Consider the following 68,185-nt stretch of genomic DNA (forward strand, 5'->3'; position numbering starts at 1 on the left):
TCATTATTTGAATGATGGTCAGTTGGAGGATCAGGAGTGCTTGGGCATGGAGCGATATCGCGAAGTGAGACAGTCGCTTCCCGACCATTGGAATAACGTACATTCGCATACGTTGGATTAACACCAAGCAATTCGACTTCGTCCACCAATGGAGCGCTCTTATCAGTGCGAACAAAACGTTTGAGATATACTTTTCCAGGAACAGTCATCCACGAGGGAAGCGATTCTCCAGTGCATGACCGTCGCTGAAACTCAAAAAAACGTTCATGTGGAATAGCATTTGTGGATGTGCAAATAAGCGATCGAATAGAATGCAGGGCGTTGTCTAATACAGTTTCCCAGCGCGATAACGGAACTTGACCAGTTTTTAGAGCTAATTGGACGGTTTTCCACACTGTGCCTACAGTTCGTTCAACTTGCCCATTTCCAGACGGATGGTAGATGCTTGATTTACTCGATGCAATTCGGCGTTGTGTCAGATACTGTTTGAACTGCGTCGAGGTAAATGCCGATCCATTGTCGGAGTGAATGAATCCTGGTGTTCCACACAATGAAAATAAACTATCAAGCGCTCGTATCACAGAAGTTGTTGTCATGTCCTTACAGGGAAAGGCAAAAGGGAAGCGTGAATATTCGTCGATCACTACCAACAGGTACTTATTATTCGTTGCTGACAGTACCGGGCCTTTGAAGTCTATACTTAGTCGTTCCATTGGCTGGGTTGCCTTGATTAATGTTCCACGATTTTGGCGAAAAAAATGCGGTTTAACTTCTGCACATATTTTACATGCTGAGACCATTTTCTTTACGTCGTTTGTCGAAAAGGGCAAATTTTTGGATCGAACGAAGTGTAGCATCCTAGTCACTCCTGGGTGGCAAAGGCTGTCGTGTATGTCATGAAGTGTGCTTGAACAAGACAATGATGAGCAAAATGCTCTGGTGAAAGTGTCCGGGCCAACACTTCTCTGGCCGGGGCGATATTTCATTTCGTAAGAAAAAGAACCCATTTCCACCCGCCATTGCTGAATTTTATTAGCTTTTATTTTGGAACGGCGACGGCTGTCCAGCATAAAGGCAACAGACCTTTGGTCAGTAATCAGTGTGAACGTTTTTCTGGCCAACAAATGCGACCACTTCCTGACGGCCTCAATTACGGCTGTAGCTTCTTTCTCGTACGCGGGATAGTTTAGCTCACTCCCTTGTAAGGTCCGCGACATGAATGCAACAGGGCGACCACCTTGATTAAGTGTAGCAGACAAAGCAATATTAGAAGCGTCACACTCAACGACAAAAGGTAGACGTTCGTCTATTGATTTCAGACCTGTATTTTCCAGTTCCAGTTTCTGCTGCAAAAACGCTTTCATAGCTTCATTTGAAAGGGGAAATTGCTTTGTGTGGGCAAGAGGCCGAATTTTGTCCGCAAAACAGTGTATCCACTTCGCATAATACGCAAACATCCCAAGCACGCGTTTTAGTGAAGCAGCGCTATTTGGCGGCGGAAAATCTTGTAAGGGACGCATGCGCTCAGGGTCTGGTTTTATGACATCGTTTCCTACCACGTATCCAAGAATCTGAATACTCGATACCGAGGAAATAGTTTTGGTCTCATTTAGAGTAAACTTTCGTTTTCGGATCGCCTCTAGAAAAGCTTGCACATTTTTATCATGCTGTTCTTGATCACGTCCCGCCACGGTAACATTATCCAAATATGGAAATACGTCCTTTAACTGCTCTTCTTTGATAAATTCTGATATTTTTCGTTAAAATGCAGCAACGCCATTTTTTACTCCAAAGGGAATGCGGGTAAATTCATAAAGTTTGCCACAGGCTTCAAACGCAGTATATTTACTTTCGGACTCGATTATTTTTATTTGATGATAAGCGCTGCGTAAATCAAACGTCGAGAACACCTTGTATCTTGCAAGTTCATTTACCATATCATCTATGCGCGGTAATGGATATGCGTCAAGTTCCGTGAAAATGTTAATCGTTTGGGAATAGTCTATGCACAGTCGTTTTTTATGACGGTTAGTATCGTCTTTAACTACAACTACCTGAGCTCGCCAAGGGGATTGGCTCGGTTGAATGATTCCGTCTTTAAGAAGTTGTTCGACGTTTTCGTTTATGAAGGCTTTGTCTTCTTGACTGAAGCGTCGGGATTTTGTAGCAATGGGCTTGACGTTTGGCGACAAGTTTGAAAATAAGGATGCTTTGCTAGTCTCCGCTGCAGTTACGGCACAACCTTGTTTGAAACAACAAGGTCCGGCGATACTCCTTGGAACTCGAAAATTAACTGTTTGTGTTGACTTTGGAAGTCTAATCCAAGAATGACGTCACTACAGAGATTTTCAAGGATATTTAGTCTAGTCATGTCATACTTGGTTTGATTTATTTTCAAGTTAGCCAAACAAAATCCGGTAGACTTCATTTTTACATTGGAAGCAGCCATTTGAACTTGCTGGGATGAAGGATAAACGCCTAACTGTAAGTTCTTGCACACTGTTGAGTCGATGTAACTTTCGGAGCTGCCGGTGTCCATTAGAGCGGTGAGGCATTTTCCATTTAGTGTGATAGGCAAACATGCACTCTGTAAGCTTCCAGGACATGACGCGGAAACAGAGGACTGCAACGACGTCGTAGCCAGGGATGTTGAGCTACTACTTTGACTCTCTTGCGTATAACTCTTGGAGGAAGGCACTTTAGAACGGCACACCTTAGCGAAATGGCCTAATTTCCCACATGTGAAGCACTGAGCGTGCTTAGCTGGACATCGCCGTCGATCGTGATATTTTTGACCACAGAAGTAGCAAGACTTAGATTTTGATATGGCTGCAGACATGTTCCAATTTCCCAAAGCGCTGTCTTGGTTAGGTTCATCATGGACGGGAGTTAGTACAGCGAGGTCATCCACTCTTGGCGTATAGGCTGCAGAGTTTGCCTGTGCCGTGCTTAAAGAGTTTGCGATATTAAAGGCAGCCTCAAGAGTCAGTTCCGTGCTTTCCAATAATCGCTGGCGGATATGGTTTGCAGCCAACCCATTTATAAAAGCATCTCGAATGAGTTCCTCACGGTACTTCTCGGCAGTGACATCCCTTAGTTCGCAGTCTTTACTAAGCGAATGTAATGCTCTCTTAAAATCATGGAGAGACTCCGCTGGCTGTTGTCTCCTTGTAGCTAACAGATGTCTTGCAAATATCGAATTTGGGGTCTTTATGTACACTCCATTTAGTTTCGAGATTGCTGCTTCGTAGGTAGGAGAGTCTTCTACCATTTCATAGACATCTGGGTTAATATTGGCGAACAACACGCTGAGCTTGTCTTCTTCTGCAATCTGGCATTTTTGTAAGAATAGATTGAAGATTTTCAACCAATGCTTCCAGACCTTTGTTGCATTTTGCGCGTTAGGCTCTGCATCAAACCTTGCCGGCTTCAATATGTCTTTCAGCGTGCTAGTTGCCATAGTAAGTTATAAGTTAGTTTAATTGAAATGAAACTATTTTTTACATTGTATTTGCTTTATTAAAGCTTAAACTAACTTATAACGAAAGTCTAGAAAACAAAACATGAATTAAACCTCCATTTAACAAAGATACATAAACTAACAAAACAGACAACCTGACGGTAGGTTGACTACAAGGCTACTGTGAAACACGTACAGTTTGTTGTAACAATGCAACAAACGGCTAGCAGCTACAGGCAAGATCACGTTGCATGCCGTACAATCACTTTAGGTATACTACAAGAAGTAGCGGTAGCGCGCGCTACTTTGGTATGAGTAGCGGTAGCGGGTAGGGCGCTGCTTTTGTAAATTGGTAGCGGGTAGCGGTAGCGCGCGCTATTTTGATCCAAGTAGCGGTAGCCAATGTTGGGCGCGATAACTCATTTTTCAGTTTAGCGATAACGATAATCGATAAACGAAATATGCCTAAAGCGATAACGATAAACGATAACTTATATTATCGCCGGTAAATTATCGCCGATAATACCCATCACTGGCGGTAGCGAGTAGCGCGCTACTTTAAAAGTAGCGGGTGCCCACCTCTGGCTACTGATAGCCTACATGCAATGCAGCTTCTGTAATTTTTTGTGGCTGCCACCCATCAGTAGGCTACTAGTGTTTTTGTTTGTGAAACTCACACAGGACTAGCTTCAACCATATCATCCGATGATGATGACTTAACTTGTACTTTTATTACACCAATTGTCCGCGATGCTTCTTAAGTATTTTCGTTACTTTTTTATCTTCTCCAACGTAGACTACTACTAAAGTTTCTTTAACTTTGCCACGTGTTGTTTCTGTCTGTATTTATAGAATCAATCTACGCCTCTAGTTCTGACACCAAACGGTACGTAATCGTTAGCAAAATATTGCTGTTAAATTTTCAGCTTAAATTTAGCCTATGATTTTTAGGTTTATTTGTGGCATATTCAACGCGGAGATCACAAAATATGAAGATGGAATGGAAGATGAAAGAGATTTCTGATTTGGAATGGAAGATGGAATGGAGATGGAAGAAAATCTCAGGATGGAAGATGGAAAATACGTCTTGCCTGATAGTAGGCTACTGGCAGAAAGTCTGTGGAAGTTGGAAGCAGGCAACCGGTGATTATTCTCATGGAGGTGTTAAGAGCAGTGTCAATTTTTCTAGTGTGTACGCTGCGACACCAAGCAGGGGAAGCATATTCGGAGGTACTAGCAGCCCAAGATGTTCCCGCTATGCATCTCAGCAAGTTGTAGGCTATTTCAGCAGCAACTCAAGATTCCCCATTAAAATGTGAATACATAAGCAGTGGGCGCTAGAGAGTAAGACATCGTGGTTGCTACAGAAGCTTATGCGGTGGTTGTTGTAGTTCAAGCTTTTTGGGCGCACTTTAATTTTATCAAGTTGGAAGAGCTATGTTTCAGTTTGTTTTTATTTCTGACCATCACAACGAACTAGGCAGCCGAAAAGTGAAGCTCCGTTGACTTGTCTTTGAAATTAGAATATTGTAATTTCAATAATGTAGGTATATATTTGTGCTGGGTTATAAAATTTATATATTCGTTCAAGAAAAATTTCAAGTTTGCTTTAGCAACTTTACATTTACAATGACAAAAAGATAGTAACAACAAATTTCAATTGTTGTTTGTTGGATGTGCTGTATTTGCATTTAAGTATTGGTTTTTGATAAAAAACATTATCTTATTTAATCTTTTAAATGCATGTTTCAAATGAAGCTTTAATTTAGAAATTTAGTGCTACAGTAGGCTATGTTAAGAACTGCAGTAGCCTATAGGTTTAAGTGCATAACATCCCTATCATAATTACATTCAGTCAAGGGTGGTTTATCATTAGGATGTTCGAGTCAATGAGGGGAAGCTCCCCCTGTTATCAAAAAATTTGCAAATTTAACTAAAAATCTACAAATACATTGGCAAATGTTGTTAAATACAAAACCTTAAAATTACATCAATTAGAAAAAATATACCCTGTGCTGAAGAATGCTTACTTGGCAGTCTGATGCAGTCAACCCCACTTGATCGGCCCTTATTTAATCTAAGATCAAGCCCCGCTGGTTTGACTCTCGTGGTGTACGCTTGAGCAACGCACATTAAGGACTGCTCTCCATTCAGCGGCACCTAATGGATAGAATAATTCCCCGGCAACAAGACTTCAACAATCGAAAACTTCACTCTTTTAATCTTGGTGACCAGGCCTGCATCAGTGATTTAAAGCCTCTACAGTCTACAAGTATACAAAACTGCCAGGATTAAGCTCTGCAAGAAGCTTTCCCAGTCCGAGGATAAAGATTCATTTCAATCAATCAATCACTGGTCCCAAATCTAAATCGATTTTTTGTACAATTTTGTTAGCTTCATCGAACCACTACCTTGCTAAAACGGTCACTTTTTACCATAAATAGGTTTTATTGTTAAAAGCTTTTTGAGTTTTGTACATGTGTTTTGCAAAATTACACTTCAAGAATTGGTGTCAAGCATCATGCAATGTTCTCACAAAGCTATTTATGGCAGAGTTGTCTGATGTTTTTTATATTTCCCGCCCACCTGCAACTAAAAGTACCGTACTGTAGCCCAATCCATTTACAAGTTGAAGCAAGACTAAAAGTAGCCTAAAATTTGAAAGTTTGTACACATTCAAATAAAAAAAACAAAATTTTTAGCTAAAAATAATATTTGTTTTATGAAATCTAGTTTGAAATGCAACCAAACGAAATCACCCACCACACAACTCATGGTAACGCCCAAAGACAGTCTTTTTCAATAACTAGGCTACCAGGGGCAATACTAAAAGGCGGAAATGCGGAAGCGCGGAAATAAGTCGAAATAACTTTAGAATTAAAACAGTCATAGTATTTAATGATCTCACAATTGCTTCTAAATAATATCTTTCAATGATATTTCAACATAAGAAAATGTTCGGTATTGAGTTGTGGCTAAAAATCGCATTTCCGCCTTTTTCCTATTTCAATAAATTCCATTAAATTTCGAAATTTACTCTAATAACTGTGGAATTAAAACAGTCAAAGTATTTAATGACCTCACAATTGCTTCTAAACAATATCTTTCAATGATATTTCAACATAAAAGTAGGTTCGGTGGTGAGTTGTTGTTAAAAATCGCATTTCCGCCTTTTTCCATGTTGCAACATTTCATTCTTTCATGATGAAGTTATCGCTATGTTAAACAATATGGACGCCAAGATCGTACTTCCGCGTTTTCTACATCGGCATTAAATCGCTACTTCTGCGGACAATACGACATTTCACGCCCGGCTTATTTCCGCCTTCCGCATTTCCGCCTTTTAGTGTTGCCCGGCTACCAGTTCTTCACTGCATTTTGTTTTGATTGCTTGTCGATGGTGTCAGTTTAGTTTTTAGTTTATGTTGCTTTATTTTGTATGGATTAAGCAGCAGAGAAACATAGGACAATTGTTCAATCTGCACTAGACAGAGGAATGGCAGCAAAATGAAAACATTGTAACATAAAAATTGTTGATAGAATGTTGCTTGAAGCTGCAGGTTTTTGTCTGTGTTTTGTATTGTTTCCTTCTCTAATTCTTTTCAGGACATGTTGTTTGATTTATTCCTCCAAGCATTGGGATGAACGGTCAGTCGGTCACAGTAGCACTTAATTGGTAAATTACATTACTGAATTTATGGTAGGCAGTCCTTGTTGCTGGAACGCAAAATTTCTTTTTTGGTACCGTAAAGAATATATCTGGTTTGACAGCAAAGAAACATGGGGTGACGGTTTTAGAAATGTTATTTGATTCACAAACATGCAAATTGGTGAAATTTGTTCTCCCTACTTAATTGAACCAGTTTGGCTTGGTCTCAATTTGATCTGATTAAGTGGGTTGACTGTACTCACGTGAGCTTTGTTTTGTGTAGTGACAAACCCAACAAAATTTTATAAATGTTGTGTATTTGCAACTGTATCATACAGATTTCAAGCTGGGAAACCACAAAATATGAAATTATTTTGCATCTGAATAATACCTTGAGTGGTTTTATTGAATACCATTAGTTTGTGAAGCACTGAAAAGTAGTAGGATCCAAACAAAACAATTGACAATACAGTATTAAATCTGCCTGCAGTTATACAAATGCCTGCAGTTAGCATGCTTGGTTGGTTTTGGTTTGGTTTGGTTTTTGTATCTTTATCCTCGGACTGACAAAGCCTTGATAGGTTATTCCTGGTACTTGTTCGCATACTTGTAGAGGCACTTGACGCAGGGCCGGTTACCGAGATTCCTTGATTACTTCTGCACTCCTTTTGTCACGTGTACTCCGCGAGGCAGTACTCTGTTTTATTCGTATCATTTCATTCTGGCAGGCTAGCGAACAACAGCTTCTTTTGTTCTAGTTCTAGTGTTGAGTTTAACAATCTTACGTTGTGTATTTTGTTGCAGAAATTGCGATTCGATCATTTTTCTTTTGTTAATACATTTAAGAAAAATAACCGTCTTTGTTCATGATCGAATCGCAATAGGATAAGGTTAATCTAAAGAAATTTGTGGAATGGTGGTGATAACATGCGCCTTTCCCAACTGTAATTTTGAAACAGCCGACGTGCCCGAAGCGGTTGCTTGTGTGGTGCTGCAAAGTCACACGTACAGTCATGCTGCTACGACGCGCAACGCTCCAGCGCCCGTAAACCTTGGCCCGAAGCTAAATCGACCTACTGTAGATATTGGAGTTTCTCCAGAAGAATGGAGCGTGTTCACCAGAAGATGGAAGGCTTTTAAAGAAGGCTGCAGCATTCCTGATGAAGCAGCTTCAGTCCAGTTATTTCAATGTACCGGCCAAGCCCTAGGGGACAGCCTTCTCCAAGCTGACGCTGAGACAGTGAGCAAACCTGTAGATGAACTTTTGCTTGCAATGCGACAACTGGCCGTTATACCTGTCGCCACAGGGGTGTTACGGTCGGAGTTTATGGCGATGCACCAAATGCGCGACGAAAAATTTCGCGCCTTTGCAGCTCGTGCTCGAGGAAAAGCGGATATATGTGCGTTCACTACGAAATGTTCCTGCGGGCTGAAAGTTAGTTATACAGATCACATGATCCGCGACACACTACTCAGTGGAATTTCGGACAGTGAGATTCGTCGCGAAATGATGGGAATGGACAAAGTATTGTCGATTCCCATCAACGATATCATCGCCCTTGTCGAGATTAAAGAAATGGCTCGCAATGCGGTACCATCTCATGACGTTTCGGCAGTGTCGACGTTCAAGCGCAAGAAAAGCCAAAGCCCTATTCCAAGAGACCGTGGACACATCCAGGCAGCACCTTCCTCTCCCAATTGGTCACAAAAAACTCACTGCCCTAAATGCAATAGATTATTCAATCGTTACAGAGAAGGCCCCAGAGGTTGGAACACTACGCCTTATTCCCTTTGTCTCGAATGCTTTCGGTCATCTCGTCATAAAAACAAATGGGGCGCTCCTCCTAAAGATGCATCAGTCGGAGCACTCTGTGTAGCACCTACTGTACCTCAAATAGGCACATTTGCCTCAACACAAACTGACATCGCAGCCCGAGACCCAATGTTCTCAACAATTCGTGGTCCTCACCACACATTCCAAAAAGGGCATTGGACACCATCCCGCATGCGAGAACATCCCACAGTTCGGGTAGACATATCTATGGATGACTCATGTCATCAAGGCAGGTACACTAGCGTGATAGCACAAGTAACAGCAATCGCAGATACTGGTGCCCAAATAAATGTATGGTCACTGAAGAACTTTGTGCAATCCGGCTTTGGACAAGAGACCCTTGTACCCGCACCAAACCTAATAGCTGCAAATCGCTCTACTATTTCCATTACAGGAGCATTTCGTGCCATCATTCGGGGTACAGCGCACGGCTGCAATGTTGAACGTCGGTGCATGATTTACATCAGTCCAGACGTTGACAAGTTATACTTATCTCATGACACACTATTGCATTTAGGTGCCCTATCCCCGAAGTTCCCAACTCTAGGGGAACATCAGATCAAGCAAGAAATGGCGCACAATCTTATCGAACCAGAAATCAACGTCGTCAGACTTGTCAACGGTGGATGCACAGTACCCAGCAAGCAACTGGAGTCGTGCACTTGCCCTCAACGTGGTGCAGTTCCAGCTCCCCCAACCAAGCTTCCGTTCCCATGCACACCTGAAAACAATGACAAGATGGCAAACTGGCTACTCCAGAGGTACGCCGCATCCACTTTCAACACTTGCCCGCACCGCGCGCTACATTGTATGGCTGGTCCTCCCATAGAAATACATGTTGACCCCAACGCGAAACCAGTGGCCGTTCATACACCAGCGTCTATCCCCTTGCATTGGCAAGAAAAAGTACACGCTGATCTCCTCCGCGACGAGGCTCTGGGAATCCTTGAAAAAGTCCCCCACGGCGAACCCACCACATGGTGTCATCGCATGGTTATCACACGCAAAAATGATGGCTCACCACGCCGTACTGTCGACCTGTCCCCCTTAAACAAATTCTGCCAGAGAGAAACCTTCGCCTCCGAAGCTCCATTCCAGCTGTCCCGTCGTGTCCCCGGAAACACTTGGAAATCGGTGACTGACGCATGGAACGGCTATCACAGCGTTCCACTGCGTCCTTCTGATCGGCATCTCACAACTTTCATCACTCCCTTTGGAAGATGGCGCTACACTAGGGCACCGCAAGGATTCCTATCCTCTGGGGATGGCTACAATCGCCGTTTCAATACCATATTAACCGATTTTGTGCGCAAAGAACGCTGTGTCGACGACACAGTGTTCTATGATAGCCAACTGGAGGAACATTGGTGGCGAACCATAAAATTCCTCACTTTAGTGGGACGGGCGGGCATTGTCCTTAACCCGGACAAGTTTCAATTTGCCCAACGCACCGTAGATTTCGCTGGATTCCGTATCTCAGAAGCAATGGTCGAGCCCCTCCCTAAATACTTGCTCGCCATCCAAGAATTTCCAGTCCCGAATAATATCACAGACATACGCAGCTGGTTCGGATTAATCAACCAAGTAGGAAACTATGCTCAACTGCGTGACCTAATGGCACCGTTCAAGCCGTTCCTTAGCCCAAAGCATAAGTTCGAATGGTCTCAGGAGCTGGATTCCGCATTTGCCGCCTCCAAATCGGCAATCGTTGATGCTATTCGCCATGGGGTAGAAATCTTTGACCCCTGCCGTCGAACATGTTTGCGCCCTGACTGGTCCAACAAAGGCATCGGATATTTCCTTCTCCAAAAACATTGCGTATGTGCTTCCACTATACCGGACTGCTGCTCATCAGGTTGGAAAGTGACTCTTGCAGGATCCCGATTCCTCTCATCGGCCGAACGACGTTATGCTCCCATAGAAGGCGAAGCCCTAGCAGTTGCGTGGGGCCTAGAACAGACAAAGTATTTTACGCAAGGCTGTGATAATTTGGTTATTGTAACGGATCATAAGCCATTGGTAAAAATATTCGGTGACCGTACGTTGGACGAAATCACTAACACTCGCCTGTTTCGTTTAAAACAGCGTACACTAATGTGGCGCTTTGATATCGCACACTTACCTGGCACAACCAACTGCGCAGCCGATGCTGCCTCACGTCACCCAGTATCATGCGATCTCATTGCTGTAGCGTCGTGTGCAGAAAATAATGTAGCAGAAATGGCGCTGGTTACTGCCATACAGGCAGATGCCGCCCATGCCTTTTGCTTGCAATGGCCTGAAATCGTTCGGGAAACAGCCGCCGATCCAAACCTTAGCAAGTTAATGGTAGCTATTGAAACGGGATTCACCTTTCCCAACACCGGCGACATTCGCCCATATCTCCCCTATCGTGACGGGTTCTTTGTTGAAGACGACGTTATTCTGTATCATGATCGTATTGTTGTACCACCATCGCTTAGGCCTAGAGTACTCTCAACGTTGCATGCTGGTCATCAAGGTGTGTCTGCCATGGAACGCCGGGCACGTGCTATAGTATTTTGGCCCGGTATGACTAATGATATCCATGCTATTCGTGACTCGTGTACTTCATGTAATCGTAATGCTCCATCTCAAGCAGCTCCTCCCCCGACGCCATGTGATCCCCCAGCTACACCATTTGAGAAAATTTTTGCAGATTATTTTGACTATGGGGGCCGTCACTTTTTGGTCATTGGGGACAGATTCTCTGGGTGGTCGGATGTATTTGCCACGCCATCAGGATCGAGTGCCGCAGGAGCAGCTGCTTTGACTCAACTCTTGCGCTCGTACTTTGCCACGTTTGGTGTTCCTGAGGAAATATCTACAGATGGGGGTCCCGAATTTACGGCTGCCGTCACTGAACTCTTTCTTAAAAATTGGGGTGTGCAGCACCGCATATCGTCATCTTACTTCCCTCAATCTAATGGTCGAGCTGAGGTGGCTGTCAAAACTGTAAAACGCTTGCTCATGACTAATGTGAGCCCAAACGGAGACCTGAACAACGATTCCTTCTTACGTGCATTGTTACAGTTGCGAAACACACCTGATCCTGACTGTGACATCTCTCCAGCAGAGATCGTGTTCGGTCACCCTCTGCGCGACGCATTCGGTTTTGTAAACCGCCTAGTCAAGTTCTCCAATCGTCACATTCGTCGTACATGGCGGGATACATGGAAGGCAAAGGAAGACGCCCTTCGCCTGCGAGCTGGTCGAACCGATAAGGCGCTGTCTCAGCATACTCGTCCTTTACGTACCTTACAATGTGGAAAACGCGTATTTATCCAAAACCAAAACGGCAACTATCCTCGAAAATGGGACAAAGTGGGAATGGTTGTCGAAACGTTGCCGCATGACAAATATGTAGTGAAAGTTGACGGGTCGGGCAGAATCACAAAACGGAATCGACGTTTCTTGCGAGTAATTCCACATACTAAAGCATGTGCCGATCCCATCCCTCCTCAACCAAACATCATTGCTCACCCACAGAGCCTCCCATCATCTTCTTTTGCCCAGCCTCCTGAAACGGACTACTGCCCTCCCCACCCTCCGCATCACGAAATAGGCCCTAGCCCAGAAATTGGAGAATCTCCGATGTTGCTTCTCGATGCAGATCACAGTCCGCCCGCACTCACCTGCCCGACACCAGCCTCAAGCCCGAAGCTTTGTGAGCCACAGCACTCACCTGAACCTCCAAAGCAGCCGCTACCTTTCGATTCAGTGGAACCAACCGAACCTACAAGTGGAGTCCCTCACATTGAAAAATCGCCTGTTTTGCGCCGTTCCACGCGGTCCCGACGGCCGGCATTGGATTTAGACGCATCCTCTGGTCAATGGGTAATCAAGGGGTCGAGCTCGTAAGTCTACAGTTTCGCCTTACGAGCTGGGGGGGATGCACAAATGCCTGCAGTTAGCATGCTTCCTTGATTACTTCTGCACTCCTTTTGTCACGTGTACTCCGCGAGGCAGTACTCTGTTTTATTCGTATCATTTCATTCTGGCAGGCTAGCGAACAACAGCTTCTTTTGTTCTAGTTCTAGTGTTGAGTTTAACAATCTTACGTTGTGTATTTTGTTGCAGAAATTGCGATTCGATCATTTTTCTTTTGTTAATACATTTAAGAAAAATAACCGTCTTTGTTCAATTTGTTGTTGTCACGCAAAAACTATTGGTACTGTTACTGCAGAAAATGATGTTTAAACAACTTGAAGCAAGGCTTATGTGTATTTTGTGTTGAAAATCATGATCATGTCTTTCAGCGGATGCTTCAGAGACATGTTACCATTACAAATTCAATAATTGCCATCGTGTTAAACCACGATATGGATAATGGCATAATCTGAAATCATACATTGTTGTGTACATTGACCATGCACTGAACTAGGTTTGTCTGCGTACTGTTCATATGATACTGTGCAATAATAAACTATTGATGTGCCCTAGATGCGGTTTCACACAGATTGCAATTTAATTTTTTAGTTTGTGCCAAGAATCTGCAGTTTAATAGTAAGGTATGTTTACATGCCAATTAAGTTTTTAAATAAAACTGCACCAACTCAGAAAATATTATTCAGTGCATGATTTCCTGCAGCATTGTAAAAGAAAAGTTTTTCTCAAATTGTTGATTTGTGATGTGGTTATGAAACTCAAGTACTTTATATTGTGGCATGCAATGTTGATATTTTGGCGTCGCTTCTTTGAAACTTTACCTTCAAACTTATTCAAAATTACGTAATAATGATGTGCAGCCTGTAGGTAGGTATGGTGAGTGCTGTAAAGATTGAAATTGGTTACTCTCTGCTAGAGTTGTAAATGCAAAAAAAACGAACCGTTTTTTTTTTAAAAAAAACGTGTTTTTTTTCAAAAAAAAATTGGGCCAAAAAAAACACGCGTTTTTTTGTTTTTTTTCATATTTTTCTGGAAAAGTTGCAAATTTTTTACAATTTGCAGCTTAGTTTCATTATAGTGCTCTTGAAAAACATTAAACTAGTAAAATTGGTTTTATTGATGTGCTGAAATTCCTAAGTGTGTGTGCTTGGCAGCAGCATATGTTTTTTGCATAGCCCTATAGCCTACGTTGTTTCACTTTCTTTTTCATTCTCAGGCATGTTTGTGGCAGTAGACCTAACAAACATTGAATTAATGCAATTTGATACATGACATAATGTAGATGAGTTGATTTCTTTTTCCTTTTATGGAAGTGCCCTTTATGGAAGGTAGCCTACGATGTTAGTATACCGGTAGGCCTACTGGTTATTCTTGTACACACTCAATGGGTTGACGAAATTTTGGCAAAAACAAGATGGCAGTATTCAGAACACACATTACCTTGTTTGTGGTAATTTACTAATGCAAGCTATTGCCAATAGCTTGTTTAAACATGTTTTTTTAACTGATAGCTTAACAACGATGAATATGCTTTATAAATGTTGAAACAGAAGTATTCTTTTCGTGTGTTGTAAGGTCTTAGACACTTTGTCATTGATGCTTCCTGCAGATCATTTGTGACATAATGCAAGAGATCTTATCACTGATATTTTTAGCTGTCAAAAGTCAGTGCATTTGTCAGAAAAGGTTTAGGTTAATGTTCCTTTCAAATGCCCACCACCCATGTTAACTATTGCTAGTAACTACCAACCATGAATGAAGAAAGTTTCCCTTTAAAGTGGAGTTTTTCAGCACTGCTCGCAGTGTTCACATAGTGAATAAATGCTTCATAATACTTTTCCTGACAAGAATAAAGTTTTACCCATATTAGGCTACCGCAATGCAGGATAAAGATACAAAACAAACATCAAAGATGAAAACTTATTTTATTTGGGAACTACGCTGGAGTAGAAAGGAGTGAGAATTGACCTCTTGTCGTTACGCACCAATAAAACCATGATGCGTAACTTTAATTTTTTTTTTTTATTGGGTAGAGGAAAGATTGATGAAGGGTTTGGCAAAAACAGAAAAATGCTAAAGTCTCAAAGTCCTGAAAACTACAGTAGTTCAATTTGGATAGATAAGTGCAACCATACTTCTTTTAAAAATGTCTATGACAGCACAATGGTGGGATTAAGGGAAAACAAACATGACTATGACATCACAATGGAGTATTGAACCTCTTCAGGGAAAATAAAAATATCAAAATTTTTCCATCTTTCACTACATTTAAATGTGATTTGGGCTAAAAGTTGGGGCTTTAGCACTACACTGCATTTGCCAAACTTTTCATCAATTTTTCTTCTACCCAATTAAAAAAACATTTTTTTTTTAAAGTTACGCATCATGGTTTTATTGGTGCATAACGACAAGAGGTTAATTTCCTTTTATCTGAAAAAATAGTTGCCAAAACTTGTTTTAATGTTCATAAACAAATAGCCCACCCCAAAAAACATGGGGTAGAGCTAAAAATTATCCAAATATGTTGAGCGGTTCTTGAGATATTGCCATTTCTCTATTGCTCCTTATCTATGAAGCCACCTAGTGGCCAAGGTTACTTCACTTAAAACTCGAGAACCGTTTGTGTGATTTTCATCAAGTTGGCACCAAATGCACATCAACTGGAACAACCTCTTGACGTTGTACTGGAAAAGGTGTGGAGTGCTGGTCAAAAGTGCCTTTGTTAAGTAGAAAAACAGGACACTGACCACCTGGTCCTAACATGCCCATTAACCAAAATCCCAGGTGGCTTCAAAACTGTACACGAGTGTGGTACTGCATTTAACAACCGGCTCGACCAAATTACAGACAATACTTGAGATGTGCCAACCATAGGACACTGTTACTGCTATTTGAGACAGTGAGAAATCTTTATGGCTCGTGTGTCGAGATTTGGGATCTACAAAATTGCAATGAAAAAATAGGCCTATACCAGACATATAGTCTGATTTAAAGTAAGTTATACGAGTTATGAGACTGTTTCTTTGTTGAAAGAGACGCTATTGCAATGAGTTTACCCTAATTGCTGCATATTGTGACATTTAATGTCAAAATAGGTAAAAAAAACAAAAAAAACGATAAAAAACGAGCTCGTTTTTTTTTAAAACAAAAAAAAACGTTTTTTTACATCTCTACTCTCTGCTCTGTGACAAAACGTTTCTTTCATTTTTTTTTTATTTTGATAGCCACACCAACACCCATGCACTCATGCATATAAAACAAATTAACACGATTGTTATTTAATCGTTGTAATGTGCATATATGGTGCCTATTTTTTAACAAAAAGTTAAAATTTTTAGAGGAAATAATCAATATATACCATTATATATTCCACAGTACTTTAAAAATCTGAAGTTTCTGCTTTGATACTACCATGTAGTGTATTAGGTTGGTCTGGAGCATTTAAGCTTTGATGGATTTTCTTAAATACATAGGTTCTGTCACATCAGCTGACAGAAGGGTTCATGAATAAGTCCAACAACATTGCAAAATGGTAAAGTTGAATAAAGACCAGACATTAGATGCTTTGTTGCTGCAAGAAACTAAAGACGTTTCATCATCTCCCGGGGGCAAAGTCGCTCAGAAAAATGTGCTTCGATATCATAAACCAATCTGCCCTTATATATGCAGTACATTTATTGATTTAGAAGATGAATTCAAACATCTTCATTCTGAAGTCTTTCCTTCATTGAATGAGTTGTGTATAAAACGTGGCAGCTATTTTTCTGCTTTGGATTTCCGAAGAACAGCCATCGATAACCGTTCATCATCTGAGTACATTTTAAAATATGCCTTGGACAAGGTTGTTGATTCTCTGCCATTTTTTATGTGTGTGATGGGGAGTCAGTACGGACCTCATAGAACTCCTTTGTCTCCGCCCCTGGCCCAGAAAAGCAGTGGTTCGTTAAAGTCATCTTCAGACAGTGTTGCCATTATGGATCAGAACTTAATGGCAGCTTGCCATGATCATCCTTGGATAATGCAGAACGATTTCCCGCTATGCAGTATGATGGAGCTTGAGATACTTTTGGCTTGTTTTTCATCACAAAACCAATTTCCAAAGTATTGCTATTTCTACATCAAGGAATGCTTTCGTGCTGCACAAAGAACAGAAAGTGACACTTTTTTAGAAACTGAAAGTGAGTACACACAAGAACGGTTCAGCATCTTGAAACGCCATATTGTAAATAAAGGACTTCCAGTAAAATTCTTTGCCACCAGCCAAGAATTGGGACAAGCTGTGTATGAAGACTGGTCACAAATCATTTTGAATTTATTTCCTTTTCCATCCAGAAATTATTTTCAAGGTATTGACTATTTGATATGATTTCATGTTTTTGAAATTAATTTACACTTGTTTGGTTGATAGTTTTTAAGCAATGTAAGCCTTCTTCATACATTTTAAATACCTAAAGTTTATCGTTAAACTCTCTATCCGCCCCGATAGCTCTGTTGGTTGTGGGTGACTTCGTTAACAAAGAATCTTCAAGATCAAGCGTCACTGGTTTGAATCTTGGGGTGTGCGCTTGAGCAACGCTTTCTATGGACTGGTCTCCACTCAGCGGCACCTAATGGATGGAATAATTCCCCGGCACATAATTGATGGAACACTTCAATAGTCGTAAACTTTACTATGTCAATTTCGGTAACCGGCCCTGCATCAAAAGCCTCTACAGTCTACAAGTATGCGAAACTACCAGGAATAACCAATCAAGGCTTTGTTAGTCCGAGGATAAAAATTCAAAATCAACCAACCAAATTATCTCTAAAAGCTATTTTAGAGCAGGTGCTTTGCTTTCTATATAAGATTTTTTGAAGATTTTGATGAGTTTGCAAAATATATACAAAACAAAAGTTATCTTTAGAATGCCAACAAAAACTACTCTCTTTGTAATTCTTGCTGAACTATTTCATGTATCTTTAAATTTTATCGTTCTGACCAGAATTCACTATGCGAAGTTATGAATTTAATACAATAAATGGTGTTGTTTAATTTGATCAAAAACATGGTAGGCTATTTTCAGAACAGTTTTTGTGGTATCCAGGTTTATACATTGTGGATTTTAATTAAGTGGATGAAAAGGCTGGGAAGCTAATTTTTGTATTCACCGTCTAGCTGGTAATACAGTGTCTCGGCAGAAAGTCCTTTCTAATATACATAAGTCAGACACTCCTATCACTCTGCTAAGCAGGCTACAAAACGTCCAATGTATTAACCTTAACGGTTATTTGAAAAGTTTTAATGCCTCAGAAAAGGAAACTTATAATAGACAGAAGTTGTTACCTTATTAAGAGAAATACAGTATATTATTGTTTCATTTAAGTGAACAATATGTGTTTAGTGTCTGTCATTACTCAAGTATCAAAATGACTCAAGCTGTCTTGATAGGCTATACCGGTTACAATTAAACCTTCACTTAAAAGCGTTTTATGCCTATCTTTTGTGTTGCGGTAGTGTTCAACTGTTCATTGTTTTCATATCGGTATGTTAAGTGACCTTTTATGTTTATGATATTAGTGCCATTTGATCTGTTTAAAGCGTGTGAGCCTGATTCTTGTAAATGATATGATGGACTTTTGCACTGAAATGTTGCTAGGTTTTCGTTGTTTTAACGCTTCGGTACGGTACAATCAAACATTTTAGCTTGCACGCACTGTCTAGGTTAGGCTACAGGTTACATCGTTTTTGATGTTTAAAACTTTTTATACCAACTCGCTATCTTTTTCAGGAGATGAGTCTTTTACTCAGCAGTGTGCAGAACAAACCTTAACATTTCGCCTTGAGAACAAATATCAAAAGTATCCTCAGCTGTGTGAATTGGAGGAAATACTTTCTCAACATTCTTCTTCTTCATCAGCTTCTTCAATAACCGCTCCAACAAATTACTCAACGCTTAGCTGCGGTACTGGTACATTGTTTAAAGCCTTTGTAACTTCAGTTTATAGTCTACCACTGGTGTGTATCTTTGTAATAGAGTTCTTCACAATGTGAAATTTTCGGAAAAGAACTTGAGACACTTCTGTTGTAAGTAGCCTAGCCTAATTTCTAAACAACTTTTGGTTTTGATGATCCATCGTTTTAAGTTTTATACATTTTTCACGGAACAATTTTGCAGATATTTGTTTGCTGGGACTTTATTTGAAAACATCTTTTCAAATAAGCTTGTTTTCTTTGCTGAAATATGTTCTGCTTTTTTGCTGAGTATTCGATCGAATGCTTTACCGTTGTCACGTATCTATTCCAGATGAGGATTTATACAGCAAAGATACGGAATCGGTGGTAGGGTACAGGATTGGTGACGGAATATTTTCGACTGCGATGTCATTCGTGGAATCACTGAAGTGAGATTGGCCAGTTCTTGTTTTTTTTTTCAATAATTTTTCATGTTCAAAATGTTTTGGCTACATCGCTACAGCATCCTACCATATTAAAAAAAACAATCACTAATATAAAGAATAAACCACAGAAACTGTTAAAATAGAAAAGCGTACATCAAAGTACGCATCAATTGATACAAAAATTTAATTATCAAATGTGTTGTTAAATGGAACAATTCGAAAACGTCTTGCTTTGTAACTGTCGCTTCAATTGGTTTTATAAGCCAATGAAAGCACTTGATGCCCTTCAAAAGTGCCAAGTGCCTCTCAATGATCGTGGCAAGTCTTTTCATTTTTCAAGCTTTGAAAATTTATTTAGTGAGGCTGTCTTATCGCAATACAATATTAGCTTAATCGGGTTTCTTATATTGTGAAGTCGCTTCTGTTGATAAAGTCAACATGTAGTGACTTTGGTTGAAAGGAAATAGTGGTTTGAAAATGCTCAAGTATAACTAACCAAATATCGGGCTAAAAACGGTAATATTTATTATTCAATTTTTTTTTTACATTATATTTTGGAGATGAGAAAACTTTGCTTCTTTAAAATACTTCGCCGCAAATAAATCATATCTAAAATCGACGACTGAAATATTACATTTTCAACAAATGTTAACAACTTCCAAATTGACTTGCCTTCTTCTGGTCACTATAGGCTACTAGGTTGCCTCCTGATGTTAAGGATGATACCTAGCTACCTATAGTCACCAGAAGAACGCAGCAAGTCACTTTATTTACCAAATGCCTGGTGAACAGTTTCACTCTGTCTTAACTTCCAAATTTGTACGATTTTTGAGAAGCAGTACGTTAATTTTTCTTAAATCTTTTACATTTACCTGAGAAACTTGTCGAAAGTTTTTCCTGACGCTTTCTTTTATCTTGGGCGATGTGTCATGAATTTGCAGCATGAACTCGATATTTAAGATACAAGTCTCAAAAAATAAAGTTGGTAGGCTACCACTGAAGAATGTGGAAAGGCATCACTATTGCAGGCTTTATTGTGTGATCAAAAAAAAAAGATGAAGGAATGGAAGAATGATATGTATATAATAAGAAAGAGATAATGTAATAATAAACAACTTGGGTCCGCGACATAGAAATACAGTTTAAATGGTACTTAAACTTTACCGTTGTGTTTTATGCTGTTATTTCAGGTCTCATATGAGATGTGAGCCCTCAGAAACCACTCAGAAAAATATTTTGGTTTTGATTGGGGAGCCGGGAAGTGGGAAATCTTCATTCTTGACAAATTGGCTTCACAATTTCAGGAAGAATCACTCTGATTTGGTGGTATGTGAAAGAATATTTTCTTTCTTATAGCCGCGCATTTGGTGACGCGTCAAACAACAGACATAATCAACTTTCGTTTTCTGCCATGTACTTTAAAAACGACCAACCTATATCTCTTTGTAAACCTGCTGGATGAAGATTTTGTTTTTTAAACCATCGATTAGCGTTCAAGTTTATTGTGACATCTTTTCCTCTTTTTCTACCCCATGGTATACGACATGGAAAACTTTTTTTGCCTTTCCGCTTTATATCATCCGTAAGATATGACCTGTATTTTGCATTTTTCTTTCCAATTCAATAAACTTCAGAACATTTTGACTTGGTCACACTTGTGTCAAATATGTGAAAAGGCTTTAGGATTTCATGCCTTGATTGCGCCAATTAGTATCCCCGCCTTTCAATCTACTTAAAATTAGGTGAATACAACAAAAAAGTTTGTAAAGGCTCAGAACAGCAAAATCCGTCATTTTTACATTGATTCAACGTCTGTTAAAAACAACAGATTTTGCTGTCTGAGAGGTTCTTGAAAAGTCTATAGAACACAATCCTCGCCTGGCGGTGCTATGAACTAGAAAAAGCATATCCAGTCGTCTTTGAAGTTCTTTTATAAGTTTCTTGGCATCCAATGCTAATTGAATTTGGCATATATTATCTTCATAGATTGTATCCGAGTTTGTTGGCAGTTCGTATCTCAGTCAAGATGTGATTTCATTCTTGAGAAGATGCATCAAAACTTTAAGAGAAAAGTTTTTTCAGACCAGGTTTGTGTTTTATACATAAGAAGTTTCTTAAAACTTATAGAAGGTCGATCGTATTAACAGTAGTAGATAAAATGACTGTGCTGCTACTAGTCACAGCGCTCTAAAAGGAATCAATTTGAGTCAGTCAGCTGATTTCTGAATTTTGATAGGAGGCTCAAGAGCTTGTAGGCTTTTCTGAGTTACAACCTGACTGGTATTTTATTTTATTCTTAAGTGGGTTGTTTGCTGTGATTACAACAAAGAGAAATATAGTGAAAAAAACCTAGCCTAAAATACCTGCTTTACGTGGATCCCTTGTGGACTTTACGCCCATTCAAGGTTAAAAAGTGTCGCAAACCCCCTCCTTTTTAAATTAAAGAGAAATATAACTTAAATTTTATGAAGTGCAAATATATCTACAAAATCTCAATAAAGCTCAGAAGAAATTTCAGCTAGAATTTCTGAGTTTCAGCTGAAAACACACTACAGTAGTAGGGCCTACGAGTATTGCATTTTAACTAGAAAATTTACCACAAACTCATTTTTGCTAAACAATAATTTTACTAATGAACGATTTGCTTTCTAAATGCTAAAGCCAAAACAATCTCCATTAATATTTATGAATAAAAATTGATAATGACGCTTATTTTGCTACGTATCTTCTATTACCATCTTATACCATGTGCTATACCAACAGACCATTGGCTACAATACGTGTGCTGTTGCAGAAGTACACCAAATGAGGCACTTACCGATGTCGACAATTACGAAGGATTGATCGAGACATTCGCCTCGTCTTTGTTTCTCATGCCCTGTGTCATCGTAATGGACGGTATCAATGATCTGCATCGCTGTTTGAATAAAGACATTGGCGCTATCAAAGGTACTTTTTAACCCTAGTAGTGAAACACAGCGAATTTCTTTTTCTTCCTGCTGGGTTATGAACGCTACTCTATAGCTTAGAATTATTATACATGGCTTTTATTATTATTATGGTGAAATATATTGCTTTTTTGAAAGACCTGTACATTGTCCCGTGAATTTTTTTTTTATAAGTTTAACCAGGTTGTTGATTTTTTTATGGAATTTTTTTTAGACTTAAATTTCTCATGTCTGCTTAGCATATGATGATAACCTCAAACTGCCACAACCTAAGTATTGCTATATAATTCAGTGCAAATTTTCTGTAAAATCTCTTTCTGACCAGAATTTGATAAGTGTGCTGTTTTAAGAGACTCAGAAACATGTTAATTTAGCAGCAACTACGAAGGTCGTAACAGCAATAAGACTTTCTCGGAGAAAAATTAACTTACGTCAATGAAACACGCATTGATAAAACCATACCTATTAATGCTGCAACAATGGCAAGGATACACAACGTTGTTCAAATCTTGAGATAATTTGCTAGACTCACATTTTTTAACTTCTTCAATGTTCGATATTTCGTTCATAGCATTTTTGGAAAACCTGCTTTGAGTAACAACGACAAAAAGAAAAACATCTTTAACGTTGCATTAGCAACAGCTGAGTAAGCCTATCATCAAAACTTGTACACCCGGAAGCTTTATCGATTAACATATTGTTTCGACCAAATTGTAAAAGACAAATGAGTCCTGTTCATGAAGTTAGATTCAAATTCGATTCAGTTTAATCCTGGTAGTTATTGTATGATGCCCTTGGTACTTTTGAACGACGTAGGTTAAAAGGGCGTCGCGATACACAGTCTGTTGCCAGTCACATAGATTTCGTCTTCTTTAACGCACTTTGTCTTCAAGCGTTGATGACATACATAATGCCATAGTGTACCAAAATCGAGCTGTGGTCATCATTGGATTAAAACTCAGTTTTAAACTGAAGGAAAGTTCTGCATGTATTGCAAGCAGTTGCTGTCGGTCCATATCGTTTGTTATGACATGTTCTTAATTCTTTTTAACGATAGATCTTTCTTGGCTGCCTAAGAAAATTCCATCAAGCTGTAAGATCATTCTCTCAACGAGAAAATCGGATTTCACCTACAAAGCCTTACAAGAACGAAATGACGTCATTTTCCAATGGATGCCGTCCATCAGTCTTGAAGTTCGAGGGCAAATCTTCGAAAGTCATTTTGAAGCTCCGGGTATGCAAATTTACATTTTGTCCGGCGATAAACATAAATCTGTTATTGGCAATTAAACGTATGAAAGAAGTTTTTACTGTTTCGTTTGCATTTTACTCGCCATAACATACAGCTTGGACTTCCATAATCATTACGTCTATTGCTTTTCTTTCAACCTTATAATGTGACCAGATTTCACTTCAAAAATACATCTTCTTGCCTCTAATGAATGATGCGCGGTTTGAAATCAACTTTAAACGGCACAACACTTCATCTATCATTGTTATGTTTCTGACCTACGGGAAATGTGAAAGTTGCAAACCTCAACGCTGAAATAAAATTAGGCCGTACACTATAGCATGCACTGGTTACAACAAATGGAGAGTATTACCTGAGTTGCTTTCTCATAAGCTAAAACAACTTACATGGAGGTCATTGTTACACTTTTGTAACCTCACAGCGGCTGAATTGGTCGGTCGAGATCACTTGGAGAAGATATGGCTAAACCGCTTGAGTGACAAGCCGCTCTATCTGGCAACGCTGTCCGATCTTCTTCGTTTCTGCAGAGACTCACGTGACATCAATCAAGTGATTGATAAGTGCACAGGATTGAGAATGTTCAGGTGAAAGTCTAGATGGAAACTTATTATTTAGGTTTTGCTCCAGCTTACTTTAGGTTACTTATGATTAATAATATTTATGTGTATCAGATATAGGCTACTCTTTTTAAGACTTAAGAGTCAGCTCAATTCAAAATCATTGTTAAAGCTAAAAGAAACTTAATTTAGCAATATACCATTTATTCGTCGTTGTGTAGTTGTCATAGAAAGATTTTTAGTATAAATATTTTTGACTCCAATTTTGTGATGTCTAATGGAGCTTTATATGTTTTTTTGCGTAATTCAATTCTTTTGGCGCGTTTTCTCTGATGGATTAGAAAGAATTGCGTTTTGACTTTTAGTGAGGATTGTTTTGTGTCGAAAATTTGCTGAATCATGGTAATGATAATTATTATTATGATATGTGATGTAACAGAAAACTTAAAAATTGAATGAGGCTGTACAAAGATCAAAAACTGCAATTTCTTATTCGAACTTTTATAGAGCGATTTAGATATTTAATTATTTACCAACTACAAAAATGTAGGGATTTCTGGAAATCTGTCTTTATTCTTTGGAGCCGAAGATACTCGTGGAGCAAGAACTCCTCCGGGCAGCCTGGATCTATTCGGAGCCGCACCCGCGTGGCAGGCTGGGTGGCAGATGCTCTCAAATTGATAAGTTCCTCCCGTTGTGGGCTCACCAGAGGCGAGATTATCCACCTATTGTCCTTGATTGGATACAAAGGCAGGGCCACTGTCACCCCTAATGATTGGGAAATGTTTAGGGTAAGTGGCTATACCGAGTGCCCAGACAAAAAAATCCGTCGTTTTTACATTGATTTAACGTCTGCAAACAAAAATCAAACCCTTCATTATTCCAACAGTTGAAGTTTTAGTGTTTTGCTGTTCGTTTTATTGTCACAACCTGCCCTCACGTGTTGTTGCTTTGGTTTGTACCAGATGGCCGCTGGGGGCGCGTTGAGTACCGGAAGTGATGGAATGATCCAAATCAGCAATGAAGATGCCAGATTGGCTTTGCGCAACAATCTCTTTTTTCCAATGAGAAATTCTCTATCTCGTTGCACAGTTAGGTACTTAGAACGATACTGTAGTTTGAGCCTGATGTCGTAGCTTGTTAACTAACAAAAACAAACACGATTTCAACAAAACGCAATGACGTGCAGGTCTACATTAATCCGACCTTGCAAATGCATCGTAAATAAAGTTACTTTTCTGTGGTTTGGGAGGGAGATCGATCGCCCTGATCACCTCCTTGATCCGCGATTGGGTTGATCTAGCAGCAGCTAGCTACAACAACATAAGTAAAAAGCAGTTTCCACTCACCAACCGTCATCAACAATGTCTCATGCTTATATCTTCTGTTTAGCGACATCGAGGGAAAGCACCAACATTTCCATTCACTTCTTGGCTCGTATTTCTTGAAGTTTGGCAGCATGGCCAGAAAATTGGTGGAGCTACCATGGCAACTGCAGCAAGGAAAGGACTGGCTCACACTGTGCCAGATCCTTTGCAAGCCGAGGTAGCTTAGTTTTATTTTTGTGAAGTTACCAAAAGAAATTTTACGTAAAGAAGAGGATTGTCGCAGAGCAGACCATGCCTTTTGATACACGATATTTTTTTCTTCATACCAGAAACTAACAATAAATACATGATACATGTATTTTTTGTATCTACTTTTTCCCGTCCCTTAATCGTAAGTATACATTTGGTATTTTGTAATTAATTAGCTTTGCTGTGTTTTGTAACAACTACACCCACTCATCCTGTAGACGTGTAGCATACTTCTATTCGTAAATTTTTCTTAGAAGACAACTTTTACGAATTGTCTTTTCCCAAAAATTGATCGAGATTATTCTGAAGTGATATGCTTTATAATTTTATATTACCTGAATGAGCGATATCGTTGGCCAAAGTATACCTTCTCTAAAGTAGGCCGTTTCAACGAATTGCATGACAAAGTACAGCATTGCGTCGAAATTATAATTTATATCTGTTTACGCGCAGGTTCTTCCTTGCTATGTGCAGAGAATCTCTTCACAAACCAGATCTTTACATTGATCATAAATCATATTGGAAGGACTTGATTGAACATGAGTTTGATGTTGAGCACTGCATGAAGGTGAGTCGATCATTGCAAGATTACCAAAAACTAAGTGATGAGATATGAGAATATCTAACAGTGTGCCTGATAATTTCTTTGAAAGTTTAGATTTAGTTTAGTATCGTTTCTGAAGTAAGTTTAAGATTTTCAAAACTGGCTGAGAAGTTATAACAACAATAGTCGAAAAAGAATCGTTTGTTAAATTCTCTAGATTTGTTTTCGTTAAAGTACAAAAATCGGAGGTTAGACTTTTAGCGGCACGATAAAACGGTTTTGTCGAAAACTGATAGGCAATCGAACTGTGCGTCAATTTCTGCATAAAAAAATTATAGCTTACATGAAATTGTGTATGAAGAAATTACATTCTTCCTTAAACCTCTTCCCAGACAGCAACTCAGTCTTTTTTTTTTACATGGATTACAGTCTACAAACGTTGAATCCATATAAAAAACGACTCGTAAAAAACGACTGAAAACGATTAATTAAGTCAGGGGTCCGCAAATGCTTGTTGGCGCGACCCAAAAAACAATCGTTCGAAATCTTCGCGACCCAAACGTTTCAGAAGCATATAATTTTGCGCAAAATCTTTTGCAATTTAATATCAATTCCAATACGGTCGTCCCCGCTTAAGCCCACATCGGGACCGGACGATTTTGGGCTTATTAAGCAGGGGGGGGGGGACAATTTTCTACCACTCCTATACCTTCACTAATTCCGGAATGTACCAAATTTGGCTTAATAAGTGGGTGGACCTATTAACCGTGCGCTTCGTCGTCGTGTAAGATTCTGGGACCGAGTGTCTATTCTATTAGCACCCCAGACCCACGATGTTCCCGGATTACACTGGAAGGCTACTAGAGAGCGGCCAGTCTTTGATTTCATCATCCATGACGCATAAACCTTCCACTCCGTTAGGTGGTTTGAATATGGTACAGTCATTGATGATGTGGTCTGCGGTCTGTTCCTCGGCACCACATTCACAGGAGGGAGAAGTGGCCATTCCCCATTGGTGCATGGTTGAGCGGAAAACACCAACGCCTGTACGATGACGGTTGAGGCGCACCCATGCCTGTTTTTGTAGTGTCAGGCCGATGGGCCATGTGTCGGCGTCGGAGATGAACGAATGGAGTCTGGTGGTAGGTTATTTGACTTCTATTCAGAATTCCATTTATGGTCCGCCCAAGTAGCCGCAGAGATGTCTTGTTCATCAGCTTCAGTGATAAGAAGTTGAGCGGCTGGTACGAATGGGTGTCTTGATTTCAGTCGACGGAAGTGCTCGTTTGGGAGAGCAGAGATCTTGTGGTGGAGAAGGTGGTTAGGTTCCAGTGCCCGTCGGCCGAGAGACAGAGTGGCTTCTTCGCGACGAAGCTCAGCAGGTTGGATGCCAGCGAGTATAAGAAAATTGTCCAATGGTGTGGGCGCAGGCATCCGGTCACTGTGCGCAGGGCGCTGTTCATGGCAGTGTCGACGTTGTGGCAGTGAGCACTGCAGCACCGAACAGGTGCACAGTAGCCTACTCTGCTGAAGAGTAGACAAGGGCTAAGGCTGCTATACGCAGTGTCAGCTCTCGCCTCCCAGCTGGAGCCAGCCAGGCGCTTTTGTAGTGCAGCGCGGGATGTCAGTTTCTTGCGCAGTGACATCAAATAGTGGTGGTATGTAAGGCTGTAAGCGATCTGTCTGGTGTCCCCACAAGACATTTTGGTTCGTGACAGAAGGACAGAGGTTTTCCATTATTCTGAACATGTACCTCACGATCAGCTTCCCGATTGTGCGGGTGGAACGCTGCTGCCACAGTTTTGGTTTCGCTGAGTTTCAGTCGCCAGTTCTGGAGATAAGCTGAGAGAGGTGTCATGTCCTGGCTCAAGGTGTCTTCTAGGCTTTATAACCGTGTGCTTAATAAGCAGGGACTACTATGACCTACTACAATTAAAAGAATAAATTTTCTTGTACAAAATTGTACGAAACTCAGCACATCAAAGATTATATGATTGTAGGCTATTTATTTTTGCCATACAAGTTATATTTATAGCAAGTTTAAACCGTTTTGCGATCCACTGTGGATGGTCTTGCGACCCAAATTTGGGTTGCGACCCACTATTTGCGGATCCCTGAATTAAGTAACAGAACCCAGATATAACAGAAATGTTTTTACATGGATTCAACGTCTAAAAAAAGGCTGATTTGCTGTCTGGATTCCTGTTACTTAATTTATTTGTTAGTTGGTTAATTAGTTAGTTTGTTAGTTATTTCCTGGTTTGTTAATTAATGAATTTGTTAATGATCAACCACAGGCCATGATAGAGCAAGCAACTCAAAACTCTGAAATTGCCTTCGAATCTGATAAAGACTTGCAACCAAATATGAGCTCCACCACTCAAGTCAGCGCTTCTGAAAGCAAGCAAAAGCAAGTGAGTCATCTTCTCGCCAAAGGACCATCGATGATCATTATCACTCAGCATGAAGATTCTCCCATGTCCATCCATCAGAGCACTGAAGAAAGTCTCAAGTCAGAAACGGAAACAGACAGAGACTTCAACGAAACAGACAGCTCTATTTTCTTCCTCACGGAAGCAGAAGTCGATCATCATCTTTTGGTGGCTGGCAAGTTCTCGTTGTGATTTTCTTTTATGTATAAAAATACCATAGGCTAAGTAAGCAAAAAACTAGCCAAAGAAAATATATTAGACTAAGTTTTGCGTTTGTTTTTTCTACCTAGTGAAGTGGAGTAGAGTAGCATTGACGCATTTTTTTAACGTTTGAAGGATTCCTTTATAATGTTTACTTGGTCTAATTTTCTTTGCGGCTTTTGTCTCAGCAAGAGCCTATTCTGAATATTAAACCTCGAGCACTCTGCATTTTGATTTATTTCTGTGATTTAACGTAACTTCCACGCAGTGATACCTCCTCCTACACACGTGGACTGAGTGAATGTGTAGAAAAATGTAAAGCCGTAAACAGCTGAATTCTTCCCACACACTCAATTATATTGAATTTTAACGTAGTTTCTTCGCAAAATTATTCATCGATATTAAACTTGAATTTCTCTAGGGTGGACTCCTGGAGAAGGAAATCCTGAAGTCCTCATCGATACCTCTTTGCTGGAAAGTGATGAGATGGCTCATTTGCACCACAAAGTTGCCTGGTTTCTGCTTCAGCTAGGAGAAGATTTTTTCGAAAAAGGACGATTGAGTTTAGATGAATGTTTCGCTCACATCGAAACCGTAAGTAGTTTATTTTGAGTTTCGTTGTTACAGCATACAGTAATAAAGGAAAAATGCCGATTAGATGTGTTGTTTGAATAACCGTTTGGTGCAAAAACAAGTACAATTTCGAATTACATAGCTTTGATTTTAAAACTGCAAAGTGGAAGTTTTTGTTTAATCATAAATGAAACTGAGCTTTTCGAAAAACAGCCATAAAACAGCAGTAATATAAAAATTGTTACTGCTTCTTATGAAGATGACCAAAACATTTATAAGATGAAGTTGTTGAAAATTGCAAAACAACTAGCAATGAAATAAAACTTGCCGCTGTTCTTTTTAAAGGAGATCAAACCATTGTAAGATAAAATTGTTCCAAGTTCAGCATTTACTCGTACTTTGCATGTTGCAGTCCCGACCTTTGTCGAGTGACCAGCTCTTGGCTCTATTTGATGCAACCGTGACAGAATGCAGTTTTGCCGGCCGAGTTGATATCAAGCGCATATTTGAAGCTTCCGAGCTGTATAAGAACCTAACTCTACAGACAATGGACATTTCCCAAATGCGAAGACGAGACTTGGCCGAGGCCTCAGGTACCTGAACCTAATGCTCCGCCGGTCACAATAAACTGACACTTCTTTGTATGTAAAACGACGTTTCTACAGGTGAAAGTTTTAAAGTCAATATTTATATTATGTTTTCTCTTTTTAAGTTTGTTGAGTGCTTTTTTTTCAGCTGAACTTTCTCTGAAAATAGTGGAGCACTATATCGAAGGGGAAAACTTTCAAGAGGCGCACAACCTAATACTGGTAACTTTACGATTTGCGTAACGTTGAATCCGAAAGTAATCTTTTAAGACATATCTGCATCACAATTGATACGAGAGTTAACTGTTGCTGTTGTAATCGGCACTAAGTAATTGCAAGTTTTGCATACGTTACACAAACGTGTGATATATTGGTAAATCTCGTAAGTTCATTTCTGAAATCAGAAAAACTGTTTGAAATAATTTCATCTCTGAAATGGTTTTCCACCTGTGAAATGCAACTCAAAATCCGTTGAAAGACAAGTCCCTTTACTTTTTCAACGTGATATATGATTTCCTTTCTTTCGCGCTAAAGATATGATTTACTGTACATAGGCTACCATTACACTTACTAGAAAAAATGTAATAAACATCTTTATTGCGTAGGATATCTTAGAAGAAACCAAAGCATGCAGTAGCGTGTGCTTGAAAGCTCAAGCCACTCGAATGTTTGGAAAGCTTCTGATGTCACAAGGTGAGTTTATCAAGTCGGCGGAATCCGTCGTTTTTCATTGATTCAATTCAGTATTTGCAGACAAGATGTTGTAGAGTAGATGTTTAATCAATGTAAAAAGAATGGATTTTGGTAACTGGAAAAATAATGGAGTTGCGTTTTCATCAGATAGGCTGCTGGATGAAAAATTACAAAGACTTTTTCTATTTTTTCTTCAGTTATTGTTAATTTACAGTAATTTCAATAAAACACATCATCGTTGCTTAAGTTAACCGTAGATAATGTTTAAAGAGTTACTTGCTCGCTTCATTGTTTTTTTTCCAAAAGGTCTCCTCGTGCAAAGTGAAGAAATGCTAACCACATCCTTCACTACGTTAATGAAGTGGAGTGGAAAGAAGCGTCTGGAGGTGGGACTTGTATTGGAAGATCTGGGCCTACTCTTCAACACGTTTCTCCCGAGAAATAGGTGCGATTGGTGTTCTGTAAATATAATCTTTTCAAATACATCCTTTACCATGCGATATGCTACCGTAATAAATATTACAGTTATGATGTGCTTAGATAGAACCTTAGAGATAAACCCTGGTGAAAATGTATGTTGTGCAATTTGTGTCTAACTAAATTTTTACGAAAACAGTTTTTCTTACTTAAAACAAAAAATAGTCAAGTCACTTCACAAAGGATGTTTTTACATATTCACGTTTGTGCATGGTCTTCATTAAAGGCTACATCTATATTAGGATAAACCAGCGCAAAGCCATGTTGGCGTACAAGCAAGCTTTGGAAGTTTTACAGTTCAACAACAAGTACGTTGAAGCCGCAAAGATATCCAATATTATTGGTAAGCCTTGCCGGAATTTTATTACTAGAATGAATACTTTAATAGTATCTATTTATTATTGCGCCTCCACTCAACAAAAACAACAATCTCTAAAAGAATCTGGGATGAACAGTGGTTCAAACTTTACAAGTTTTGCACTCAACGTATATTTTCTCGTATTATTCAACTTCCTTTGTCGTTTGAGCATCATCACAGGATGGGAAACGGAAGACACTTGTCGTTGTTCAACTTTAAACTTTTATATTTAGGTCAACTGCTTTTGCATGAGGGTTCATTTCGAAGCAAGAAAGAAGCTCGCTCATGCTTTGAGACATCCATCAATACTTACATTACAAAGCAAACACCAAACTACCATGACGTATCACAAGCAACTCGGTGAGTTTCTGATTGTTTTGTTTGTCGTATCCAGGCTTACGCCCGGTGATTGAAGATAGGCAAGGAAGCCAATCTTCGTGACCACCTTCAGGCATGCCTTTAAGTGTCTTACCAAAGACACAGCCGCATGATCTTGAGCGGTGTCGAACCGGCGCCCTTTTGAACGTCGTTCCAGTGCTCTCACCACTCGGCAATGCAGCCGACATCTGATCATAATCATAGAAAGGATTGAACAGAAAAGTGTCAAGCAAGCAAACCGAAGACGACAACATGAGAATCGTTCATCGACTCCGGTGCTAATATAGTTTACAATCGTTAATAGACGACGATGCTTATGTTTTATGTGGTAGAAGTGGCATCGCTAAGCATTGTGTACCCTATTACATTCCTATTATGTGACCTTACAAAATTATAGACAATTAAAACCTAACAACCAGACGGCATTTAACGTAATATAATAACATGAAAATAAACTGAAAATTACAAACGTTTTCGGCCATACTCATGTTAGCCTTTACAAGTAACCAACTGACTGATATTCTTCATAAATTGAGGAGAGGCAAAAGCAGAGGAGAGGCAAAAGCAGAGGAGAGGCAAAAGCAGAGGAGAGGCAAAATCACATGACGCTTATTTGCCAAGAAAAAACACAAATCAATGACGCAAAATTACGTGAATAAATTTAGCAGATAGTAGGCGGGGTTAGGCGCCTGCGGCAAACAACTGCCTATTGAGGCGAGGATTGCAAGATTTTATGAGCAAAGCCTCGTGGATTTTGGTATCGAATTCGGTGAAACATTTACGTACAATTCTAAAAGACTCCAGGGATGGTTTATTGTTTTAACAAGTTTGGCAATCAAGAATATGGTCTTTAATGGCACTTTTTCTTTTAAGAGCAGTTGAGACCATCCACTTTCTCGATGTCGATATTAAAATTAATAGTAACAAATTTGATACTTGGGTTTGGCGAAAACCAACCAATACTAACCTCCTTCTGAATTTCAACGCTATATGCCCTTCTAACTACAAGTCTGGATTGATTAAGTGCCTGCTTGCGAGCACGAGACGTTTGCCCCAATTCTGATCGTTTTAATAATGAAGTCAATCGATTACGTTCTTATTTTAATCCTAACAACAACTATCTTTCGTGGTTTTTTAATAAAGTGCTGAGAGGGTTTTTGGATTCAACTTCTACTGACTCTCAGACGGAGGAACGTGAACGCGAATTAAAAAAAAAACTTTCTCACTGCCCCTTTTATTCGTAAAGAATCCAAACGTTTTGTCAAGAATATGTCAAGTTTTATTAAATTGAAGTTCCGCAGTGATATTATTTCCGTGTATAAAACATTTAGAGTTTGTTATTACTTTCAGCTTAAATCTGAAACTCCCTCCTTTCTGTGTTCACTTGTTCGCATGACGCGAACTTTACATACATTGGTATGTCCACGCGACATTTGACCACAAGAGTGAGGGAGCATTTAGATTTAACTGCTTTCAACAGAAAAAGTGCAAAGACCATACACTTGATTGCCAAACTTGTTCAAACAACAAACCATCTCTGGAGTTGCCGTTTCATTCTTATGCGTTTCTTTTTCCGATGTTTGTGTATGTAGATCAGTTTTGTAATTTCAATTCATAAAGAACATTAGTCAGTTGGTTACTTGTAAAGGCTAACATGAGTATAGCCAAAACGTTTGTAATTTTTAGTTTATTTTCATGTTATTACATTATATTAAATGCCGTCTAGTTGTTAGGTTTTATTTGTCTATGTTTGAAGAAAATCACCTCTTTACTAAAATTGTCTTGCAAAGTTAAGTATTGAACATTTTTGTCTTCTTAAACATACCAACTGTTGAAACAAGTGTCTGCCTCTTCATTCTGTCCCCGGTCGACTGCCGGTCTGCATCTCAAGGCCGACTTTGAACAAAACCTAATGTCAAGTCTTGTTATATTTGGGTTGATCTGACTTTGTTGATTATTTGTATACGAAATTTTTATGAACAAAACCAAGTAAAGACCTCAGAATATTCACAAACGTTTATGCGGGCAAGAGAGACCGATACATTTTCAGAGAGCTTATCAAATATATGTTTCTAATTGTAGATGAAATGCTATTGCTTTTAAAATTATTCATCCCCAAAAAGGTGCTAAAACAAGCTCTTCGCTCATATTCAGACACCTAGACATAATTTCTGCTTTTTTCAACCTTAAATCTTGTTATTTATGGAAAGTGGTTTCTATGTTTCACGTACCGTAACACTTTGCTAACCCAATTCCGCTTTCAGCGATTATAAACAAGTGACTAGTGACTTGAAATCTGGAAGGTTTGCGCATGGGAAAGCAAGACCACGTGATCATCGCACCACCGAACGTCCCTACAGCGCCCTCACGTGGCGCTCTCACGATCTCACCAAATTCGTTGACAGTGGAAAAAGGGCAAAGCAAGTCTTCAGTGACATAAAGGTAAGTTTTTTGATTCGCTATACAAATTTACCAGAATATGTTATTTTAAGGCTATTAGTCTACTCTGGTGACTTTGCCGTTTGAAAATATTGATCATTGATTGAGATATTCAGCGATTTAACCGAGTTTTTCGTAACTAATAAGTTCATATTGCCGAAATGGCTTGTAGGCTACTAGCTTGTACAAGTACCCGACAAAACTAACGATAGGTAACATGCAGACTGCAGTATCCCTGAAGAAGCCACCGTCCTCTGTAATAAGCCGACCATACAGTGCGTTCAGCACTCAATCTATCGGAAGCTATATCCTTGTCACGCCGAAGAAGTCAGCAAAGGTGAAATGTGTTTTTAGATATATTTAGAAAATGTTATGCCCACAAATAGTGCTGAGTATCATATTTAAAATAATTATTAACTATAAGGAAAAAAGAAAAAGTTTAATTTATTTTCAGTACTTTTTATTTTTCATAACTTATGTGTTGAAACATTTTTGGTCTGAAATGAAGATCATTTTTTAAGTTGTATTTCAATAATTTTTTTTTTTAATTCTGCAATCTACCTGTAGATTAGTCTACTACTGTGGTTTGCTCAATATATTCCTATGTTGTATGCTTTTCTGAAAGACGAGTAGTTACCATGTGTTCCCGTTCGTTGGTAAACACAATCGTGTTAATTGACGAAACGTCGAAAATGAAGCTGGTTATCAACACAGTGTGGTAGCCTGATATATGCAGCCAGCAGTAGCAGGCAAAGTCTTAAGATTACATGCCTGGTGAACAGTCATGTTCAGAATGCCTATGTTGCAGCGGGAACTAATGAGTGAAAGGATCGTGCGAGAAGCCCCGGCCTTCCTATGTCCACAGGACAACACAGAGCTGAAAGATTTCCTCAAATCGGGTACACTAGCCACTTAATTGCGTTTTTATTGCACTGACAAGGTGGCGTTTACTATTTATGTTTGTTGCCACAAGCTGAATTATCTGTAAAGCAAACCTTTTAATTTGAGAAGGACTTGTTGAAAATTATTTTATGAAAGACCACAAGACATGTTGAGTGTTGACACTGCGAGAAATCCGAAAATTTCGGTATTTTTTAAAGTACTTTCTATTTCAATTTTGTGATAATGTACAACTTTCCTGATTGATTCAAAATTTGATGAAATACGTAGTCTCAAACTTTCTTGGATTTTGCAAAGAAATTTCTAAGTGATATTTTTGTTTCGTTTTCAGATAATTTTATCTTTTTCACAGAGTACTATTCGGAGGATCAGGACTTTGCCTCCAGACCTGCATCCAGAAAGATGATTGAAGAGTATGATGCTTTGGCCGCGATAGCATCAGTTAAAGAGATGAGGCCGGCCACCAGCGAAGGAAAGGAGCATCCGGTGATCATCGTTCCAGGAGGAAGGAACAGTCGGATGTCTGGAAAGGTGGAGGAGTCATACGAAGATCGGTTCCTCACGCCTTCGCATCATCCAGGTGTCGCATCAACACGATCCGAGGTGAAATGAAGCAGCTTGTGCAACAGTTTTTCTAAATTTTTATAAAATTATTGGACATTAAGTTAAGAATAGCTTCCTTTAAAGTTTCTTCAACTGAAATCAGCTCGGTCGCTAACTCAAGTGAGTAGCGAACCAAAGTATATGACAGAATAACAAGCAGAAAAATAACCTAGGCCAAACCTTAGGTAATTTGATAACAAAACGACCAACTGAAAGTTGAATCACAATCCAAGTATAATAAGCTCGAAGCAAAAAAATTTGTCATATAACCAAGTAGTCTGCTTTTAGAAATTATTCTTGATTTTCAATGGTGTTGAAGGCGGCAACCGGTAATCTACAGTGAATGACAACAACATACGTTAAATACATCATGCTCTACTAAAACATAGTTTGTTAATGACATGTGTTGTGTTTTCGTATCACACAACTACCTAGACAGCAAATCAATCGATTTTTAGATTGATTCAACATCTGCAGACAATCTAATAATTGGTTAAATTGCTGTCTGGGTAGAGTCACAAACAAGAGTCATCCGTCCAGCTACCACTCCACTTCGACCCGACAATACAAATAATAATGCTATGGTTTTATTTATTGTCGCCCTACAAATGCCAGAGTCTCATAGCGACAGGGCTCATTTTTTTATATTTGTATCAGAGCTACGATGTCATCACATTATTACCTGACTAATTCTCGCTGCGTTGAGCAAGAAAAAACACAATCGGTATCGTTTTTAAAGTCTTCGGTTTGACTCGACCTGGAATCGATCTCAAGTCTACCAGCACCAGAGCCGAAGGCGAAACCCCTCACTCAGCCACTTTCGTACCAAACGGATGGACCACAATGATAAACTTTTTTATAACCTCTAACGTAACATAAGGTAGGCTACACTAAAAACGCTGATCAAGATGAAACCAAAGAAAATGGTAAATAAGTTGGAACATCCTGAAATGTAAGTTGAAAGAACGTAGAAGAGTCAATTACAAGAAGACAGAACACGAAAAGTTTAAAGCTTAAAGCTCTAATTGGGATCATTAGCATCTGACAATGGAAACAACCCTATAATCTCAGTGCAAAGAAATTTATTTTCACACGAGTCAGTTCAATCACATATAGCTAAAAATCGATTTCGATCAGCTAGAATCTAGCGAGCTGCTAGATCATCTTCAGTTAAGCTGAAAGCAAATTCTAGCTGTTCTATAGCTGATCGAAATCGATTTTTAACTATATATATTGAACTGACTCGTGTGAAAATAAAGTTCTTTGCATTACAAGACATGTAACCGAGTTGTCCATATCAAGCATTATTGTGGGTTTGACACCTGTCAGAAGATATTTCATTTTCTTGATATAATCTCAGTGACGTTTAATCTTGCAACTTTATTTCAGACGAGCTCATCAAAGAGAAACGTAAGACTGCATTCCACTCCGGTGGTGCTGAATGGTGCAAGGTAAGCAGTTTCATTGTTGAAATTATCGGTTGGTTGATATTGTTATGCTTGCACCCTAGCAATTCTTTACTTTCTGAAAGGTTCTAGGCTGTAGGAACTGAAGCATCAGGAAAAATCGTTCAGTTTTGACAGGCAGATGGTATTTTTCCACTACACAAACTTCTTTTAAAAAATGCCTTTTTGCACAAGCGTGGCGGATAAACCAAAAGGTTTTGTTAAACTGGATCTTTGATTTAACATCTTCTTCTTTTGGTTTGAATTGTTGGAATTTTTCAGTGATTGATTAATTACCCATAGGTGGTGTAGGTAGAATTAATTACCCTTAATTTCTAAATAGCTTACGTAGCTTCCGAAATGTTTGCCAGTCGCCGATCCAGCGTTTCCAAAGAGTCAGTAACGAATAAACTGGTAGTTGCCTCTTAAGCCTGGATAGGCATCATCAAGGATCAATCAAGGTTTTACCCAAACTGATGTTTATCTTTTCTGGTTTAGAGAATGTCAATTTCAAATTAAAAGGTAGGCTATTGTAATGTTAACTCATTTCGTAAACTTACTTCTTCATCACAGACAGTGACAACAAATCAATGAGATTGAATGACATTGTTCAAACAATATAATGAACTAACTTAATTCAAGCGTTTTCATTGTTTTTTCTCAACTTACGTTAAAGCACGTTTGTTTCTTGTTTTGTAACTTCGTTAGTTCGAATTTCTTAATATTGTTATTTGCAGTTATCCTCGTTTTTTTTTTTTTTTAGATGTATTTGATAGGGACATAGCGTTGTTTTGCTGAAAACATTTAAACTTAATAGGTTGCAGTAGTTTACTGTAGCTATTGTTTGAACAATGTTATTTAATCCAGTTAATTTGTTGTTAATTATCATCTGTCTGTGGTAATGAAAATTAATTCTCTCCTAATCTTATATTTTTTCTTTATGTTAACCGCTTACAGAAAGCAACCAGTGAAACACCAATGCAACTATCAGTCTGGATCACAATGTCTTTCAATGACTGTACATGGACCACACAGCGCTGTAACAGACATTCTTCACCTACCAGCCTCTGCCAGAAGCAGCGGACGATACACAGACATTTACCATAAATCTGCATGGTACCATGTCCCTGGACGCTACGTGAAACCAGGAGAAATGCTACCTAGCAAAAGGAGTCAGGTAAGAAATTTTTCTTGTAATTTTGTCTCACTCAAAATAGAGATTACCGACTTTTTACTGCAAACATAGCCCAGCAGGAAGTGCCCAGCAAACATAGCCCGGCTTGAAAAATCAATACGACACATGACCTGTTTAGAGGTTCCCTTGCGTTTTGATAAATATCTTTTCTGATATATACCAGTAAAAGAAAATTACATCCAATATAGTCATTACTTTCTAAAACCTCTACACAGCTTGTTTAAACCTAAAAGGGGATCATCAGAAGCTTCTTATTTAAACAGAATTCTATTTGAATAAGAATATTTGGAATTAATATAAATTATATAAAGAATCTATAAAATTCTATTTGAATAAGGACCTTCTGATGAACCCCCTTTTTAGGGTGAAACAGGCTGTAGAGATTTTAGAAAGTAATAACTATATTTGATTTAATTTGCTGTGCTTGGCCTTGAGCACTTTTTGTAGTACAGTAGAATTCGCCTATAGTGACACTTCGCCGATAGTGACACTTGTTGCAAAGTCCCGTTTGCATACGCAACAGTTGAGTAGAATTCGGCTATAGTGACACTTCAGTTATGGTGACACTTTTTCCGCAGTCCCTTCAGGTGTCACTATAGGCGAATTCTACTGTAGTAATAGTAGGCTACTTATTGTTGACTAATAAAAGAATATGCTCTCGGCTTTAAAAATTAAATATTGTTTTAAGCTTAGATACTTTTAAATTGCAACAAATGAACCACTTTGTTTCGCCACAAAGCGTTAAAGTGTTGCTGTAAACACAGTGCAACATCACATGTGTTTACTTTATTTTTGTGTGAATTGAACTTCTGTAGGGAACGTTTTACGCTGCCAAAGAAACTTATTTCTTAACACTTGACAAAGTTGTTTTGACAAATTGGCATTAGAGGCTATTTTAGTCTCGACTTGTTCATTTTTCTACTAAATTTATAGTTATGACGGCATCAACTTAGTGCAAACTATAACACGATTGTTGTTTAGTTCCAGAAACGACCTAACAGCGCAGCAGTAGCTGCATCTGCGAAGAGCATATCTCGCTACCTACCAAACAGTAGATCGCTACCTGTTTCCCGCCAGGGCGGCGATAGAGGGTCAACATATCCGGCTTCCATCATGAGCGGGAAGTCACGTGCCACCGGAATAACACGTCGTCACAGTGATTCTCGTTTGGATGAGAATGTAAGTCAAGAGTTTTACATGCCCGTACGAAAGCACTAGACTGCCGGTACGCGATAAGTTTGAAAATCAATTATTAAATTTTGTTTTGTGCTGATCAGAATGTATTTGTCAACATACTCAGGGTGTTTTTCTTTCGCCGCTAGATTTACATACTTTCTTATGCTGGTAAAGCGATATATTAACTTAACTTTTCAAACTGCAAAGGGTGATCCTCTGGACATCCAGCCTACATAAACAAGAGACAATCGCTTTCAAACCCAATTGATTCCGATTCTGACAAAAGTTTAGTAGAAGTGCCAAAACGTTGGCGAGGAAAAAATGTCGTTCAAGTTTTGTTCATCAATACGATACATCATGTTGAGAATTTGGCTTTGTGGCAACAGATGATACTAGAGTGCCGAAACCGCAATATGTCATTTGTGGAGTTGTGCTCACTGCTCAACAATGACTCGATGTAACTTTCAGATCTAAAGCGCTGTATCGAAAAGTTTGAGTAGCACTGCCGTAGAGCTACGACAAAGCAGTTGCAGCACGGTGGAACCTGGCCTTCGCTTTAGAGTAGCTTTCTAAGTGCACCCAGTGGCGTTGACACGGGTTAAATCTTGTATCCAGATTGGTTTTTGGTGCTCGGAACCTTTGTAGGCGCTCCAGAGATCTCGTTGGTATCAGACCCAAAATAACCTCTCAACGGCTTCTCTGCCAGTAGGTTATACTCTCCATGAAATTATCTTGTTGACAAATGATGTTTTTCTTCCAGTTGAAAGTAGCATTCGATGCACCAATTAATGAAGCAGCAACTGGCGGCAATAAAGCAACCGTCCAAGAATCGAACATACCTATGCTTAAAAATTAGTGCACCAGTAGTTGTGTTGTTTATATTAAGTATGCTTTGGATGACTATGACCGACACTGTTCATATCTGTATTCACTTTTTTCGCTTTGAAATAACTGAAAACTGTTGTGCAGCACTTGCAAATTTAATTTAAAGTTTAAGCGTTCTGCTAAGTCGCATAAAAGCTAGGTGGTTATTGTATATTTTTTAGCTTAACTAGAAATCTATAAAAAAGTTTGTTTTGTGCAGATCACACAGACTTTCCGTGTGAAATTGTTTTGCATGTGATCCTCACTCACCGTTCAATCCTCACATTTATATTTTTAATTATTGTTCATTCAACGCTTCGTAGCGTTAATACATGAAAGATAGCCGCTAGTTTTTACAGATATAGGATATTGCAACTGATCTAATGAAATTATTCGCTGCATGAGATTTTGACTGAGCAAATAAGGTAAAACCTGTAAAGATTAAATGGATCCGTCCTGTTCTATAACATTACCTCCTGTGCTGACATTCACTGTAAGTCAAGACCTTTCATTTTTACCTTATATTTTTGTACTTTTGATGTGCTATATTTTTGCTCGTAGTTTTTTGTATTTATTTTATGTAAAATATACATTTGAAAAAACAAATTTAAAAACATGGTAAATTGTATAAGTATCAACTTACGAAGAAAAAATAATAACAAATGCTATAAATATAAGCTAATCAATCACATTTTCAATTTAAAAACAATCTCATTAAATTAGCACCATTGAAATTAAAGTTGGACGACGAAGTGTATTGTGGCTTGCAAGATGATAGCTATTACCGTCTTTACACATGCAATCGCCGTCTTTACACATGCAATCGCCAATCAAATACATTAATCTACTCTCTGGAGCCCAATGAAAGTTCTGCCTATTGGGTTAAAAGTTTTGAAAATCTGGGAAAGAAACAAATTTACTCTGACGCTGCTTTGTTGCCAACGTAACAGTGGGTACGTCAACACGGTTCTTGTCAAACTTGGTGGGTCGACATGCTGCTGTTACCTGGTCTTGCCTGGGTGCAACAAACCGAGCAGCTTTACCCGTTGCTGGCTTTTCTGTTTGATTATGGAATGAACCACTTGTATTGAAGGGTGGATTACGTTGGTTTCTGTCATTTTCATAGGCTGAACTTTGATGCGAAGCAAATTGTTTATTAATTGCTGTGTTTCTATGGGAAGACAGGTCTTTCAGGTTTGCTTTTAGAGCACTCACCAAGTGGCATTTTGAGAGCAGCGGGTTAAATTGTGGCTCTGATTCAAGGCACTGCATGGCGATATCCACTTTTTCTTTTGCTTCTTGGGAAATCTCTTCCCACTGCGGCTGTGGAAGTACCGATGATTCCAAGAGCAATTCTTGAGAAGAAATGCTCTTTAACAACAAACTGCCTAATTTCTCTGAAGCCATTATGACAAATAAACCAAAGGGCCGATTTTCTTGACAATTGGTGCGACGTGACTGCACTGGCGTGTAGTTCTCGGCTATTAGAGCTTGCTTAGTATCAATCAAAGACCGGCAAAGTGCGTTGAAATTACTTTGATTTGACTCCAGCTCGTCCCATTCCATCTGCCAGCAGTTTGAGCTACTTATGACTAAAGGCCTTCCGAATAAGATCGACTCACACAATGAGGTAGAAGCTACTCTTTTCACAACACGAAGCACTGTGATAGGAATGGCGGAGGTTGGCTTAGGAGCGGTCTTGCAAGCAGTTTGTTGCTGTGTAGATGTACTTCCATCCAAAGCAATCTCAAATGTTTGACGATACGGAAGCTCACTGACATCAATCAGTCTTTCCCGCATCACGCATTTAATGATCAAGCCATTTTCTTGGCCTGGTGTATGGAAGCAAATGTGCAGATGTTCTCTGTCAATGCTGCGATCAATTAACCAACCTCGCATGACTCCTTCGATGCTAAGGGAGTCGCAATCTACTCCATAAACGTCTAAGATTCCTGTTAAATCTAACATGTTTTCTTCTGCAAGAAGATCTTCATCATATGTCTCTTGACTTTTTGCTGAAAAATCGAGATCGTTGTCTACCTCAGTTCCTGTTATGAGGCACAACACATTGACCCGCAAGATATCTGACAAGTTAACTTTCGAAAGAGTTTCTGTTATCCTTTTTCTTATCGAATCTACGCTATGGCATGAGATTAGGGTGAGTTCCAGCTTTGTTAAAGACCCAGCGCTTTGTTTTATTTTTTGAAACTGAGATGTCGCGTCTCTGATTGCATGCTCAAGTGATTTAAAGTCTACTTTTGTTGCTTTTTGTACGTTTCCATCATTTACTATTTTCCGCATTTCACTCAGAGCGTTATCTATTTTGCCATAGGTAGATTTCGTTAATCTTTGAGCAGAGAAGATAACTTCAGTATATGGGGTTATTATAAGCATACAAAAGTAGGGTATTCTGTTGGGACCACTGCTCATATTGCACACAACAGTGAAAAAATTTGATATACCATTGCACGTATGTTCCAAAGCCTCTTTGCTGAAATTGGATGTGAGATCGACGATTAAACAATGTGCAGGCTGTCTTGAAAATGGAAAACGTACATCACTTTTCGATGAATTTTGCATCATATATGACATTTTTAATTCTTTAAAACACTTTATCAAATAATAGAGTAGAAAAACATTCTACACAGAATATGTCACATATGTTAAACATCTTGTTAACCAGCCATATGCTGGAAGTCATTAATATCGAAAAGTTTAGACAAAATCTATTTTTCTAACTTTTTAACATCAAAATTTAGTGCGACACCTGCAAATATCTGCTATTGCTAAAGAAAGTTACTGGGTAACACCTTGAACCGTGCTGCAATTATTCTAAGTGTTTTTTAGAAAAGCACTTAGAATCTTTAAAATCAACCCACAAAGAATTTTACTGCTGTTTAATACAATAGTAACATTCCGTGGGGAGACTGTCAAAACTACCATACTGCTTACTGCAGTGGGTTACATATAGATTTACAAAATAAGACGACATTTTAAATGAGTGGAGTGAGAAGGGGTGGCAAAGAAAAGTAAGAAATTAAAAAACAGTGTCATGTAATGTTTAAACTACCGGTACGGTACCTCGAAACAGATCATTTAAAATTTTGAAAAAAAGAACATGAGACAATTGAAAGTTTAAAAAGTCAATAAAGCTCACAGATGGTAGGTCCAATGCTATGCGGATGCACTAGCTTTCAATTTTTTGACAACATCAAAACTATTCAAGTCCACAGAGATGTTTAAAAACAAAATGGCACCCTCTAAGTTATCATGTTTACTTGCTTTTTAATTCAAGCCAAAAATATAAAACATTGGAAAAACAGTGGACATGCCAGTGGTCAAATACCTAAAAAACTATGCACAATGACCTTGAATAAACAGTAAAAGAGGCTTTTTCAACCTGAACGCAGCCTAAATCAAGGGTATCCAAACTTTTTCCCAGGTGGGCCAGATTTGATGCGGAAGTGCCCGTGGGCCAACAGCCACTGACAGTCTTGTTTTGCATAAAGAAAAAATACATATATACTAATATTGTATTATGGTATTTCATGTCATTTTCATACAATAAAGCAATAAGCAGGTTTAAGTATTTTGTTGGCTGTAGGCTATAAGTTATTTATCTGCTTTTTCATCAAAAATTAACCCATCCAGAAACTTTGTAAAACACAGCTGAGGTAATGTGAAAGATGAAACTGACGTCTTCACTTCTATATCCACTGATTCAAGGTTAGTAACAGAGAAACGTAAAATATCATGTAGGCTAAGTGGGTGTCACTCGGCTTTGATCTCAAGCGGTTCTTGTTCAAGTTCATGACCGAGAACGTCTGCTCCCACAAATATGTTGCACCGAACAAGCTCAAAACTTTTTTCTGCACACTTTCGGATTTCTGAAAATTTGTTTTCATCCAGCTGCTGGGAAAAAGATGTTGTTGTCAGCTTCGCAGAGAAGCTCAATCAGCTGTGCGTAATAAATCATCGCTTAGACTTATTGCAAAACTTTTATCGGCAACATTTCTTGTTGATGTGAAAGAAACTTTAACTTATTTGTGAAAAAAAGGTTGGGAGTAAAGAGAAAAAAGTTTCAGGTACAAACACAAGTCGAAAAAAGTTTAAAATACAAACTCCAGATAGGAAAAAAATTTCAAATACCAACAAAGTTGAAAAATGTTAGCTGTGCAAAAGCCGGCGACCAAACATAGCCTGCCGGCATGGTAGTTTAGTTGGAGGCCATTTAACTACTTCTTGGCGGCAATGGCCTTAGCCGGGAGCTTAGAGGCCTGCTGTGGGCTTTCAACTCTTGATACTTTATCATAATCTGTGTTGCAGTTGTCTTAAAAAATACTAAATCAGCTCATGAGAGATAATGACTGTTCACATATTATAGGCTATGACACCACTTCCTTGCTTTTCTTTTCTTATACAAATCTAATTTGAACTCTAATGCTTATTTCTGGTATAGCAATATAATGGCTGCTGTAATATGTTAGAACTTGATTTAACTGCAGAGGTTTGCCTTAATTGTTTTGTATTCATGACTGTCAAACTCTGTGAATGAATACCGGTAGCCTAGTTCTGTGATATGAATTCGTAGTTCAGTACTGTTTTTGCTGCTGTCTCTTCACTAAATAGTGATACCGAATATTAAACACAAAAACACAGATTTGGAATGTAAATTAAACTCTGCCCACCAACTAAGAAGGTAGCTAGTCTTATGTGACATGCATTCATGCTCTGATTAAGATTACCAACAACAATCTACAGTCATTACCAACAACAAATCACAAGTGATCTATATTATATACAGTATGACTATATGTCAAAAAAATAAAACTGTTGTTTTAGAAAAAAAAACGCAAAAGATAAATGGTGCAGACAAGCTTTGTCCTATATTTTTGATTCCTCTGTTTTAAAACTAATGTTTGTCACCAATGATTTCCACCGTCCACGACAGCAGCTTCAAAGATTTCACGATTGCAGCTTTATTTCACCAATGCCCCTTTATTCTCAATTTCCTTGGAGTATTTTTCAGCCAACTTCAAGATGAACTTAAAGAGGTCTCCATAGGTGGTTTCGATCCAATTCACTTTTTCTGTTCTTTCTTTCAAAAATCTTATCAATTAGCCTACAATTTTTCGTTATGATGGTTAAAAATAAAAACTGAACTTGTTCTAAACAGTCTTAAAATTTAACTAAAGTGGGTATAAAATTTTCCAAATGGCCTAGTCTTGATTTGATCTGAATTCTGAATTTGTAAAATGCAAATTGAAATCAGACGACACAGTGTTGCCAAATTTCACCACCAATTTTTTTTCTACGACTAAGAGAATTCCTATATTATATTTGTTTTTTTTAACTCATTTTCATTGTAAATTGTCCTTGACTGTTTTTCCTCTAAATTTAAAGTTATACTCAAAATAATAAAAAAGGCCTTCATTTTCTAAAATAGTGCTTGTTTCTTCAATTTTTGCGCGATCTGTTCTGCCTTCCACAATTTTCGTTAGCCCACCTCAGTTTCTTGGTTTAATTTTGCCTCATTATCCTAGGACTGACAAAACCTCTGATAGGTTATTCCTGGTATTTTCGCATACTTATAAAGGCTTTTTACGCAGGACAGGTTACCAAGAATGGCAGAGTGAAGTTTCCGGTTGTTAAGTGTTGTTATCTGTGAATTATTCCATCCACTAGGTGCCGCGGAATGAAGATGATGATGATGATTATGTGCCTGATCTGATACAGGCGTTGGCGATCATGGTCTTCCAAATTTCTCTGTCATCTGCCATTCGTATAAAATCGTTTGTTTTGACTGTTGTGTTTGTGGCCCATTGATTCAAGCTATTTAAATAAGTTAATCGACCTCCTACGGCTACACCTTCAGGGCTACGGTCTTTTGCACTCTCTCATTGGATGCACACACTGTAGCCTACGTTTTGGTTTCATGTACGTTTCGCATCCAAACAAAAAAAATGACCATCGACCATAATCTTTGTCGACCTCTGCTTCTTTTTCCCTGTAGTGTATCATCCCCAATAGTGCTAATTTTTCCAAATCTCCATGTCTGTAAATATGACCTACAAATTGCATCTGGCGCTTTCTAACTATTGTTATTAATCTCCTTTCTGCTTATGCCAATTTCATAACATCGTCATTACTCTTCTTTTCAGTCCAAGATATCCTCAACATCCTTCTGAGAAACCACATCTCATCAGTCTCTAGTCTTTTTTTTATATCTTTGCTTATTGTCTATCATTCACATCCGTAGGTTAGAACTGATTCTACATAGACTAAATTATGCTTTTAAAACTTTAATTTTGGTCTTTATTGTCATGTTGCGATTGCTGAAGACTGTAGCCTACTCATTTTACTGAAAGTATCCTTTGCTATAGCGATTCTCTTTTTGAATTGAATGAAGAGCAATCCTGAAATACGTTGTTCAAGCTCACACCCCAAGATAGATAGATAGTTGTTTATTGGCCGCTGCGAAAAAAGATGTACAATAAATCAAACACAATGTACAGTAAAACTGTTGAAACGATTACAGTAAAAAAACTAAATAAAAACGAATGAAAATGATGATAGTATCACAGCAGCGGGAGGCTGCGAAGTGACCATTCAAGGTCTTCAAGTCAAGCAGCCACCCTTAACTCATCAATGATAATTATAATTGAGACAAAGAGATAATAATACATAAATAACGGTGAAGCTGTCCAAGATGATAAGAAATTAAAAAAAACAGTTTAGGTTGGCCAATCTTCCCTATGTTACAATTGCAAGTCAGATTTGTAGGTTAATTTAGCTTTTGTCTAATATGAGTCAATAATTTTCTTTTTGTACATTCTTTTGAAAGTTGTGAAGGAGGATTTGCGAATTTCAACTGATATATTATTCCAAATTTTTGCACCAGAGTATTTAATAGAGCATTGTAATTTAGTGGTTGTGTATCGAAAATAATAATAATCTAGGTTGGTCGAGTTCCGAGTAGTAAAGTTGTGAATTTCGTAGTATTTTTTAAAGAGCCGAACCAGCGTCGCTTGATTTTGAGTTATTCGCTTAATCACTTTCTGGAACTTCAAGATTTCTCTAATTACATTTTTTGTCTCCAACAACCTGTTTTGCACTGGGACATGAGTCACATGACTAGTCGAGATCGAGACAATGCAAAAATCGTATTTTTTTCTCAGAACCAAGACCGAGACACCAGACATTAAATTACCGTAGCGGAAAATAAGCCTACGATCAAAATGACTCAAATTAGTCGAGAGCGAGACATTGACTTTGGATGAAGTTTTACTTTACCTCGTCAAATCAACGTGTATTTCGTGATTGCAATGCACGATCCTTATTTTGATAAGTTACGGTACTACACTATATATATTTCCAACTCATTTAACAAAGTGGAAAGCAAGAATTATTGTTTCAAAAAAGTTGTTTGAAAGATTCAATCTAGGTTCTAGATCTTACAAAAGTTATAAAAAAAAAAAAAAAAAAAAACGAGATCCAGATCCCATCCAAATCCATTGTTCCCATTTGAGTCCATTGACATACAGTGAGACATGGGTCTAGGTTATAGGCCTACAGACGTATTTCAAGACTGCTTTCCATTCACGCGACGCTGGTTCGACTCTCGGGGTGTGCGCTTGAGCAACGCATTTCAGGACTGCTCTCCATTCAGCGGCACCTAGTTGGTCACAGCGGTAAACCAAAATCTCTTCGTGGGAAAATTGTAACGTAAGATTCCCGAATCCGTTCGTCTGTATGTAATGACCGAAAAAGAAACACTCTTCTGAAACGTCTATTTAAAATTGTATTTCTGTAAAATTAGCCCGCGGCTATCGAAAATGGGATGCAACACGGTACGCCACTAAAACCTGTCACTACAGAACAAACTACTTAGATAAAGACGGAATTTTTGTCCAGCTAGCAAGCACTAAGCAAACAGTTAAATGTGCGACTAACTCTCAAGCAACCATTTCACGAATGACCAGAATAGATAGCAATATCTCAAACTCACGTACGCAGTACTGTGACGCAATAGTGAAAGACATTGTCACGCAATTCAAACAGGTGTTCAAAGGTGGTGATGCCATGTTTCATGTTTAAACAGGTTTGACACAAGTCTTACGAACGATGGTGCAATTTTGGCTCATTTTCTAGCAACTTCCATGACGAAAGATGCCAGCTAGGTTAAGTAGACCATAACGGTTTTTATATGACGTTTGATTAGGTGAACCATTGTCGGGAACACTAGTGATGGAACACTTCCCGGCAACAACATTTAAACAATCGGAAAACTTCACTCTGCCAATCTCGGTAACCGGCCCTGTGTCAAGAGCCTCTACAAATATGCGAAATTACCAGAAATAACCAAGATTCAAAACCAACCAAGAACCAGCCATTTATCGGGTTCCCAGCCTATGCAGGTATCGTAGGCCATACGAAACTACCAAGAATACACTATCAGGAGCTTTGTCGGTCTGAAGATAAAGATTCAAACCAACCAACCGAATTTTCAAGATACTAACCTGTTGTAAGTATAATTGAAAGCAAGCCAGATCTTTCCCATATAGTGATTTTGTCTGGTGAAGATTTCAACTTGACTTGGTATGGTCAGGTAAAAATAATCTGGTTCTGACCTAACATCAAATTTTGCCGTATTGAGTTTATAGTGGTGAGCCTGGTTTTGGCCTATCGGACGTGGACATCAGGACACTAGATCTACAAAAATCGTTTCAAACAAGTCAGTGCCAGACGTTCGCACAATTGTTTGTGCTGGTACATCCAAAACAGACGCAGTTGATATCTGGCATTAACGATTTCTGTCCTTCCCCGAGTATTCTCGTTTGAAATACGACCAAAACCAAATGAAGTGGTCCGCCCCGATAGCTCAGTTGGTTAGCGCGTGACTTCTGGAAAGAAGAAGCTTCAAAATCAAGCAGCGTTGGTTCGACTCGCGGGGTGTGCGCTTGAGCAACGCATGTTAAGGATTGCTCTCCGTCCAGCTGCATCTATTGAATAGAATAATTTCCCGGCAACAAGACTTCAACAATCGGAAACTTCACTCTGTCAAATCTCGGTGACCGGGCCTGCGTCAGTGATTCAAAGCCTCTACATTTACAAGTATGAGAAACTTCCAGGATTAAGCTCTGCAAGAAGCTTTCCCAGTCCGAGTATAAAGATTCAATCGATCAATCAATCTGGGTTGTTTAAATTCGTTAAAACTGCCTATAAGTTAGTTTAAATTTACATAACTAATTATTTGGAAAACCACACAAAACTATTCATTGTTCCTTTTCACAACAAACAAAATAAAAGTAGGCTATTCTTTCTCAATAAGCTTACGTCGTAACACAATAAATAGGCTATAAGCATAACATAAGGGCAGTGTTGTACGTTGACGCCGTCAATTTAACGGCGTCATTTGACGACGTCGACTTTTTGTTGACGCTGAGGCTAGCGCCGTCAGTTTATTTTTTAGTTGACGGAAGTGATAGCGCCGTCAATGATTTTGCCGAATTTAAGCGTCACGCGCTATCTGTCATTTTTTGCTTTCATGGAAAATCTCGTTTCACAATAAGAGCGTTGGTTGGAATAGCTTCCTGGAATACAAGCGGAAGAAGTTCGCCTAATGATGATCAGTTGATCACTCATATCGTGAGCAGTAGGGGAAGGTGGGGTAAAGTGGAATACCTAAGGGTTAATTCAGTACAGTTCACTGATTTTGCCAAAAAAATTAACTTTTTTTATTTGAGCGTTAACTCTAACATACCTATTTCGACAATTGTAAGTGCACTTTTGATGACTGCCAGCTTTTTATATACATTTTTTTAATTTTAAAATTACCTCCAATAGTCCCATTTACCCCACATATGTGGGGTAAACTGGACCGTTGTAAGTTTTGAGCAAATTCCGTAATTTTTTCCACGCAATCAAATTATTTACAACTAGCACCATTAGCGAAGACATTATGAAACTTCACAACTGCAGTTCATAAGTTCATTACGAATCAAACTTTGAAGAATTTTTTTAAAAACAGAGTTCACAGATAAAGTTGTCATCCTCTTCATTGCAACCAGCGCAGGCTTCATGCGCCCACCAGATGTCCTTTGGTGATAACGAGGCATTCTGAAAAACAAGACTATAACTAAGTTAAGAACCCGCTCGTCTACTCGATCATGATTGGTGAGATATTCCGCCCCGTTAGCTCAGTGGTTACAAGCCCGGCTCAAGATTACGCGGCGCTGGTTCGACTTTCGGGGTGTGCGCTTGAGCAACGCATTTCAGGACTGCTCTCCATTTAGCGGCACTTAATGGATGGAATAATTCCCTGGCAACAACACCTCAGCAATCGGAAACTTCACTCAGCCAATCTCGGTAACCGGCCCTGCGTCGGGTCAAGAGCCTCCACAAGTATGCGAAACTACCAGGAATAACCTATCAAGGCTTTGTCAGTCCGAGGATAAAGATTCAAAAACCAACCAACCATATCAGAACAACTATCCACTTGAGTGCTAATTAGGCCTACACAGCTGTTGTGTAAAATAAGCTACAAGATTATAAGTAACACAGCACCTGATTCGGTCAAGAAATCATAAACAAGAAAAATATTTATGACGGGGTAAAGTGGACCACCACTGGTCCACTTTACCCCACCTCTAATTTAACTGTTGGCCAAATTTAGGCTAGTCAGCTAGTCAAGAGTGAATCTACGTAATGCGTACGTAATATAATGAGGCTCGTTTTTATCATTCAAAAAAACTTTTACCTTATGCACATAAGATACATTTTAAGTTATCATACATACCTTTCAATAGATCAGAGGGTGTAAAAAGTAATTTCCGTGCTTTTTTGTGTCTTCTAAACCATGAAACCTTGAATAATGGCGTGTGCAGCTACTTTTCGTCATGCTTCACTAAACTTAATGGTATCCGCACAGTAGTGAAACTTTAATAGAAAAAAAAGGCGGGGTTCCACTTTAGCCCGTTGGTCCGCTTTACCCCACCTTCCCCTACGTATCGAGAACGAGGAATCAGAGAGAGAAAACAAAAAATTAATGAATGTCATCGCGGTGGTTGAAGATACTTTATTTTAAAAACTCTATGCCCCTGAAAAGAGCGATGTTGGTGCAGTGGACCTCGTTAAAAGATTTATATAATATGCTAAGCCATCACAGCACGCTTGGAACAGTGATACCTTTCCGAGTAAACGTTTTTAAGACTTGTTTTTGAAATACAACACACTAATACGGCAATACCATTCAGCGCTGCTGTGGAACACATGTTTTCACTTGGAAAGGACATTATGCGTCCCAAACGCAGCAGATTGTCAGACAAACGTAAATGCTTGTGTTTCTACAAGGAAATAACTAATAAGCTAAAGCAGCTAGTTAAAATACAGTCTCAAAACATAAAACCTGCTCTTTATTTATAGCTATTGTTAGCCTAAACTTGGTTGAAATACTTCCGTTTTGTAAGACCCTGGCTAAAATAGCGCTAGAAATTAGCGTTGACGCCGTCAATTTCTTTAAGAGCTTACGCAGTACTTTACGCCGTAAAGTTTTTAGGCAATTCGCGCTGACGCTCACGCCGTCAATTTATTTCATTGACGCGTACAACACTGCATAAGGGTGTATAGTCAGGGAGACAAGGAAGGTAATTGACCCCCATAACTTAAACTATTTTAAATCATTATTTCGTTCATTATTACAGCGTCATTTCAAAAAGTTTCACTGCTGATTTAGGTTGAAAATACTCTTAGAATGGGTAGCCCTCCCAAACAATCCTCGTAGACGTGGTGCTTTGCCTTTGCCGTTTTATCCCCTTCAAAAACTTTTTGCCGGCTTCGCTCCTGCAAACACCAACTAGCAAAATGACAGAATTCAAAGACATTTGTCAAAAGCTTCAGTCAGTGAATAAAATTATTTTGATTTTTTTATGTTACAGTACTTTAATATTACATATTTATTCGATAACTTGTTTAAAATATACCTTTTTAAGCTATGTTAATTTGAAAAATCAAACCTTTTGGAATTTTTACTCAAAGTTTTAAAACTACTGTATTTTTTAATTGCATTTCAACAATCAAAAATAAATCAAAAAATTGAAAACAATTAAAATCAAATTTCAATTAAAATACTGTATATGAAAAGTGAATCATACCTTTGATAATTTATGTGTGCATATCTGAATGAAACAAATAAATATAATAAAAATAAATATTTTTAGGCAAAGTCTATTGGTCAAGTTAATGCCAGCCTCTCAAAATTTTGAAACACGTTTGTTTCGGTTCAATAATTCAAAAAGTTTTTGTAGTGAAAAATGTTTCCAATTTCCAAAGTTTTGTGAGCAGAGTTGCCAGATTGGCCTTTTTACGGCCAAATGCCAGAAATTTGGCCTTTTTGAAAAGTGTTTGGCTGGACAATTTTTGTTTGGCCGCTTGGCCTTTTTTTGGCCTTTTTTAGTTTCCCGATTGGCATTTGTTTGGCCTTTTTTTCTTTTGGTTTTCATAGTTCTTTTGGTTATCCCTAGCAACAGTGAAAAGTTTTGGTGTAGCGTTTTACATCACGCCCATTTCAAAGACCTTGCTAGCTATGCTTTAACATGTCTCTGCATCCCTGTCAGTAATGCAGTAGTAGAGAGGATTTTTTTATTACTTACTGCAGTGAAAATAAACACGAAACAAAATGCAGACTGAGCTTTTGGAAACGATTTTGCTAATACAAACGGACAGGCTGCTGAATGGAAAATGTTGCATAAACTTTGATGGCAGTGCCATAATGATAAGGCGTTTCACATCTGATATTGTTTATGGTGAAACTAGCAGTAACGAAATGGCAGAGGCGCTAGCTTTCCTATAATAAGGAGTGTTCATTGTGGAAAGATGTTGGACATAAATGCAATTGATTTCTTTGATTTTGCAGTGTTGGGTGTTTAATGTAGCCTACAAGTAATTATATTAGGTATAAATATTGTATATATATACTATTTCATATTGCATTAAGTGATATGCCAATATTAACTCCTTCTCACTAGTCACCTAGGTCTCACTGGTGGACGTTAATGGCTTTTTAGTCTACAGGATGACGCTTAGCCTAATGTTGTATGCATATTTCAGTTGTATTGTAATTGTTTCCATACCTATCTGTTTGTATTTTATGGATTGCATTTTTTCAGGAATTTTACTAAGCGATTCTTCTTTAACAGATAACATGTAGAACAATAGAAACTGGGTAAATATTATCTAATTTGTTGTTGAAAGTAAGTGCAAAAACACCACTGATTTCAACAAAGAGAACAAAACCTCAGGTTTGGCCTTTTTTTCTATAATTTGGCCTTTTTTGGGGATGCATTTGGCCTTTTTTGTTTTATCAATCTGGCAACCCTGTTTGTGAGTTACCCCTTCTGGTATTTTGGTAAGGCTGTGTAATGGTAAAATTTAGAATTGAAAGCTGAATTCAATTGTGACATTGGAACTGGAAAACTAGAAAAATTATAAGGTATTCAAAAGTCATGTTTCAGGTTATGACGAAAGAACATGTAGAGTGTAAGGTTGCTGTTACTTCATATAACTTACCGTAGGACTCAATTAGAGCTACGGTAAGTAGTGACAATACAGTACTTTTCAGCACGCTTCAAATCATGTGTTACTTTGACTATATCGTGGTACTTTACTTCCAATGCATGTGGTATGGTACCGGAATGGCTAGGATAATTGCTGCTGTTTTCCAGTACTAAATTAGACTGGTCTCATATTTTGCTTTAGATTTTGAGCAATGAAATAACCCAACAGATGTTATTTTAATTTAAACCTAAAGAAAAAGGGGAGCTGGTATACAAGTCCCCCCCTGGTAACTTATGACAAAGACAGGACTCAACCAAACATTAGGGTGAAACTACTTCACCTTTGCTTTACTGTTCACACACTTCAATCCACATGTTTTGGTCCCTTCCTCTTTGTCATGAGTTGAGTTGCCAAGGGGGGGGGGGGGGGAGGGGGACTTGTTTACCAGCTCCGAAAAAGGACATGAAAGCTCATAGCATAGGGCATTTTACATTTCACAGTTGGTTATTCTTACAATATACTGTAAGTGTAGCCTCTGAGGCTATATTCACCATAGGTCGTTCGAGTATGACTCGCTTTTTTTCTTTTCCTTTTCTTCGACAAGGAAAAGTGCTGCATTTATTACTTTTAAACTGGTAGTGTTTAGCAGCTGGTTTAATGGCTCGTCTCTTCTGTCCTCAGTCAGTGTTGCAATGAGACCTCAGTTTGGCTGGCATAGCCCTAAAACCTTTTTTCGAAGTGGCTATTTTTATGGTGCTGGTTGCAATTAAAAAGCTTTGTTTCATCATAGGTGTTACCAGAGTGAGAGTTAGAGTTAAGTTAGGATTAAGATTAAAGTTAGGATTTTTTTATCTGGCAGTGCTACAGTAGTTTCATACGGTAATATGTCCACTCTTTTTTTTTAAAGGAAGTGGCTATTTTTCCACAATCAGATGTTGCCAGTTAGAATTAAAGTTAGGAAGGGTTGAGGTGAGGTTTAGAGTTAGGAATAAGATTAGGGTTTTGACCTTTCCAGGACTAAAAAAAAATTCCAAAATACAAGTTTTTGTTTTCAACAGCTTTAAACCTTTCTCCAATTAGGGCAGAATTCCTTACCTGGCAACACTATTGAGGCTATTATTACACTATATAGTGTAAATATAGCCACAGCCTTTTTTAAAACCTAATCTGAGTTGAGGATTATGCTTATTTGCTGTTTCTAGCTGTCTTTTGCGCTGCATTTTTTGTAAGAGTTTTTTAATTTGGTTAAAACTTCTCTTGATAAATTTTCATTTACCAAAAGTATAGGTGACCACGTTTATCGACTGAAGTTGCATATGCTTTTTACTGCACAACTGTTTGATCCGGTTTATTCAGTTAAATGTTGTGTTGTTGGATTAGTGTAGTACAGACGAAATCGGTTAACAGTATACTGCTTAAACGTATCAATCGTTTATTTGAATCAAAACCTGAAATCCCAAACCTAATCCAATCTGATGTTAAGTAAAAACATCGGTTAAGCGCATACCGCTTAAAAGAATAAGTCGGATAAAAGCATCAGGATTTGCTTCTAGTTTACATACTTCATTCATTTATTCGTATAATTATACCTGTTAGAGAAAAGAGAATGTCTCTTTTTTGCTTCGCATTATTGTCTGCAATGTTCAAAGGCGAAATGAAGCAAAGGTGAGACAGACGCATGCGCTCAAAACAAAGACAAGTGTCTGTAATCCCAGACCATAATCTTATGTGCTAGACGTCGCACTACAAAGAACCAATTTTCGCACAGCTGGGCTTCATTAAAACAGAAGAGCACACAAAAGGAATAATCACACTAAAGAAGTTTAAATGCTTTTGATGTCATCCGTCGGCGACTGGCCTTCCAAGAAATGGACATGGACAAATTATTTCGGCTTGAGAGGGAAGTGTTGGAAAGCATGTCCAAAAGTTTTTACCAGAAAACTTTGGAGAGTTTTTTTTAAATTGCTGAAAAAAAGTAGCCTACTGTTGTGAAATGCAGTGCATAATTTCATTTGTACAGTCTCGTTCAGTTGAAGAACATTGCAAATTAATTATTTTACCAGACAGCGCAAAAGACTTGAAAAAACCTTGCGATTTCAAAACAATGTGTGTGAGCCGTGTTTTTCTACCATACCACTATTTTCGTAGGCCACGTTCCATACTCAAAACTACACAGCTGGTACGAGCTAAAAATAGCACGCTTGAATCAAAAACTTCAACGGTCAAAGTTCGCGTTGTGACGTCACAGAGATCGATGAGATGAAAACAAGTCCGATTGCCGCAGTTTGCAGAAAAACGCTTTGATCATACCTGCTCAGCCAAGTCAGCAAAGCTGGTCTTTTTTGCATTGTTTTAACGTCTGCAGATAATAAATCAATGTAAAAAGGACCAGTTTTGCTGGATGGAACATATGGCATAGTGTTATGTAACACAGAACTAGTAAACTCTTTAAAGTTTAACCAGAATTGTAAACAGTTGTAGGAATCATCAGTTGTAATGTGCGTTGCAGCCTAGTCAGCACAGGCATCTTCCCAACAATTACGCCCATTCACAATAAAGCTTTTTTTTAGTAAATTGGTTAAACGAATCAATCGTATAATTGTATCAAAACGTCTGGCAAATAGGTGATTCGATTAACCGATTTCATCTGTAGTAATTTAAGGAAATAACTGATTGTTCGTACCACATTGTTGCTGTTAATATGGAAGTTTGGTGGCTCTAAAAATTAACAACATTTACTCAAAAAAAGTTTCACCTATTATATAAGGTATAATTTTAGCATCTTGGTTTTGCCTTTTTTGTTTCATTGATGCCACCTTCATATGTCTATTGCATGCACAGGCTGACAAAAATATTTTGGTACCCAGTTTGAAAGTCATTTAAGAATATTTTAAGGCCACTGATTCTGAAAATGCACTTAGTTTTTTTGAGTTAGTTCTAATTTTCAAAACATTTGAAGATAAAGATATTTTTCAAATTTGCGACCTTTGGGTTTCTCAAAGATACATGCTTGAATGTGTATGTATGCTCGAGTAACGTATGGTGAATATAACAGGTCTCTATAACCTGACAATATATGGTATGGTAAATATAGCCTAAGTTGCCTTTACAGTTTTGATGAATGGACTCAATCTGTATAGGTTATTTAGCCAAAGATCTCTTGCCAGAAGTCATTAACAATCTAGAAATTTGGCAATTGCCTTAGAAATATTGAAAGATTAAACAAAACAATGCATTGGCAATAAAGGCATTAAGCAACCTTCTAACAAAGTTTGAGGGTCCACGTCTTTTAGGCGCAGACAGTTAGGTGCCAGTCAAATAGGTGTGCACACTGTGGCGTCAGGACATTTAGGGGCGGAGCACTGAGGCGCCCGGTCATTTAGGTGCTATTCCTAGTAAAGTCTGAAGATTGTATCAGCTTGGCAGGTAGGGCAGTGCTTTTCACACAAAATGTTATATTAAACAGAAAAATATGTTGTCTTGTTAATGCGCGTACATTTGTTTGTTGTTAGTCATTGGCTTCAGTGAGTGAACCTGCTTTATCCGGCAATACTGTTCTCACAAAATGTTTATTGAACAGAAAAATAAGTCACGGCTTCTGTGAGTGAAGCTGCTTAAACCGGCAATGCTTTTCACACAAAATGTTATATTGAACAGAAAAATATATTGTTTTTTAATGCGGTTGTTCAGCATTTATATATTTGTTGTTAGTCTAGGTTTGCGTCGGCGAAAGCTTTATCAATAAATTATTCAAGTTTCCGAACATGACTGAGTTCACTTTTAGTTAAGTCAAATAATTACTACACTAAATATCAGTAAAAAATATATCATACAACATATAAATATAAAATATATGTTGTCTCTCACGTACTCACAAAAATAGCCCTGATTGCCCTACTTGCCAAGCCGATACAATCTGCAGACTTTACTAGGAATAGCACCTAATTGAACGAGCGCTACAGTGCTCCGCACCTAAATATCCTGACGCCACAGTGTGTGCGCTTATTTGACCGGCGCCTAACTGTCTGCGCCTAAAAGACTTGCTCCCAAATTTGATAAGCTATGCTGAAAGCGTCCAATGTCCAATTGTTCATCACCAATTGCTAATTCTAAGCCAGAAAACAGTGTATCATACAATACACTGTGTGCTTTTACTATGAACGTCACTATATACTGTTTTTTTTTTCAGTCATTTATCGGTCATTGACCGATTTTTTAGCAAAATGTCCGAAAAAAATATAGTCAATTCGGTCAAAATGTCCGAAAAAAAACAATGTTACTCAGCTAAACTTGATGTTGTAGCTAGTCAGGAAGTGCAAATTTTGGTTTGTATCAGCTACTTGAAAGCATAGGCGCCTAAGCTGTGAGGGCCAGGCCCCCACGCATATTTCTCCGTGGGGGCAACTTTTTACTGCTGTATTGATACATAAAACATAGATGAACTAGCGATCGGCAGCAGGAAAACATTTTTTGAATGCAAACCGCAACAGCTTCGCGATAAATAATCACTAGATAGAACGAGTAGCGATGCTACAATCCCACACCATAACGTCTTCAGACGTTGAATCAATGTAAAAATGACTGATTTTACTGCCTGGGATGACAAAAATCTACCATATTGTATGGATTCAATGTCATCAGATTTGAATGCACCCAAAAACAACATAATTTGCTACGTAGATGGAGCGTGCGTTTAGCTTTATGCGCTTGCAAAAGACTCGATGTCGCTTTCGAAAGTCGAAACCTCTGCAGTGAATTGCTCGCTGTGAAAATGAATTTGAAGTCTCGGCCCGAGGTCACCACCAACACTAACCAACGCAACAAGGGCTGGTACAAACCGCATGGCGCACACGCGGCATAATCAGCGCAGTAACGGACTCGCACACACAACCGTTGCCATAGAAACCCGATCAAAGGCGGGAATATGCGTATCTTTTGTTTCATCTGCAACACGAAAATGGGCGTTTTACAGCAAATTGAAAGCAGGTCAGTCATAAGTTGCGAAAAAGCAATGTCAAGTAAAAAACTTAATCAAACGTCTCTCCGTAACTACGGTATTTTTCAAGGGCTGTTTACGGATGTCAGCAACTTCTAAACTGATTCAAGGTGACGTGCTGTTGAATTGACGTAAACATAAATGATTTCACTTTCAACAGGTATATTTTCAAGCGTATGATCAAGTTAGTATTTGCATTCCATTTCCAAAACATTGTCATTCCATTTACATTATACCTTTTGCTGAATACTGTTGCAACTAGTGCTATAAACGATTATACCTTTTAGTAATGCAAAGAAATTTATTCTCACACGAATCAGTTCAATCATCAGTCAGTTCACGTTTCTTTGCATTACAAGACATGTAACCGAGTCGTTCATATCAAGCATTGTTGTGGGTTTGACACCTGTAAGAAGATACTTCATTTTCTTGAATACCTTTTAGTAAACCTTTTCGTCTCGTGTTTCATGCTAATAAATCAAGTTCCTTGCTAAAGTTTATGTTGTGCTTACCCAGACAACAAAATCTGTCATTTTTACATTGATTCAACGTCTGCAAACGTCGTTGAATCTCCGCGAAGTCGTTCAACCGCTAGCCAACGCAGACGCATGGCATGTGTATGGTGAACTAAAGTGGTCGAGTTTTGTTTTAATTAACTGTAGGTCGAACGTAGCGATAACTCCGAGTGTGGCAATGAAAGCAATCCTAGTGTGACGACATAATTACATCATCAATCTGCGTGGCATTTTGCTGAATTTACGTTGCTGCTGATGAAACACGCTTTCGCCCCCACGGCCAAAAAAATAGTTAGGCGCCTGAAAGGAAACATTTTCATCAGAAAAAATGACAGAAATAAATAAACAAAAACCGAATTTTTTCAAGTCATTTCGGACAAATGACCGAAAAGTCTCAACGAAAAAAAAAACCAGACTATATATACCGTAGAATTCGCCTATAACGGCACCTCTAGGGGATTTGCAAAAACTGACGTTATAGCCGAATTGACGTTATAGACGAACTACCGCAAACTATTTCCAAATCTGTCTTTTGATTAAAGAAAGAGGTGTTGAAGAAAGAGATTGTTTGCAATGATGACCTCGGAATTTCATATTCTTGCAAGCTCTGATACGCTTGTAGCCTTACCGCTGTTGAATCGGCAAACAATTTCATATTTTTTCCAAAGAGGGAAATATCTTCGTTTGTTTGGCATTTTGCTTCAGAGATCTCTTTCGACAACTGTAGGCTACTGTATAACACTGCGGCTTCTAGTTTATACAGTACTGCACGTACAACTGTTGCTTTGAGTTGTAGGTCAGTTGTAGAGCTGCTTTTTACACGTGATAGTTTTTCATGCGGGGGAAAAAAAGTTAATTCAGTTCATTAGTTTATACATTACTGCACGTACAACTGTTGCTTTGAGTTGGTTAAAGGTCAGCTGTAGAGCTGCTTTTTACACGTGATAGTTTTTCATGCGGGAAAAAAGTTAATTCAGTTAATTAAAGTCCCTGCTGCGAACGACGTAGCAAAATAAAGGGAAGACAATTTGCAAGCAGCAGCGCTAACTGGATTAAAAGACTGACCGTTCGTGGTGAAGGTGATGGCTTAAAGTGACGTTATAAACGAACAAAAGACGTCTGGGGACCAATAAAGAGTGCTGTTACATGCGAATTGATGTTATAGGCGATGCTGTTGTAGCCGAACTACAATGTACGTAAAAAATAGGAATTCTGCCGGGACCGAGCGAAATGTGACGTAATAGGCGAATTGACGTTATAAACGAAGCCGTTATAGGCGAATTCTACTGTATATATATCTACCGGAAGGTCGAAACGGTGTGCACTGTCTGCAGTTACAACTCTTCTCATATAATAGCCGTTTCATGCAGACATTTTTATAAATTTGAAACTTTCATTGTGTAAAGTCATCGATTTTATGTAATTTCAGTATGATATGAAGTGTAGACTAAAAAATGTGCACTATTGTCTTGTATTGAACTATTGAACAATGAAACTTTAGAATCAGGCTATTTTGTACGTGACAAAAACCAAAAAAATTTTCTGACATGAAACTTTGTTTGGGTTTGTACAACATTTTTATTGCATATAGTCGTGTGATGTGACCAATTTTCAATGTTTAACTTTGAAGTTTGAATGAGCAAAAAGTGTGTGTGGCTGTCATGAACAATTGAACACGTTTGCAACTAAATGCTACTTATTTATAACTTGAAAGTAATATTTTAAATATATTTTATTCCTATTGCTTGTGAGCTAGTTTTTGGTTTGTTGACCTCTAAATTGGGAGGCCAGTTCGACCTCAGTACTTTGAGCTTGTTATCATCATTATCAGGGGTCAATCTTAACTTTTTTTTTCACTAGCCCACCGGACTAGTTGCTCTCCGTTTTCACCAGCCCACACAATTTTTCACTGGTCCGACCAGTTTATTGAATTTTCACTTGTCTGATGACGTACTAAGATAAGTGTTTTGGCTTAGACTGAAACTAACTAAAGTAAAGGCTTTCAGATTTCAGTACGCACAAGAGAGCAACAATACGCACAAAAACACCTTTTCGTACTACAGACACAAACAATGCAATTTTAATACATAAAAAATAAATGTGGCATGCGGTGTGTGCTTAATATCTATTTATGTTGTAATATTACATTGTGTGCATCTGTAGTACGAGATGACATGTCACTCGCCATGGTGGTACAATACATAATATTCGTTCACTGTCAAAAGAAGTGGACTATTGGATGGATTGCGTTTGGTTAGGCCTCTACCATCAGATCTGTGTGGCTTGTTGGGTCAGTATAACTCTTCAGGTCATGGAGGCACACGCGTTAGACAACTACCCAGCTAACACTAAGCGTTAGACACTTTGTAGTAACGTTGAATCAGCATTTGATCACGATATATCAACAAAAAATGTTAATTTGTTTCGCTAACTGCTGCTTGCTGGGATACTGGCTTCTCCGTGCTGGCGTGCTTACTACTACCGCGTGCCGTGTCTAGCGAAGTTGCGAGAAAAAAGTAGTCACATGCTTAGTTGACCGACTTTGCAGCCTTCTTCGTTTGCAGTATTTCAGAGTGGCGTCGCCAGTCGCCATTTTGTAGACCAAAACTTTTCACCGGCGAATATTTTCACTAGCCAATCGGACTAGTACTGCAACATTTCTACTAGTCCGCACAAATTTTCACTAGCCATTGGCTAGCGGACTAGCGTTAAGATCAAACCCTGATTATCCAAATTCGGTTTTGTCTCCAGACCACACGTCGGGGTGGCCGATTCTTTCCTTGCAGTGATTGTCTTTACTTCTATGTTTTATTGCCAGTAATGAAAGCAGGGTTGTCAGTATTTTACCCAACCCAAAAAATCTGGGTGTTTTTTTTAAAACACCTTAGAAAACCCCCCCAAAAAACCTAGAGCATCATATTTGTCCAATTTTTATTACAAAATCAAAAAAGAATAAACTGGTTCAATGACTGCAAAGCACTACAAAGCACTTAAAACAAACTTCAAATTAGGACTTAAGGATGTGATAGTGAAGTAAATTTTTAAGGTAATTTGAAAATACAGTGGATATTTTTGTGCAGTACACAAAAATCAAGTAATGCCACTATGTACTATACAAAAACTCATTTATACAAGAAGGCCTCATAGTTAAACAGCTCTAGTGCATTATTCTATTGAATTATGCCAGCATGTGCTGTGAAAGGCACTTCATTGGTAAAAAGTAGTTTTGAGGTGAAATAAGCATGAATCTACTCCTTTTGCATCTTTTATAAATAAAACCCCAAAAAACGTTTTTTTAAAAAACCCAGGCGAGTTGGGCTTTTAAAAAAAAATTGGGTTTTTCTCAACCTTAAATGATAGTCTTTCAAAGTTCTAGGTCATAGTTTCTACAATTCAACATAATTATCTTTAGCAATTTCTTTTCAGCATTTTCTTTGTTGCTTCATTTAAACTAGGGTTGAAAAATCATGATTTAAAAAAAATTAAAAAAAATTGATTTTTTGAATTGGCAGTCATTTTCAAGCATTGTTTGAATTTTTATTCTTAATCATAACCCAAATTGTAATCTGCAAAACTGGCCCAATTGGAACCGGCAACCCTGACCATGCCCAAAAATACTCAGGGGTTATCTCTAAATATCCATTGTTAGGCAGCCAGTGTTGCAGGATGTTTTTAACTAGAAATAGTATTTATTCTATTGAAGTCAATTCAAAATAATAGGAATTCTAAGGAATTAATAATATCTCAATAACCGGGCTTGCGTCAGTGATTCAAAGCCTCTGCAAGTATTGGCAAAAACATTGCCATCGTCAAAAAACTAACCTTGGATTACGGCGGCAATTGCCGTATGCTTTAATCAACGAAATTTTATGCGCTTCTTTATCGTGTCACACAGCTGTAGCCCAGAGCATTACCCAAGCTATTTTATGCGCTGACAAAGCTCTTGAACTGTAAAAAGTTTGCAATTATTACGCAAAAGTTATTCTTTCATCGAATGCTTATCGTTGACTGGGTGTCGTTGTGAATATAAATCATGGTGAAGGAAGATACAGTTAAAACATGGAATTTACCTGCTATAGGTTATCAAACAGAGGAAACAAAAGGAAAATTAGGGTGGCATTTTGCAAAATTTGTAAAGAATTTTATGACGGAAACAAATCGAAAGTAGAAAAGCTATAGACATTCCCCCAACCGCGAATTTTTGGTAAAATTACCCCAATTACGAATTTCAAAATAAACAGGCTAATATTTGTTCAAACTCAAAAACTGAAATGGCACAGGCAAGAAGATTGCTATCCCTATTTCTGCACTAAAAATTAGGCCAAAACCGCTTTTCAGATTTTAGCAATCAGCAAATGTTTGGCCTAGTCCCAAAACCCTTTCCCTAAAAAAATTAAAACTTTCTGACCGTCTGCACTAACTTTGCTGTTAAATCTCTTCTAGTGAACCTACAATGACCATTGAAAGATTAATGAAATCAGAAAAGAATACTCTACCACCTTGCGGCAAATAAAGTTCGAAACAGCAACCACTACATAGCGATAGCAAGAAGCGCGGTTAGAGCAATTTTACCACTGCGCAATAGCGACCATGCTTTTTTCCAGGGATGCCAGGTTGGCATTTGTAATGCCAAATTTCATAAATTTGAAATTTTTTTATGTTGTTTGGCATGAAAAAAATCCTGTTAGGCATTTTTTCAAAATTGTTTTTCTGAAGAATACGGTACTCTCAAGAATGAAGATAGCTAGGTTGTGCAATAGCAGCAAGTGTAGGCTGAGCTTTTTTGCAGTTTTACCCATTTTTTACCAATTCCATTATTTATTAATGAAGAAACCTTTGATTTTGCTCCGATTTGCCTATTTGGCATTTTTTTTAGGTCATTTGGCATTTTTTGTTTAGTTGTTTGGCATTTTTTCCATAAGTGGACCTGGCAACCCTGCTTTTGTCATATCCGTTTTCTTCTTCGTCGTATGAGCTGTTCTTCCTGACTATATAAATATATCCGTTTTGATCAGGTCATAGAAAAAGTGAGGAAGTTGCATGCATGCACGAATAAATGCTTTGGGAAGAATTGTTTTACAAAGAATTAACTTTACGAAGAATTGTTTTACGAAAAGTTGCTTACGAACAATTGCTTTACGAAGAACTGTTTACGAAGAAAACGTCGGACACCGTTTTTGATTGATTGCTTGATTTTGATTGATTGTTTTTGATTGATTGATTTTGATTGATTGTTTTTCTTATGCTGTGTTGTTCATTTTAATTTCTTTAATAAATTTCTTTTTTCCACTGTTGCGTTGTGTAGTGGCGTCCGCCCGATAGCTCTGTTGGTTAGCGCGTGACTTCTGGAACGAAGAAGCTTCAAGATCAAGCGGTGCTGGTTCGACTCTCGGGATGTGCGCTTGAGCAACGCACGTCGCACGTTCACGACTTCTCTCCATTCAGCGGCAACTACTGGATGGAATAATTCCCAGCAACATGACTTCAACAATCGGAAACTTCTCTCTGCCAATCTCGGTGACCGGGCCTGTGTCAGTGATTCAAAGCCTCTGCAAGTATGCGAAACTGCCAGGATTAAGCTCTGCAAGAAGCTTTCCCAGTCCGAGGATAAACATTCAATCAATCAATTGATGAGTAATGTTAACTCTGCTATTGTGTTCTCAAGTCTTTAAAATCTTTGGATTGATATTTTTTCACTAAATAAATAAAAATTAGGAAAATTGCGGATCCGAGGAAATTTATGCATATTTTCCTACCGACCAACATCGTTTTCGGGATCCATTACGCCAAGGTTTGTTCTTTTTTTCAAATGAAACTATGTGAAAATAATCAGTAGGTATGCAGGAGCTAACCATGTCAAATGGAAGCAAATTTATTACGAAATAAACGTGCAATTGAAAAAAACTTATTATCCACGAATTTCCCCAAGTGCGCATTTACGCATTAAGAATTCTTCCTCTTCCTCGAAAATGCTTCCCCCAAGTGACGCTTTTGTTCCGTCTATCCGAAGTTGATGGAGTTTTCGCCTGAAATAAATTGTTTTGTAAGGTAGACGCAACTAGCTACAAGTGGATTACCACCAAAAAAATATATCTTCAGAATTAAAGAGTGGGTGATGAAAAACATTTCGTGCTTCAAAAAAAAAATTCGCGGTTGGGGGATTCACCATATAGGGTCAAGTTAAAAAAGTAGTACGAAATTGGATAAACGGTTCTTCGGCAGTAAAGAAAAATAATGCTTCTGATTATACATGGCATAGCGCGTTCATGAACGGGCAGTTTTGCGTCTTTAAGTATTCCAGTGACAACGCGATAGTCAGTCGCGACAACCTCATCCTGTGATACAGCATCTGATGATCTCGATTTTGACTAGGTCTTTATCCAACGGACTTTGTGTTGCTCGCAGTATCCCAATTGTGCCGAAATTATGTTAGTGTACTGTATAATGTAAATCGAGGCAATGTAAATCGAGGCAATCTTCTTGCAGAGAGCTATTAATTTGTCACCGGTACCTGGTTGAGCAATTAACGTTATTTTGTGATAGTTCAACGTCGCTAGATGTCGAATCAATGTAAAACAAACGTAAATTTCTTATTGGGCATTGTTGTTATGCAATATAACCCGCCGGGAAAATTAATCGTTTTATGCTGACTCGAACGTTGAATCAACACAAAATTAACTTGCTTTCTTCCCCCCCCCCCCCCGGGAATTATTTAACGGAAATTACCGTATCAGCGTGCGTATCGCGTTGCTCGCTTTATCGCTACTTTTGGTATTACTACATCACAACAAATAAAATCAAACAGTGCGGTCGTGATGACTACTCTAGTATATGTTTCGCTTCTCGTTTTGCATGTTTTTGTACAATTTTTTCACAATAAACGTTCACAACAATTGTCGAGACAATTTCAACTTTTGCCATTTGGCCTCGGCAGCGTTTTTGACAAAGCAAAAATATGCTAATTTCGAAGACTGCGTGACTGTTCTCAGCAAGTAAAATAGTTCGAAGTGACGTCTTGGTGCAATGTTTCTGCTGGTTAAACTCCGGCTGCGAGTAAATAACACAGGAAGAAATTTTGAACAATTTTTGACCTAATTAAGTGCTCATTTTGCGACGGCATTTTTATTGCCGTAGCAGAATGGCCATTATGATGTTTGCGTCAGCATTTACCACGTGGCAATTGCCTTGTGCCGCCGCTAATTTCGAGGACTGGAGGTACCATGTAAAGTATTTAGAGCTGGAGAAACCCATGCTGGAGAAACCTATCAATTAAATGTAGTGTAACAATTCACTTAGCTACTTATTTATCACCTTACATCAGTGGTTCCCAAACTGTGGTACGCGTACCACCAGTGGTACGCGAAGGTTTTTCAGATGGTACGCGAGAAACTCACGTTGACACGTGGCCGCCCACGGTTGACACATGGCCACCTGGAGATGATCCTTAGGTGGCCATGGTTGACAGCAGTTAAAATAATACAGTTTGCGCAAACTTCCAGATTACTCAATGTGCATATTGTGTCATAATTAATTGTATTCGTAGGAGATTCAAGCGTTTATGACGCCACATCTAGGTTAGTGGTTTTTAAACTTTTTTTGTTGCGACGTTTTTGAAAATTTTTGTTGAACTTGCTCAGCGATAGGAATTTCAGTCATTTTTATTTATTTGTGTCTCTAGCCTTTATTTGTCGCACGACGAAATGAATTTAGAGTTGCGCAATGCGATTGTTAAACCATAAGCATTTGCTACAGTTTCACAATGATGAGTTCTCATGCACATGTCAGGAGATAACAACATCTGTGAGCGCTTTATTATGCAATTAAGTTTAGATACGAAGCGGAATCATTGTGCGACACCCTTGAAAAATTAAAACTACGCACCAAGAGCGTGGCGACGCACAGTTTGAGAACCTGCTGTGACCTAGGTTGTTTAACAGAAAAGCCAAAACTTTTCAGTTTTCAATGTTGCTACTGCTAGTAGCAGTAGTAGTGCACCTTATTTATTGGTCTTCTACTAATCCGACAGCTTACTGTTTTGGTACTGCTATTTTGCATTCATCAAATGCTGGCATTTGCACAACAATCTAACCTCTTAGTGTTATTTATTAAGTAAGAATCGATTTCGCTATAGTAATAGCATCTTCAGCTAGCACATGTAAAAAAGAAAATTTGAAAATACGTAAAACGAACAAATAAAGCAAACTCCAATATTATCAACATGCATAAAATTCTATTTTAAATAGATGGTTACATAAAATTAAAATCAAAACCTGCAAGCCTAAATCTTAAACTGGTGTTCTTTCTGCCACGATTTTCAACACTATCTACAAAATTCAAAAACACATGAACATTATCATCCATCAAGTAAATTACAATTACAAGCGCTGTACTAAAACTTGTTAGACTTGCTTGCCTTTTGTTGTGCATTTTTGAGATTTTCTGGTTGTAGCGTAGCCTAGGTGGTACGCGAGCACTGTATGAAACTGCTAAATGGTACGTGAATAGAAAAAGTTTGGGAACCACTGCCTTACATGAATCAATTTATTTTCATGCATTGCAATATTGCATGAATGTTTTCTTAAAATTGTATATATATATATATGTAAGCCACTGTCTTATTTACAAACTCTTTCCACGACATTGGCAGTAAGTTGGGTAATATATAAGTTGTGCATTTGGATTGATTGCAGTTCA

The 68,185-nt window shown here is 38.4% G+C and overlaps 3 protein-coding genes across 3 annotated transcripts; 1 reads left to right on the forward strand and 2 right to left on the reverse strand.

Moving 5' to 3' along the window:
• Positions 1–2,230: 2,230 nt before the first annotated feature.
• LOC145779056 (uncharacterized) lies at positions 2,231–3,460 on the reverse strand. Its single transcript, XM_082590633.1, has one exon. It carries the CDS (start codon positions 3,458–3,460, stop codon positions 2,231–2,233), a length of 1,230 nt encoding a protein of 409 aa, XP_082446759.1.
• A 12,897-nt stretch (positions 3,461–16,357) lies between these two features.
• LOC145778489 (uncharacterized) lies at positions 16,358–41,107 on the forward strand. Its single transcript, XM_082589976.1, has 28 exons — positions 16,358–17,195; positions 18,618–18,791; positions 19,134–19,230; positions 20,418–20,553; positions 21,214–21,314; positions 22,022–22,176; positions 23,233–23,409; positions 23,849–24,011; positions 24,535–24,775; positions 24,950–25,080; positions 25,377–25,529; positions 26,015–26,129; positions 28,403–28,712; positions 29,160–29,332; positions 29,724–29,904; positions 30,047–30,120; positions 30,504–30,591; positions 30,898–31,036; positions 31,311–31,411; positions 31,660–31,786; positions 34,069–34,246; positions 34,467–34,580; positions 35,052–35,142; positions 35,496–35,746; positions 37,136–37,197; positions 38,149–38,368; positions 39,368–39,565; positions 40,323–41,107. Exons 1-28 carry the CDS (start codon positions 16,379–16,381, stop codon positions 40,416–40,418), a joined length of 4,863 nt encoding a protein of 1,620 aa, XP_082446102.1. The 5' UTR covers positions 16,358–16,378; the 3' UTR covers positions 40,419–41,107.
• LOC145778490 (meiosis 1 arrest protein-like) lies at positions 40,951–43,058 on the reverse strand. Its single transcript, XM_082589977.1, has one exon. It carries the CDS (start codon positions 43,016–43,018, stop codon positions 41,309–41,311), a length of 1,710 nt encoding a protein of 569 aa, XP_082446103.1. The 5' UTR covers positions 43,019–43,058; the 3' UTR covers positions 40,951–41,308.
• Positions 43,059–68,185: the final 25,127 nt, after the last annotated feature.

Source organism: Aplidium turbinatum, chromosome 10, assembly GCF_918807975.1.
Source record: "Aplidium turbinatum chromosome 10, kaAplTurb1.1, whole genome shotgun sequence".
Lineage (NCBI taxonomy): Eukaryota > Metazoa > Chordata > Ascidiacea > Aplousobranchia > Polyclinidae > Aplidium > Aplidium turbinatum.

Bases quoted from the DNA above. Each gene is read 5' to 3' on its own strand.
- LOC145779056 (XM_082590633.1), bottom strand. From the start codon at position 3,460: ATGGCAACTAGCACGCTGAAAGACATATTGAAGCCGGCAAGGTTTGAT.
- LOC145778489 (XM_082589976.1), top strand. From the start codon at position 16,379: ATGGTAAAGTTGAATAAAGACCAGACATTAGATGCTTTGTTGCTGCAA. The intron at 30,592-30,897 runs GTGAGTTTATCA...TTTTTCCAAAAG, and splicing joins AAAGCTTCTGATGTCACAAG to GTCTCCTCGTGCAAAGTGAA. The intron at 34,247-34,466 runs GTAAGTTTTTTG...GGTAACATGCAG, and splicing joins AAGTCTTCAGTGACATAAAG to ACTGCAGTATCCCTGAAGAA.
- LOC145778490 (XM_082589977.1), bottom strand. From the start codon at position 43,018: ATGTCATATATGATGCAAAATTCATCGAAAAGTGATGTACGTTTTCCA.